This window comes from Ricinus communis, chromosome 6 (assembly GCF_019578655.1).
Source record: "Ricinus communis isolate WT05 ecotype wild-type chromosome 6, ASM1957865v1, whole genome shotgun sequence".
NCBI classification, from domain to species: domain Eukaryota; kingdom Viridiplantae; phylum Streptophyta; class Magnoliopsida; order Malpighiales; family Euphorbiaceae; genus Ricinus; species Ricinus communis.
Genome location: NC_063261.1, coordinates 15,753,191 through 15,824,573, shown reverse-complemented (window position 1 = coordinate 15,824,573; position 71,383 = coordinate 15,753,191). Strand labels below are relative to the sequence as shown.

Sequence of the window (71,383 nt, the reverse complement as noted above, 5' to 3'; positions counted from 1 at the left end):
CTAATTAGATTTTGATTTTATGTCTAATTTAAGGGTTTATTACTCTTATATAAGAACAAGTTTGTGATTTTATAATATGGATTGATCGAAAGTTGACTCAGTACAAAAAGAATTATATGAATGATATGAGAAGGGAAATGACTAGTTTGATGAACGAAAGGAATAAAGCTCTAATGCTAGCTGGGGAAGTAAATGTAAGGGCAGAATGTCGATTGACAAATATGAAGGTGTACAAGGAACATAAAGAGGCACTATTGGAAGTAAATCATATTTTAAAAGTAGAAAATTAATAGCTCAAAGAAGAATCAAGTCTGTTGTTTATGGAGATCGATTTGTTGAAAGAAAAGCCGGAATGTAGTGAACGCAAATATGATGAACTAAGAAAATCAAGAAAGGTGGATTCTGTCGAGATTAAAAAAAAGAAGAAAGATGTGTCACTATCATTACGTATTACATGTTAGTTATATACGTAGAGAGCTAACAGCTATATAAGGAAAACCTAGCTATCTGTGTATCTATACAAGGAATAACCAATACAAGGAAATACATAATAAGAGGAATTAGCTAAGTGACAGCTAATGGTTTGACCCGATGATTCTTCTCTTATTGACATCCCTCCTCAAATTGATGATAGTTATCAACAAGCATCAATTTGCTGGTAAGATATGCATGGTGAGCTGAAGACATAGGCTTAGTGAATATATCGACAATTTGATCATGAGAAGAAACATGGACAAGATGTAGAATTTTATCATGAACCAATTCATGAATGTAGTGGCAATCCACCTCAATATGCTTAGTCCTTTCATGTTGTACTGGATTTGTTGCAATGCTGATAGCACTAGTATTGTCTCCAGAAAGAGTGATAGGTTGTGAGCAAGGAACACCTAGTTCTGCAAGGAGTCATTGAAGCCATAAAATCTCTACACTAACGGAAGACATTGAGCAATACTCAGCTTCTGTCGATGATTTAGACACTCACGCCTGCTTCTTACACTTCCAGGAAATGGGAGAAGCACCCAAAAATACACACCAGCCTGTTGTGGAACATCGAGTATCAACATACCTGGCATATGCTGTCAAAGTTGGAGAATTATTTGAAGGAAAAAATAAGCCACGGTCATAAGTACCCTTAATATAGCGAAGAATACGATGAACAACTGAGAGATGATACCGACGAGGTTGAGAAACAAATTGACTTACAACCTGTACAGCAAAGGAGATATCAACTCGTGTGATAGTGAGATAAATAAGACTGCCTACTAACCGGCGGTACAAAGTAGGATCCGAGATAAGTGCTCCATCTTCACGTGTCAATTTCAAATTTTGCTCCATGGGGGTGGAGCAAACTTTATTATCAGTTAAATTGGTTATTTTTAGCAAGTCATCAATGTATTTGCATTGAGTAAGAAGAATGCCACTAGAAGAGTAAGATACTTCGAGGCCAAGAAAATAAGTGAGAACGCCGAGATCTTTCATATGAAAAGAGTCATGGAGATGCTTCTTAAAATTTATAATTCCTTGTTCATCACTACTAGTAATGACCATGTCATCTACATAAAGAACCAATATCACAACACCAGCATGAGAGTGACGAGTAAACAAAGATGGATCATTAGGACTCTGCTGAAAACCAACTGCACAAATGGTAGAATAAAATTTCTCAAACCAAGCCCGAGGCGCTTGCTTCAGATCATATAGAGATTTTCTGAGTTTACAAACCAGATTACGATCAGCAAGAGAGTATCCAGGACACTTCATATAAACTGTCTCTTTCAAGTCTCCATGGAGGAAAGCATTTTTCACATCTAACTGATACAATGGCCATTGTTTACAGGATGCAATAGCTAAAAGTCTGCGAACAGTCGTCATTTTAGCAATAGGAGCAAATGTTTCATCATAGTCAATCCCATATTCCTATTTATAGCCTTGGGCCACTAAACGAGCTTTATATCTATCTAAGGTACCATCAGCTTTAACCTTAATAGTATAAACCCATTTGCTTCCTATCACAGAAGTGTTTGATGGTTGAGGAACTAAATCCCATGTATGATTTTCATCCAATGCCTCAAGTTCGTCTTCCATGGCTTTTCTCCAACATGTTTGGTCTGATGCCTGATTAAAAGTAGAAGGAATCTTGACAGAATTAAGATTAGTAAATAAAGTATACCTGTTAGGAGGTCTCCTAAAGTTTGAACGTTTTGATCTTTTCAAGGGTGGTGAATTTTGTGGTGGAGCAGTGATGGAAGAGGTTGAATGAGGACCTTATGGATCATGATCAAGAGTAGGCTGAATAGTTGCTTCATTATCATTGATTGGATCATTATGAAAAGAGTCATAAAAATTTTGTAAAAAAGAAATGGACGAACTAGAATCTGGTGGCATAGAAGAGTACCATAAAATTACACATTTTCAAAGAAAAGTACATGACGAGAGACACGCATTCTTTTATTTTGAAAATCATAACAAACATAGCCTTTTGGAGTATTACTATAACCAAGAAAAACACATTTGGAAGCCTTTGCAGTCAGCTTATTTCGTTCATGTGGAGAAATCAAGACAAAGCACACACAACCAAAGATACGAAGATGCCAATAATCTGGAGACTTATGATAAAGAGAATAATATGGAGACTGATTTCCTAGTGTGGAAGTGGTTTGGCGATTGATAAGATGAACTGCAGTATGCACTGCTTCGACCAAAAATTGAGGAGGAACACAAGATTCAAGTAAAAGAGTTCTAGCAATTTCCACAACATGGCGATTTTGTTGTTCTACTACTCCATTCTGTTCTGGTGTCCCAGGACAAGATTGTTGAGTTACAATTCCTTTTTCATGAAAGAACTTAATAAGATCTGAAGCAAAAAATTCTCCACCAGAATTCGAATGAAATATTTTAATTGTTTTGTCAAATTGTGTTTCAATCATGGTGAAAAATATTTTTGCTATATTAGCCAATTCAGATTTTGATCGTAAGAAATATACCCATGTAAAACGTGTATATTAATCAATAAACAGGACAAAGTACTTATATCCAAGTCTGACAAAACAAGTGAAGGACCCCATAAATCACAGTGTATAAGATAAAAAGGTTCATTAACTTCCGTAGTACTGGAAGCAAAAGGTAACTTTGCAAATTTTCCAATAACACAACTTTGACAAATTTTTAAAAAGTCAGACTTAACATTCAATTTGTCTGGAAGAAAATTAGACTTGAACATATATTCTAACCTACTAGCATGCGGATGACCAAGACGACGATGCCATAGATTCCAAGTATTATTAGCAGTTGAAGTGTAGAATGAGACTGTAAGATATGTTGGAAAACTCTTTTCATTTACCAAATCTAGATGAAACAAGCGTCCTTGTTTATGCCCCTTCATGATCACTTGACCAGTTCGAAGGTCCTGTACATCACATCCAAGAGAGGAAAATTTAACCAAACAATTTTGATCAGTCAATTATCCAACAGAGATCAAATTAGCAATTAATCGAGGAACAAAAAAAACATTGGGCAAACAAATAGAATTTTTGGATTTATCGGTCAGACATATAGTGCCAATCCCTTCAATTGGTAATTCTCTTCCATTAGCAGTAACAATGGTTTGTATTAAATGATAAGGTTTAAGTTTTGAAAAAACATGTTTTTGTCCAGACATGTGATTAAAGGCAGCTGAATCAAGAAACCATTTGATTCCTTTACATGATAACCCGGCAACAGAAAAAGCAGAAGAAATAGCACATGGAAGAGCTGATTGCAGAGTCTCTTGAATCATCTTTTATACTGCTTGTGGCGTGAGATCACTCTCATTGGGAGTTGATTTTCCTTTATCATTGCTCATGGTAACAAAAACATATGACCCTTGCTCCTTTTTCAATAATCTGCAATCTAGAATTATATGGCCTGGCTTCTTGTAATAATTACAAATATTGCGCTTTTTGCAATGAGATTGAATATGCCCCAGTTCATCACAATGTCTACAACGAGTATCTTCTTTGCCTCCTTGCTTTGGTTTTGATTAGAATTTTCCACGTGAAACAATAAAAATTGCATCAACAGAATTAGATTTAGTATCTAGTTGGGCTTGTGTATTCAGCCTTGACTATTCACGGATCAAATCTCCAAGCACAAATTCCATAGTCAAATCACCTCGATTAATTAAAGTAGATTTCGCGTAGCTTCATGAGAAAATGCGTAATCCTTCCACGGTCTCTTTGTTTCTTAATCTCGGCATAAGCTGTATCTGAGATTGAACAAGAAAATATCATATCTTGTTCAGTCCACAATTTCATGATTTCAACATAGAAACTTCGAATATCTCTGCCCTCTTGACTGATACTTGCTAGTTCATATTCAATTTCAAATTGCCTTGCTTGGTTTACCTGAGAATATACTCCTTTAAGATGATTCCATATTGCAACAACTGTTTTGAAGCGCCTCAAACTTAATGCAATATCCAGTTCAATTGAGTTTAATATCCAGGTAATAACTTGAGCGTTCTTTGTCTTCCATTGGCGTTTTGCTTCTGCATCACCTTCTTCCTTTTGAGACCCATCAAGAATGGTAGAAAGTCCCTTTCCTTCAATAAAAATCTGAAACTGAAATTCCCAAAGAGCATAATCTTTGCCATTAAATTTGACAGAGATGGATTCACTCTTGGTTGCATCCATATCGAATCCTCTAAAAGATGTTTGAAAAAGAAACTCTTAAAAGAATTTATAAAATAGCTGTAGCAAAGAAACAAATTTAATAATTTTCTCAACCTAGCTCTGATACCATGTCAAGATTGAAGAAAAGAAGAAAGATGTGTCACTATCATTACGTATTACATGTTAGTTATATACATAGAGAGCTAACAGCTATATAAGGAAAACCTAGCTATCTGTGTATCTATACAAGGAATAACCAATACAAGGAAATACATAATAAGAGGAATTAGTTAAGTGACAGCTAATGGTTTGACCCGATGATTCTTCTCTTATTGACAATTCCAGCAGTATGATGTTCTTTCTGAGTTTTGTAGTTGTTGTGATTGCACTGCTAGGGGTTTATTTTACCTCTAAAATTCTGTTATCTTTTTGGGATTTAGTTTATCTAATGCAAATAAATTTTGTTGTTCATGTTACAATGTGTTGGTTGTAATGGATTTTGCAATGTGTTAATGGATTTTGTTATCTAAAACTCAAAAATTGAATTGTGATATGTTAACCATTAGACTGTTAAAGAAGAAATATATATGATTAATAAAAAAAAATTAAAAGCTATATCTTTTAGAAAATAGTGGTTAGTACAATAACAAAATAAGCCAGATTTATAAGTTGACCACAAAGTCCAGTTCCAACAACAAACTGATTCGAATTAAATTCATTACCTTTGGTTAAGGTTTCCAGATGCATCTGAACTGCTATAATACACGCTCCCATTCCATCACTACCTTCATCAATGTCAGCTACCTTATCATCATCTATAACCTCATCACCATCATCAATAATATCAACAAGTATTTTCTCACCTTGTTCCCCAACCTTCTCATTTTTTCCTTTTGGTTTGTGTATGTACCAAGACTATCTCACTTTTTCCTTAGCTTCTTCCAACTCCTCATCCTCATCATCAATCATATATGAAACATTCATATATATCTCATTAAAGGTCTGGTGGTGTACAAATTCAAGACATGCTTCATCCTCATCATTAAGCTCAAATGTTTCAGCACACAACCCTTCTGTAACATTGTCTAAACCCACCCCATTAGTATTTAGTACATGTAGAAAGGGTTGAGACATGTTTACTATAACCTTATTCTCTATATTAATGTCCTTCACATGCTCAATATAAAACCTTAATTCTTTCCCAGTTCCAACAGAGTTACAACACTGTAAAACTTCACTGTCATTATTAACTGCAATAAACTCTCCATCACTCTCTTCTTAAAAAACAACCCAGATATTTTAGTATAACCTAACCCTTCACACAACTCATTATATTGGAGAAAGATAGTAAGTCAAGTTCAAAACAGTCTTTAACTACTCTTCCTTCACCACCCACATACTTATTAACATTTCCCTTAACAATACAACCCCCATGATAAATTACTAGCTCAATATTATCTACAGTCACAGCTATAATAAATAATGAAAATGCATCAGTGTTTAAACGAAACTATGATTGGAATACAAAAGCATTAAATACATTAACATATCCCTAATACTGTTCAATTTAAAAAACAATAACAAAATACTCAACAGTGTATCACATGCATAAACAAATAAGAAAACACAAAGATAAATAATTTTTCTTTGAAAGGTGAGCAAAATAATATTTTATGCAGACTTTAATCGCTTTCCTTTTTAAAATAAGTCACTCTGGGACCACAAACCATAATTGAGACAATATAAAACAAATATTAAACAAAATAAGACTAACCTTTAGCGAACCAGGTCTACCACAATAACGACAGTAAAGATTATTTTCTGACAATATCAAACCCACTAGCAATTCTCTTCGATATTCAGACTAAATAGTGGCCTTCCCAAAATATATACTTCGATCTTATCAAGCAAGGCGAAAAGAGGTTTCAGCTTTGATGATTTTAGTTATAAAACCAATTTAGGGATTTAGGATTCATTTTCTTCAATTTAAGGTTTAGGGCTCATATTTTGGTATTTCGAATAGTATTTAGGATTACACTAACATAACAATTAGAATTACTAACTTGCCTTTCTTTTTTATGTTTTTAAATAATTTTATATTACTTATTCATGACTACATATCACCTCCACTTAGTCCTATTAACTATTATGTTGCACGACTCTTATTTAACTTTGTTTGTAATACACGCTCCAATGGTCGGTTAAGCAATGATGAAATGTATACCAAAATAAAAATGTAAGAATAAAATATCGAAAAGTAAAAGTGCAAGGGATGAAGTAAAAGAAAAAATGCAAGGGGCTGAGAATGGAATTTTCCTAGAATAATTGGGTAATTTTCATCTGTAATCGCTGAATTTTAAATGTTGTTCCTATGTTTCAAGTTGTTTCTTAAAAACTTTAATTTGTTATATGATACCTAATCTCAGTCAAAATCTAACTAAGAAATTGGACACCACACAGAGAAAGATGGTCAAATTTAATATGCAAGGGGTCATCAATATATACTTCTAACAAATTTTTAATATAACCTGGTATTTTATAAATTACAACATTTAATATATGGCATCATCTAAAAGAAAAGGGAAAATTTACAGGTTTTCATTTTCCACAAATATAACATCCAGTATAATTCATGTACAGAAATCAAAAGTTAATTAAATGCACCATCTCCTAAGTATAAACTTCTCATTTACTGGGACTAACATGCCAATAACTGTATTGAGACCCAAACTCCTGTGCATGCTACTGTAAGAAATGTGCTAGACTTATGAACCAAGCAGCTTCTTCCATCTAGCATACCCTAGAACAAGCATGAAAAGCAAGAAACATGCTGCTGAGGTACTTCCAACAAAGTAGCCAAATACCCCGTCCATCTCGTATAATCGGCAAGGAATATTCATGCCAAAGAAAGATGCCAGCAAAGTATCCATTGCAATAGCAAATGATGCAATGGTTAATGTCAGCTGAAGTTGAATGAGTTCATTTCGCTGGTTGTCGAGTTGGATGTTGACATAGTCTTCGGTGTCATCAATATACTCACGAACCTGAATAATCACTAAAGGTTATATTCCAGTTAACTTGAAGAACATGAACTATAAAATAATCAACATATTGAACTTGTGCAATCCAAATTTTCTGAAGCGCCAAAGAGGTTGTCAGACTCGCCTTTTTATAAGCTTGGATTGTAAAATCGACCATAGAAATGGCAAGACTTCGCAATACAAAGAATTATATCTAATCCTCAAAATAAATAGTTAAGTTAAAATTATTTATTTTAAACTAAAATTTCCATCATTGAGCCGCAAGTGCGAGAATGAGCTTAATCACAACCATTTGTCAAGTTAATATTTGTTCAAACTTTACATTTCAATGCAGCATTCCAAAACTCAAAAGCCCTCATTAACACAATAATAACAGTAACACCATCAACAATAGTACATAGTCATTTCACTACAATGTACACTTTAACATGCATGTACATGATCATTATAATACCACGCAACAATAGCTATTAGTGCCATTAAATAGTAATCAAGCATAAAATGTGATACTACAATGATGTTTAAACATGCAATAATGACTTATATACATGAAAAAGTAATGTTGCAAACTATAGATGTCCAAATATGCAAGATATTAAAGTTAACAATTTTATCATGTAAGCTTCTGAAATCAAAATTGCATACAGATTAAATTGCCACATGTTTCCTACTCGTACTATTATGTGCATCATTCGCAAATATAACAACTGTGCTTGTAAGTTTCCAAGGCCACCAGAATACATGCCAGCTTCCTAGAACTGAACCAAATCCATTAAAATAACTAGTATAAGCTCGAGCGTGAATATCATCACGAGATGACTCAGTTAAATTGAAAGGGGTTCCTAGACGGGCTGATTAATCCTTTCCGAAAGCTAGCTGCTCTTTCCCAATTTCTAGTATATCTACTGTTTGACTTTTGCATGATGCCAAAGAAGTGATATTAACCCAACAAATATTTCATGGCACTCAAATTCAATAAATTATATTGTAACTTGTATAAAGCCTAAATTAGCCCCAAAGTGCAGATGATATGTATATATCAACCCGCAACTGTATCAGAATGTATGTATAATGTAACAGCATGAGAAAATGTGTCATTCATATGAATAGGGATGATTACTTAAGCCATACCAGAATTCTAGCAATGGGTATATAACTGGCATTTATAGGATTCTCACACTCTAGTTGATTAGGCAAAATACTTACAGACAAGATCTTGTTGCGCGTTCCATCCAACTGCATAAAATAAGCTTCGAGCAGCATTTCCAAGTCCTCCACATCATTTTCATCCAAAATGCTGCCAGTAACCAGACTTGCACTGCGACTAGAATTAAGGCGAGGGAGATGAGGGGTAGCAGTGATGATGCTATTCGAAGCTGCAGCTCCCAATAAAGCCTCAGATTGCTGATTCTGGATCCACTTTCTCGTCAAATATAAGTCTGCCATATCTTCATTATCATCTAATAAATGTTCAATTTCATCTCTCACCTGATATACAGCAGATTTGAAACTCAGTAAAATGCAACAAAAACCAATCATTATCCGAAAGTATTAGCCATTGCATCCTTAAGTAGGTAAATGCTTGTTTCACAAATAAAAGTCATTTCACAGCAAACTCTACCTCTCAAAGTCATCATATTGTAAACCGTAATTTATAACTAACATGGAAAATAAAAAAGTACATGCAGGATTTAAGAAAGCTCATCAACTTAAGGATTAATAAAAGGTTTTTCACTAGCCACAAAAAGGGTTTCAGAAAGGAGAATAGAATAAAAGATCGAAAATTGAGTCATGAACTTAAAAAAGGCGTCTGCATAAGATTTCCCAACATTGAAGCAAATAGAGAAAAAGGGAAAGCAAGATTAAAGAAGTAAGTTCTTGCACTAATAGTAACATCTATAATATCAGGATGCATTGATAGTATTTCTAATCCAGCTCCCAAGCCCAAAAATACACTTCCTAACTTTAATCCATGGTGAAATAACTAAAACTAATGCCAAGAACCACAATCCTAAGTTTCATAGAGAAGGGAAAATTTGCCAGATGCAAAAGAAGGCAACAGAGGATGCCCCCTTATTCTATCATGTGTCAATGGTAAATGTCCTATTAATCAAATGGTTTCAAGGCCTCACAAGAAAAGTCTAACTATACAGAGGAAGAAAAGTCCAGAATCGGAAGTCCTGTCCATGGCAAGTTTCAGGAAAAGACTTTCTCTTCTAAACATGCCAGAACAAATTATAATTTACGCAACATGCTGGGATCCCAACTTCCTTCACAGATAGTTACATAATTCTCAATAATGGATTTGATAATTTCAACTGATAAGGAATTTCAAATGTATTGTACAGCTGCAGAAATAAACATCAAGAAGAGTAGACACAAAATAAGTACAATCCAAAAATATAAATAGATTTAAGCCCAAAATAGTGTATGATATACCGTGTTAGACCAAGAGATCAAGTGCATTTATATGCAGTTCTTAATAAGAGATGTAGAATAAATAGATGCCATCTGTAGAGCAGCTGTTTAGCCGAAGGCATCCGAAACTTGCTCATGGTCTTGTACATCAAGTTTATATTTTGATATCTATGCTATGCATGCACAAGAACAAGACCCAGGAGAATGAAAGGGATAGTATTAATCCAAAACACCTTTTGCACACGTGCAAGCAGACGTGTGAGATTGCTTTTCAGACTTCGCACATGTTCAAGATTCTTGGTGCTAACATTCCTGGCCAGTTCATCTAAAACAGGATAAGCATCTCTCTCTAAATCTGCCACATTGGAGTCCAAATAGGTGCAGACAACCTCTAATGCAATCTCCAGAACCTGAAACTCAAATGGAAGCTCAGATTGCAAACCTTCTTGAGCTTCTGGAACAGGCAGCCACTGCCCACCAGTTGCAATGCGCATTTCATTATCTTGAGATTCTGCATGGCCTGCTCCCTGTACATTATATGGCCTTTTAAAAGGTATTTGTTGCCTGAGCTGATCCACAAATGGAAGGACCTCTTGGCGTAGAGGATCCAAAATCAGGACTTCTTCAGCTGTAACTATGGCCCTTATAAACTCGAGATTGACAACCATGGCTTTCTCCCTGGCTGCAAAGAGGAGAAAAATTGTAAGCTCTACCCCATTTCTCTAACATATATAAATGACGTAAAAAGGTGAAAGCCACACTCAAGGGAAAGGAAAAAAGAAAAAGAAAGAGACATCATTGTTTCTTGAATTTGTGATAATTTATTCAATATATATATATAACACAAAACAAAAAGATGAATCCATGGTGCTTAATTTTAGTGAAATTATAGTTTTTGGGGCTCAAAGCTAGCTGCTTCTTTAAGCCATATGGTGTTCAATAGACGCTGAGTTGCTGACTGATGTGAGAAAATTTGAACAATATTCATGTGCTATTAAACTATTTAAAAAAAGTTACTAAAGTCTACAACCCTGAGATTTTAAAAATATATAATATTTTAGTTTTTAATTAAAGAATTAAAATAAAATTCAGAACAAATTTTGAATTAATATACAGTTTAGTTTTTAAACTTTAAATTCAATTGCACTGTAATTATTCAGTCCTTATATTATACAGTTTTCTTTTTGAACATATCAAACAGTATTTTAATCTTTCCAAATTGCTCAACTTTTATTTATTATTATATAAATTATTATACTGGATCATTTTGAAGCAGACGGAAAAAATAACATATATCTGAAGAGTTCTAAAAAGTTGTCATTTATTATTCTTGTTAACTGTTCTCGTGAGGTGTGGATCATCTCAATGTTTTAAATGTTAAAGTTATACATTAATCAAAATCTCTAAAAATTAAAATCATAAATTTCTTCTTTTTTCTTAATTTGCATAAGCAGGATAAGAAAAGAATTCAAAAGTCAAAACCTGACCCTAACAGTAGACTTTTGAATTTGTGATCATTAATTAAATAAACAAAATAGCTTTTTACGCTTTTGGTTTTTGACATAGTGAAATTTCATTTAACGAAGTGGGCACATGCTCCAAGCAATTTTCATATGAACCCAATAATACATGTCAGAGACCAAAATATATTTACACAAGTTCTATCAAATAAGTTCTTTGTTTTTTTAATGGAGTTCTACCAACTAAATTTTGATGATGAGATAATTTAGTCACTTTTTGTATCTTTAAAAAGCACCAAAAGTCAGAAAAACAGAAACGTTAAGTACTATATTATCCCGTTAAACAGTTAAAAAAATTAAAAGATCCAGTTAAAGTTTCTAAGGAAATTGAACAAATTCATTGCCAAGTTGCAAACTTGAGCCACAAAATTAAGTTGTGGCTCCAACCTGCAATCTTTCTACTTTTCAAGCACAAATAATCCCAGATAATAATTGCATAAAGTAGCAACTCCAAGCATAACTGCAGAAAAGGAAAACAGGGAAATTTCTATATTGTAACAGACATAAGTATCTTCAGAAAAGAATCCTACTTGGCTAGAACTTGCAAACAAAGCACAAGCTAAGCTAAGCATGTCAACTGCGCAATGCAAACAACAAGCAACCTAAGTTCTAAAAATATCATAATAAGAAACCAGAAACAGGTGAAAGAGGAGGGACAGGTATAAGTACATTAATAGTCTAAGGATCAAAGTCGTCAAAGTATTGAACGAATTCCCCAGTTCAAAAAAAAAAAAAAAAAAACAACACACACACAATAAAGAAAATAAAGATTACATTCGCTAAAATCCAACAAAAACCAAACCATATATCAAATTAAAATCTAAAACCTCAAATCAGAGTTTAATAAATGTGACAACATCAATTATCAAAAGAAATGTTCAATTCACAATTTCAATCAAACATCAAACAATTCAATGCAACCAAATTGCAAACTTTAGGAAAAAGAAAAGAAAAAAGATAGAAACTTTACCAAGAATATTAGAGGAGTGAGAGAAAAGAGGACCAAGAATCCTCAAATCCCTAGCAGGGATAGACACGCGCTTTATAATTACACTTTTATCACATTCCATCAATTCCGAATTCCCTAATCTATCAAACCTCATCCACAATCTCGCCCCCCCTGCCTTCTTCTTCACTACCTTCCCCACTATTAAATTGCTACTATTAATATTATTAGCCTCAACTAATTGCTGCTGAGGTGGCGATGCTGCTCCGAACGGTGGAGGAGGAGGAGGAGCCGGTGTCGGTGGAGATGGTGGGCCCGATTTCTTCTTTAATCGGCGTCTCGTGCTCTTTGAAAAGAAAAACGATCCCCTCCCCATTTTTCTTAACTCTTTCTTTCTTTCTTTCTTTTTTGCACTTGTTTTCGAAACCTTGATTTGGATTTAGGGTCTGAAGATTAGTGGGCCATGGAGAAGGACGGTGGTGGTGGTGGTGGTGGTGGTGGTGTAAGAGGAGTCGGAGTCGTCTTCTTCTTCTTCTTGTGCTTCAATTTCTGCCATTAAATGTTTCACTTCCTTTGTGTGAGATTCTCTCTTTTTCTAATTGAATAATTAACACTCAATTTTTTAAAGGGAGAAGGTGCATTTTCCCCCCTAATGTTTAGGCCGGGGTCACATTTGCCCATCAACTTATTTTTTTGCCAAATAACTTGTATATCACCCACAACCTGGTATTTACCTTTTGTTTGGAAAAGAGGTGGATGGAGAGAGAAAGTGATGAAAGAAAAAATTAGTTCTCATTCTTTTTATTCCACAACGAGTGAAAATTAAGGAAGAAAAATAAAATAGAATAAAATTTTATTATATTTTAAAAAATAAATTTTAATAAAAATAAACTTTAAATGTTTAAAATTATAATTATTCACTTATATATAAAAGCTATAGGTAAGAAAATATATCTTATGGGGGGTAAATATATAAATTGATTTGGAAGATCAATAATTGAAGCAAAATTCTCCTCTCTTTCTCTCCAAATTGGGTGATTATATATTGGTGGACCTAAGTGATTACTTTTTCACCTTTTTTTTATTTATATTTTTTATATTTTTTTCTTGTTTTTTCCAAACAAGAGAAAATTATAACCACCCTCTCACTTTCTCCACCCTCATTTTCACCCATTCCCAAATATTGGGTTAAGCCCCTTTCTCAACTTGAACTCCTTATTTAGTTTTGGTTAGTCTTTTATATTTTTTATTTACTTATTTTAACTTTTTGATACTCTTTCTCTCTTTTTTTATTTTTTCTTTTCTTGTGTCTCTTTTCTTTATTCTTTCTCTTTTAAAGTTATAAGTTATATGATTGAAATGGTAAAAAAAGTTGTAGCTAAAGCCGGTGATAATAACTATATATGCAACTAATGTTAACATAGTGCAAGTAGGTCATCATATAACCTAATTAAGGACTATTATATCGAGTGGATTGCCTTTGTGTTTGATATACTTGTCAATAAGATAAATGAATGAATTACTTATCTCTTCTTCTCTAATGAATGCATATGTTCTTAATGGACATTTCTAGATACACATACAATTAGATTCTTGAACCTAATATCACAAAATAATCATATTGTTTCTTCAAGTATTCATGGTTAATTTTGAATATTCGACTTTTTTAGATTCAGTCCATTAATATATTTTCTATATTTGATATTTATAACAATTTTTTTTTAGAAGCTCTCTTTTTAGATTGGAATAAGTGATTAAAATGATCTCTAGAACTATTCAAATATAATAACCAAATGTGATTAAAATGGGTATCTAATAATGGAGAGAGAAGGAACAAAAGAGAGAAGTACTAATAGAATAAACACAAGCATTTAAAAAGTATAAAAAAGAATAGTAAGAGTCTTAAAAATCAAAGTTAAGAAATGGGTTTAAATAATAGAATTTTAGTAAATTTACAAGTTATTTGTCTTAAAGATTAATTGAGGGGTAATGCGAGACTTAGATTAACCATTAGGGGGGTAAAAGTACACCTTCTCCATTTTCTTGAATACTTCTTTCCTTTTTTCTTAAATATAAAAAGATTATACTAATGAAGCAAAATGATAAAGAAATCTTAAGATATGTTTTAGTATAGTAAGTTTGGAATAAAATTTTATCTTTTGAATTATCATTCGTCACTTTTAAACCAGCGGTAGTTTTTTTTTTATTAATTATTTTTTATAAATAAATACTAATATTATTTTGAGAAGTTTTATAGTCCTCCATTATGAGAGTATTGAATTCTCTTTCTATCGAGATTTTATGGTTCTCTATTATGTGGTGTTGAGTTCTCCCTCTATAGGAGTGTGAAGAAAAAAGTTGATATGTGGCTTAGTGCCACTAAATTGAGCGTTCTTCTCAAAAAATTACAATTTACTGTCCTGTAAACGCAATTGATGATTGTTTGGAATAAATTTCTTTACACGTATTTCTTAATATTTAATATTTATTTTTATCTTTTATGTCAAGAAAAACTTATTAATTTATTAATAAAATATTCATATTTCTTCTTTAATAAAAAGTATTGTGCTATGTTATAGTTTATTTAAAAGATAGAAATAAAATCTAATTTGGCCATTCACTTTGTCACTCAAATTTAATTTAATTATTTTTAAAATTTATAGGCATTTTAGCCCAAATTTTTATATATTTCGCTTAACTAGCCCTATTTTTTTTTTAATGAAAATAAGAGAGTGAGTTGCACACTCTCTAAAAGGAGAGTGGATACAATGAAAAGAAATTATTAATTTTATATTAAATTAAATTACTTAAATTAAAAATATATATTAATATTTAAATAAAACACAATAGAAAAATAAATGTTCCTATTTGTCAGTGTTCTTACTATTTTATTTCCTAATAATGACAGTAAAAAATATAACTACAGTGATAGTGGTGCCGAGAGTAATGAGGTCGGTGGAGATGAGTAGTTTCGGTAAAAATAATGATAGTAATAGCTACTTATTGCTAAATTATATTAATTGTATTAAAATTATAAAATAATTTTAAATATTATTACAAATTATTTAATTATCTTTTTTTATTTTCAATCATTCTTTTTTAAAATACGATTAATTTAAATTAAATATGTAAATATTTAGACCAAAAATTCCACAGATCTACAGAAAAACTAAATTAAACCCGAGTGATAAGGTCAATAGCTAAATTGAACTTTGCTCCTAAAAAATATTGAAAGAATTTTGTTTCTAATGATATTGCATTCTACAAAAAAGATACTTTTCTGAGACACCTAAAAATGGAAACTTTGCTCCTATTAGGCCTAAAGTTATCCCTAAGTAACCATTCTTTGGTAGCTGGTGTCGAAAAGGGTCAACTTCGGGAAAATATATGTTTAACAAAGGGAGTGTAACAATGATCATGAAGTTGTGATTCCTTTCCCGCCTTTTTTTGGCCTAGCTGGTTGCGTTTCGGCTAGTGACATAGCTGTCGAATTCTGCCGCGACTGGCGAAATAAGAAAGATGTAGTTTGGCTCGATCATTACCTTTAATGACTGACTACAGATGCCTGCCAATATCTCGCAATAAATTTAGAATAAAGAAAATAAATGTTGGCGCTTTACTGATTAGAATATATAGGGCTTTTTCCTATCTTACTACTAATAATAAAGTAAAAGAGTTGTCAGTTGTAGCACGCTAGTGCCCCTAATAAATAAGCTCCTTTTAGAATTCTTTCTCCCATATATCTTTGCCCTCTTTCACCGAAGATGAAAGAAAATCTTCCAAACAGACAGAGACCTCAATTTCCATTAATTCATTACTAAGCTTGCTTTGTTTCAGCAAGAAAATCATAAACTATGTTGCAATAAGAGTGATAAATTCAGCTCAGTTGTGAATGCGGCCGATGCCGATACTAGAGCAGCTAAAGGAAGCAGTAGCAGTACAACCACCCCCAATTACTATTCCATTGCACATTGATCTTCCTATCCTTATAAGTTATTTTACTTTTATTTTATTCCTCCAATCTACTTCGACGCATGAATCTGACCCCTCAAAGAGTTATGACATCAATGTTTAGGTTACCCTTAGAGCTCCATTGGTTTTGAAAATGGTCGATTAGTTTTTTTTCAAGGCATCCCCTTCTTGCTCTCTATTCGTGCATCTTTCTCCCATGTTTTTCGTTGGTCAACAACCAACTACAGATTTCTATAGTTCGTCATTACTCGTATAGGGTTGACGAAGTTAAGTTGTCTAGAGGGAATCATTTTATAGCCAACTCCCTTTTTTCCCTGTTGAAAAACCTACCCTACTCCATTTTCTCTAGAAATGCTAACCAAGTGACACACTGGGCCATAGGTCATGAAAGAAGTTGACCCCCATCCCCATTCACTATGTATGCTAATGAACTCCTTACTTTAGTTCGTTCTTTTCCTTCTTTTGGCTCAGGTTGATAGTAGCCATGGTAGTAATGTCTCGGAGCTTGACTCCTGACCCGAGGCGTCAATCGAAAAAGTCATAAAAGGACGTTAAATGTAATTCTAGAAGAGCTTTACCATATAAAAAATATGACTCTTGGAAGTTCAAGTAAAAGTTTATTAGACGATTTCCACTAAGAGGGTGGGGAAACTTGTTTCTGAGAGAGCTACTTTCACCTCGGTAATTACCTAACGAGAGAGAGTTGATGCCAAAGTCGCCTTTTACGTGAGGGAAAGCCAGACAGACTTACCTCTTTACTAAGTATGTTTCATATAGACTGGAAGCTAGAGAGATACGATACTAAGGTATAGTGTCGCTACCATATGAAAGAAAGTTGTTTCATACTAGGCGTCCAAACCTACTACGCTTGAGCCGCATCCCCAGCAGACTTGCTATATCTACTAATGGTTCATCCCACTTTATCTTACTAACTATACCTGATATAAAGTCATTCTATAAAAATCCAAGACAACAAGAAAGCAAGAGAATGATAGTTATCTTGGAAAATCCCGAATTGGATCCTAAATTGACAGGTTAGTATGAGTTTATCTATGTGGTTATGTACTCTTCGAATAGGAATCTATATTATAAAAGATCTTGGGTTTCGTGCTTTAGTGGGTCTCTGAGATCTTTTCGATGTCATATGTTAGGATATCTGTATAATCTAATCGATTGCGTAAAGCATACAGTAGCCATAGAACCATAAAAAGTATATAGAAAAGACACCATGACATCTAGCAACAGCATCTTTTTGCGTGCGAGAGACTTCTATGCTAGTCGTTATTCCTGACTCTGTTATGAAAGAAAGCGATAAACTTATCTTATAGTGGTTCCTTAATGAGAAATTTTAAGAGATGAATTAGAGTTCTCCTTTCTCTCCTCTCCCCCATCCGTTGAGGGTTTCAGTATTCATCTTGTAGATATTTTTACTCCCGCCGGTGAGGACTTTTCCTTATAGGTTCGTGGCCCAACAATCGTAAACTTTAACTAGAGGCTAGCTTCGCCAAAAGCATACTTTTTTCTCTTTCCACAGAATATTTCTAGTCAATCACCACTCCCATCCTTTATCATATTTACGTGCTCTTAAATTCAGTTCTACATAGATCTAAAACAAAAAGAAAAAGCAGGGCTTGATGACGTCTTAGGGCATTCAATTTTTGGACAAAGAACTTACCCTATCCAAATGAAATTTCATGATAATACATATGATAAGGCCCAGGGGTTAAAGGAGGGAAAGCATTGGTTGGAAGCCAAGCCCAATCGTTTAGCTTTTCTTCTTCGACAAGAGAGTTCAAGTTCGAGCAAGACAAAAGTCTCACTTTACTTCAAATACGACATTAGCTTTGCGAAATGTACTAAACCCCCTATATACCCAGCAAGGGAAGACCCATAATATATATCCAAATAACTTAAATAATTTGAGGTCGAAATAACTCTAAATGAAAATAATTTAAGACTAAAGTAACTTAAAAATATAACTCAAAACTCAAAATTAAATTGAAAAATTTCAAATTATAACAATATAAAATTTAAAATGATTTAAATTTGAAAATATCTAAATCTAAAAGTATCCAAAATCAAAATTCGAATGTTTTGTAAACACTTTCATGACTTGATAGATTAATTATTTAGGAAAAATACAAAGGAGAAGAGAAGATTGTTTAAAGTTTGGAAGACAATTGAACACAGACCACAACGAGTTGCAAAATTAAGGCACAAGTGACAAGGTTGATCCGGAGCAGTTGTGACTCTAACCTGCAATCCTTCTTCTATTCTAGAGCCTGAATAAACTACTCTGGGAACAATATAAAAAAATGGCTTCAATTTATTTATTTTTTAAAAAAGTGAAAAAAAAAATTGAAATATCTTAAGATCAATAAAAATTGTTGTTTCTATTATGTAAATTTTTTTAAAAATACTGTTCTTTTATTTTTCTTCAACAATCCGTATTTTTAAAATAAAAAATTGACAAACCGTATTTTTGATATATTACACATGAAATTTTTTTTTTTTTTAAAAAAAGCCTTTTACACCGTATTTTAATAAAAAAATTAAGAAAATAAGCATTTTTGTAATTTTTCCAAGAAAAAAAGCGACCACAGTGGGAGTCGAACCCACGACCTTCTGATCCGAAGTCAGACGCGCTAATCCACTGCGCTATGCGGTCCTTGATGCTTTTGAAAATAAATCAAACAAGTATTATATTCTTTGGTCCCTTGGTTGATTTAAAAGTATGTAAAGGAAAAAAGCTGGAGCAATGGAAATATTGTGTGGGATAAAAAGATCTTTTATATGCTTAGTTCTCGTTTTCAATCCACATTCCTGCTTGTTTTCATTGACATTCAACATTTTCTCAATAACTGTTTGAAATCAGTCAGAAAATTTTAGAACTTCTCAATAACACTGCATTTTTCAATAATGTTACTTGCATCTCAAAAAAAGAAAAATGGGGCTCAAAATTATTGGCTTTGCACATCAGAAGTTTCGTGTAATTTCTTTTCCCCTTCTATTTCTGGTGTATAAACTCATTTACATGTATACTTAACTGCAGTTCAGACCTGTAAAAATCTAGAATATTATGTGGTTAGAGCATCAGGAAGAGTAGTTGGTGCTCCAAGAACTTTTCCACCAACATCAGGAAATGTTTCATGCCCTGGCAAAGCACTCACTTTCCCATCTCTGCTGACATGAACTGGGTATTGCATCAAGTGCCCTCTCATTTCCTTGTTCTCCTCAGCCACATAGGCTTTCCAGTTTCGTCTTGCAGTCTTGTTCACACGCTTCATGCACGTTAAAGACTCTGGTTCCCGGAATTCCCCTTCCAGGACGCCCAGGTGCTCTGCCCAGAGAGACATGCGATAACCATAAACCTGCATCCATGCAAAATTTAATACATTATCAATTCAAATACATTCTGTTGCATTCCCAAAATGCAGTGAAGATTATACCCATAACATATGAACTTGAAGCATTATTTCTTTTACTTTCTCTGAACACACATAAAACTTGTAGATTGAGTTGGATAAAAAGATCTTTTCTTTTTTCTTTTTTCCCATTATGCTAAGGGGAGAATTTGCTTAAAACCAACATCTTCAAGTCTCCAACTTGTCCCTTGGGCCTCAAGGTGCAGGTTGTTGAAACTTAACATAACAGAAATGCTGTATCACGAAGATGTATGTTTATCAGTAATTCCATGATCTCGTTTTCCTGAAACATCCACAGCCTGGGCATAATAAGCAACTTTCAATTTTTATCTCTTCTCCCTCCATTTCCTTTCCTCCTCGAAGAATTCATCTTCTCCAAGACGACATTGGTGATAGGCAGTCTAATCATACGATATTTGATTACCATGACAGAAGACTGACACAGTCAAATTATAGCTTCACATTTGATAAATGGCAATATAACTGGTACAGTTCTCAGCAAGAAACTCAGAAGGAATGTGATCAGGCTCCATCGTTCACAAACTACTGCATACTTAGTTGGGGTAATCACTCCTAACCTGTTTCGGAGTTTCCTCTATGTCACGGAAGAACTTCAGATCTTATTTTCACTATCTGGAATAGAAATCCTACCTGTACGGTTATATCCTCAATCATATAGTTACTTCTTTCTTGCGTACCTTGGTTGACTTTAGAGTTATATAGTTAATTATTTCTCGTCTTCCTTTGTTACTTGAGAGTTTCAAAAAGTAAACAATACAAACGAAACAGTTAATGGTAATCTTCAAGCACATCAACTCCTTAAAATTGTCATGAGGACCTGTTATTGAAGAGACAAATGACCCTCTTTCTTTATGCTTTTCGTTTCTGCCTTCTTTCTGTTTCCCAGCTAAATTTTATGTATTTCTAAAGTTAATAGTTCAGTAGTTTTTCTTAGCCTTTCCGTCCTACTAGATTAATCCAGCACCCTAAACACCAGGAATTTTCATGTAGAATTTCCATTCATGAATAAGTGAATTATGAAAAGGAAAAAGGTGATCAGAGAACCATATAAAGATGGAGATCTCAACAGCAGACGCATTTTATTGATATTCTCTTTGAAAGACATACTAAGATAAAATCTTGAAAAAGAAAGCTTAATATATGGAAATATTTTCAAATTTCTACGTTTCTGCATAGGAGAGAAAATGTTCCAAACCTGGCCACGTGGATGAGAATTTTTTTCTTTCCAAGTGTAAGTTGGTTGGTAAGAGCCCATCGCAATTTCTGTGTCCCTTGAACCATCTAAGGATCTCTGGTTAATGTTTGCTGATCCTATGATTACATACTCATCATCAACTATCATCCCTTTGGAATGGACATAAATCATAAATCTGCGGTTCTTTTGGGCTGCTGCCTGTTAAGAAAAGAAAGAGACAGTATATGAAACATCTCAATATAACAAAGACAATAATGATTTATATGCATAATCCAGCATATAGCAGCATCGTTCTGTTTTCAAACTCTGCAAAATGATAAAACTAATTGGTCCTTAATCATGCAAACATTTCACTTAAGCCTCAATTTTTCTTCTGGCCACCATTTTGTGATGAAAAATAAATACATTGATGTAAATGCAGAATACTGTTTCTTGATTTTAGAGGTCAAGTTAACACATGGACAATATAATTAGCAAAGTTTTTCCAACAATACAAAACCTAATAGGTTGCATTAGACAAGAAAAATGGGCTGCATTAATATGTTATTGATTTCCTTATGTCTATCGTTTACGTGGGAAGATGAAGGTTAATCATTCTGCAGTGAGCATCATATATTTGCATTTTACATTAGCTGATTTCTAATTTCATATTAAAGTTGACTGCCAGATATGGAGTGTTGGAAAATAAATGGTAAAATGCAACCTTATACATACTTCACAGAATAGGCAAGACAAGCATACCAATGAACGATTTTCAGTTTGTTGATTCATATGGGAAGGATTTAGTGGACATGAAGCTTCATGTTTGCCAAGGCAATAGAAGTTTAAATAGTCCTGTGGATGATACATATCGGAAAGGCCTGCTTCTTCAAGGGCCTTACCAATAATTTTGTACATCATGGCCATTGTTTGCCCCTGTAATTATTAAATCGTCACATAAGCTTCAGAAATAAATAAATAAATAAAAGAATCATTATGCATAATATGCAGTCGTGTCTACAAGTTTTATCAGGGTGTACAAAGATATTTAGATTTAGAAGAAGAAGCAGAAGAAGATTATGTTTTCCCTTCCACCTCATAATAGAAGGTAAATGAATTGGTCCAATAATAAAAATCACCTGATTAGGTACGCAGAAATGATAAGGATCTAGAGAAACACCATACAATAAGCAGAAATGTAAAAGGCAATGTGTAGTTGGCATGGTCAAAAATGAAATTAGACTAACCTGCCAAAACAAAATTTCCTGCACTGAAGAACTAGTGGGGACACCCTCTGGCCACATTGGTATTACTATATATACTGAAAAATGCTCATTTGCATTGATTTTACTGGCAATTTTCAAGGCTATCTCCATTGGGATTAAGTTATCCGCACCTGTTTGAAGATAAAAGCGTAAATAGCACTTTCATTATAATGTATATAGCTAAAAGAAAAACTGAAACTAATTTCATTATCATGACTGTCAATTGTCACTGAAGAAATATATTTTGTAGTACACACCTGCATTTTTGTATGACGGCCAGTAGTAAGAAGATCCAAGAAAATATTGATTCTCTATGTATATGAAATGTTGTGCTGATCTTATTGCTTTTATGTATGCTGTATGAATGCTCTTATCTACTTTCAGGTTCTTCCCACACACAAGATTCTGCATGGAACGAGCGAAGTTACTGAGTTAGATTTACTAGTAGGACTTCACATAAATGTAAAGCCATAAACATTAAATAATCTTAATTTAGTTCTGATAATCAAGAGAAATGCTTTACTCCTATGGCATAAGCAGGAGTACGAAACCTAGTTAGTTCTAACCTGAGCCACAGCTTCTTCAATAGCCTTTGGAAAACCCTTCACAGATCCCGAGTCAATTGACCGGAATATCTACCAAAGAGCACAAACCACATTATAATTTCTGCAGGCTCATATCAGAAGAGTAAATGATCTACAATAAAACAAACTCCTGCTTACTTGCACATGCCAATTCTCAGGATCTTTTTCATCAGTGACGCGCACAACTTGGTCACCGTTAACACCAGGAGAAGGAGTGAGTATCCATGAAATACGATCTAGCCTTATCAATGAATCATCATTCCAGTGAGTAACCTTTTTGAGCCTGAAGTCACGCCATTTTGTTGCTTTCCTCCATCTTTGTTCAAAATTTGTCAATACATCATATGCTGCTGGACCCTCAATTTTGCAGTGCAAATCATGCCATGGTTGTCTTGGGCTTTTGGCATTAGACTAAACATATAACATATAAAAATCAATAACAAATATTTTAAGATTGTTTTAAGAGGTTTTCCATCTGGTTTATTTGGCAATGGTTTGTGATTTTTTCATCAACAGGAAAAACAATAGACCTACTAGACCATTAGAAGCAAAGAACATTCCCATTACACATCTGACTGACAATACTAACTTATGATGGTGATTGCAAAGAAAAAATCAGTTGTGCTTCATATGTAAGAACTGGACTAAAATTTCTGAGAGTGAGACTATCATTCTTAAAGTTGCTTGACGTACAAACCCCATGAAGTTTAACCTCCATACTAGTTTCATATTTGCCAGTGTATTCTTTTTGACTTTCAAGCTAAGCTCTTCTCTTGAATGTCATTCCAATTCAAAAAAAAAAACAGATGACAGCATAAACTCTAGAATGACAGCAGTTGGCATCTTGATCGACAAGATAACATGATTCTAAGCAACCTCAATTCAGAAGAAGACAGTCACATTATTTTGTTTATACCATTCAAAGAAGGATTTGGTCATAATACTACACTGAGACGCTTCATTAAAGGTGGAAAACCAGATATTTATCATTATTAGAAATTCCAATCCATGTAGGTTGCTTGATGATCCTCAAGGGGAAAGAAATGGCAGATCAATCATAGGCTTATAAATTAAAAAAAGGGTATTAAACAAGAGAAAATAGAAAAATTCAAAGAAGGAAAAAAGAGAATAAAGGAAGCAGCTGCTTAACTACTGTATCTCTCTACAAACCCAAACTTTCACCCCTCAACATTTTTTTTGGCCTCTTGCAAATGAACCACAAGAAGGATGAAAAAAGGACCCTGTACGTTCATTCAATCATCTAACAAGAAATTCTATAAATTCAGCATGATCACTAGTATGAAATTAAGGGTAAATTTGGCATTTGTCAGGAGCATTATCCCCTAGAGGTTTCTATTCTGCGCTGTTATTATTACTGCTCCTTGTTTGAGGGGTTTTGTACAAAATAGAGGGAATGTCTTCTAGCACAGTGTAAGGAGGAAGCATTGTCGTCCTTGTACTCAAAGATAGTTCTTCTTTAATCCAAAACTCAAGGTACAATTACAAATGCCCGTAAGTATTCGACGTGCCATGTAACAAAAACTACCCTAAATGCCATTAAGCGATGTAATGCACTTTACTGTATCATAATATGTTTTGCATCTGATATGTTGCATATTGACACTGAGAAATGCTAGTAGAAGAAAGATGGGGTTATGTTAATAAAAAATGGTGGTAGAAATAATTGGTCTCATGCTAACGGTGTCAATTAGGCATAGATGATCTGATTACAACATGAAAGTGCTAATTTGTCATGTAAATATTCCATAATATATTGAATTCCACGAACAATCATACAGAATTAATTGTGCATTAATAAAAATCAGCTCACAGAAATTTCTTGAAAGGTTAAGTGAGCACTTACTGAAAATGAAGGATTATGAAAATCATTTTTAAAGACCGTGTCAAGATCAGTAAAAAGCCTGTGCTCAGGAGTGTCATATCTTCCATCACATAGGTCAAGGCCACCAATGAAAGCAGTAATTTTCCGATTATTTCCAGAAGCTTGAGTGTCAAGAAGCACACACTTCTGATGATGCGTAAAAAGGGTTCCTACAACCTAGACTAGAAGGATCCATACAATCAGAAATCATAAGAGAAAAGAGAAAAAGCAGAGAGAGAAAACCGTACTGTTAAGACTAGCAGTATGTCAGCTAGTTTGTTTCTTTGTTTTGTCTTAATTGCTGGGTATTAGTAGCTTCTTTTAGTTGTTTTTGCTTAGTTCAAATATTTAGTTAAAGCATTGGCAGCTTTGTTAATCAATGCATGTAGTTTTTAGTTTACTTGTACCAGTGTACAAGCTTTTCAACTTCTTATAATCATAGTTTAAGTGGTATAAGTATTTTCTGGTTTTAGTTGATAATATAACAAGTTTTTCCAGCAATCTTTTCTTGTTCTCATCTTCATTTGCTTCTCCATTTTCTTAAAGAAACTTAAACACGTACGCACTACAACAATTATGTTTGAAGATGAAATTTTGTCAACATAATACTACTATCACATCCATAGATTAGTATCATCTAATTACATGGAAGTTTAAAAACCAAATATATGAGTTCCACACCTGTTGCTTGAAAATGCTAAGCTTATTGCTAGCATAACGAGGAGCAAGCACACAATGGACACTAGAGTGTTTGAAAAACTTTCTAGTTTTTTCATCATGGGTCTGCATTACGCCTTCCTGTACTCAAGATCACATTGAACAAACTGAAGTTAAATCTCCATCGAACTGTAGAATTGTCAATATAAAACTATAAATATCAATGGCTGTGCATCCCTACTGTCACAAGCTAAATTATAATAGCGAGGAACGGAAGGGAGAGGGATTGAGGTTTGTTCAGAAAATTCTTTCTGCTTATGGAATGTATCATTCAAATTTCACCCAGAAAAGTGATTATGGCCATTTATATTATAGAATCACTTCCATGAATAAGTTTTTTGAAACTAAATATGGTAGAGGAACTAGCGCAGAAGAAAGAGTATTGATGCCTTTGCTAATCATAAGGATTTAATCACTCCCACAAATAATTCAGTTGACACCAATGAGAAGCTTTGGCTCAAAAACCTCTCTGTATTAGGGAGGATAAAGATTAATGCTGGTCAAACACACAACAGAAGAATTAAAAATTTGAGAATATTCATGTTTCATGAGCATCACCGTTTTCAAATAAAATTTGTCATGTGAAGTTTTGTCATCCCATATCAGCATAACCACACGGACGCCTTCCTGTGACTTGTATTTCAGCAACTCCCCTAAGGAAAGCTCTCCTCCAGAAGGTAATGGCTTTGTTGGCTCCCTCACAAGCTTGACAGGATGAAATATTGACCACCCAATAATATATATGAGGTGATGAGCTTCCAAGATGGCATGGCACATATCTTCCCAACATCTACTATGCTGGAAAACGTTTCCACCATCCAGTAAAATCTCAGGTAGCATAGCATCAGGTACATGAGCATCTTGATAAAAAGTCAAATTCCCTCCTTTACGAAGCGGAAAGTGTGTATTTGGAACTCCTGCATAATCTGGTCCAGCACCAACCCCATCTTTATATAAAGAGTTCTCACCAACTGACTTGAACTGAATCGAAATATGTAGCTCAGGATAAGGTTTCAAGCAATTCCCAAAATGGCCAATGATAGGAAACCAATCATTAACTATATTTCCTGAGATGATCTTTTCTACAGCTATGTCTACTACTCCAATTAGTTCAGCTCCAAGAACGTCATTATCCTTGACATGGAACTCCACTTTTACAACCGGGTGAGCAACTGGCACACAGAAATGCTCGTCCCATAATGGGTTCTCACAGTTGGTGATTACTCTAGTTTGAGCTACTGTTGCCCCTGCAAGGCAAACAGATACATAAGGGTCACTTGTGATCATTTTATTTCTGCCTGAATGCTTGATATGTCTCTTTCCGCAAGGGTTTGTGCAAGATCCAAACACAGTAAAACATCTTCTCATATGTTCTGCTGGTAAATCCATATTTGGTAGAGATTTAGCTTCTATAATCCACACATCTAATTCACCATGCAAAGTAGTAGGTTCGTTAGAAGCTGCGACCCCATTAGATTGAGACTTGCGAGGACGATCATTGGCTCTATCCATTATGACTTGTTAACGGTGCATATATCAAATTCTCTTCTCATCTAATTCATGCTTCAACAAGCTCCATGGTTCATCAATTAGAACCAAACATCAGATTTTGAAGTACCAGTAAATAGACAAACATGTAAAGATTGATTCAGTTATACAAATTTAACTTGCAAAGTTGGATCTACAAGTCAAAGCTCGAGGACTTCATTCCTCAACAGAAGGTCCTATATTCATAACCAGTAATTCAGGCAAGACAGGATATGGAATTCCAAATTTATCAATCAGAGGTCACACTCCCCATAAACTGATCCAAGAATCGTCTCTTCCTGTTAATGCCACAGAGAAAAGAAGAATTTCAAGCAACAAGGAGGAAGATCAGTTTCAGAAAATAATTTCCACTAGCATTTACTCAGATAGCCCAGACATACAGAGTTCGAGAGTAGAATATTCTGCAGATCCAACCCAAATGCTAGGAAAGAGGATAAGCAACTACTTTTCAGATATAACAAATTTAAGCCCCCACCAAAACCTTATCAAAATGACATTAACATCCCCAATGGTATTTATTTGACATATAGGAATTCATTTCTATGCATCTACATTTAATAGTAACTCTTAAATCGAGGAAGAGAAATTAGCAAGGAAAAAAGAAGATTTACATACTGAAAGTTATGACTACATAGAAAGGGCATACTGCAGATAATTGAGTAATTAGTAATCAGGAATTTAAGCCTATATACATCATGAACAAATTTACAACTTCCCAGGTCTTTTCCAAGTTAATAGTGAACCAAACTGCAATAGTAGCTCTAGAGATATTAACTCCATTTATTTATCATAAATGATTCACTATAAATTCTTAATTCCAGGATGCAAACGGGTTGCCAAACAGAAGACAAGGCAGTATCAATTGACTTTAAGACAGTTTCTTGTAAGTCTGGTCTCTTAATTTTCAATTTTCATTAAGGCATTTAGTTTTGTATTCAATGAACAACTTAAACACAAAAGAGACATGGCAGTCTATAATGGCTCCTTAAGCGAGTCATAAAAGCTCTCTAGTTGTGTCCAAGGAGGCAGCCCATAAAGACCGTGGCTGCCAATGCAACTGCGGAACTCAAATTGTAGCACAAGCTTAGTCCTAACTCGACATTTTAATAAGGGCCTTTGAATAAGTCTTCCCAAAAGTTAGCCATTATGGTGCTAGAGTCTACTGCCTTGTCTATCCCTACCAAATTTCTTACAGAACCAAAGCTGGACAATGGGGCAGCTAACACATCCTCAAGGGAGGATCTTATGTTGCCAATGGTGTTCATTTACTCCAGAAAGCAACCATCATAAGTAAATCAAATGCTACAGCAGGGCTGCACCCATAATGAATGTCAAACAAATTTCATACTTTGACACTGATAATTGAGTAAGTGACATGATAAGATTATCAGCTCAAATATTCAAAGACATGCCTATGGCTAGGATGACTAAATTCTAAAAGGCCAGTTTGACATTGATATGGAGCACCCTGCTTTTGGACATTTATATTATTATTTGTTTAACTATACTAATTCTGGTGTTTTAGAACCCGTTTCTGGAGAAAAAATGGTTTACTCAGCTTCTCTTAAAAGTCGAATTCCAAAAAGCATCCAGAAGAAAAAATAAGAAAGTAAAGGACAGATCAAATGCAGGTTGCAGAAGGCAATGCCAAACTACCATTTAAGAAGTAATTAATATCCAACAAGTTTCTTTTTGTTAAAATAGGTAACTTAAAAAGAAAAGAAAAACGGAACATAGCAAATCATTAATAAGGAGACTCTGTGACGTACCTATGGCGAGGATGTCCGTGTAAAGGTAGTTTGGAATTTTTACACAGTTAGCAAGACAGAAACATATTTATGTTGGTGACACTAACCATATGTAGAACTTGTGTACAGGCCGAGGAGACTTGATTGGGCAATTTTTAGCTTGTTTTGGAAAGTAAACGATCCTAAACTTGTACAGAGGCTGAAGAAATTTTGTTGGCAATTTTAGCTTGACTTGCAATGGTGGAAAAGTATACTACATCTGTAGAAGCTTTAGGATTTATTTAATGGCTTGGAATCTTCAACAGTATCAAAATTGTCAGTTCATTTAGCAAGTATAAGGGTTTAGGATTTCAGAATGATAGATAAATAGATAGATATACTGACACACTAAGTTATGTCCATCTCTTTTCATTATTTTCAGCACCCTATAATGCTAAACTACAGATCAAGATGGTTGTCATTTCTCATGATTTTATTACCTGGGTGATTATCACATAATTCCAGCAACTTCATAATCTGTCTGGGTTTTTCCCTTTCTTAAGTTATACACCATGTAATTCCTCAACCATCGTCATAAAACATAAAAGGCATGAAAATAGAAACGAAAACTTTCATCGAGGACATCGAAAACCCATATAAATATCATTAAAGAAAACATTAAAAAACCAATACAGCGATGAAAATAGCAAATTTCAATCCCCCCAAATATGAAAATTACTTAAGGTAGAGAGTTAGAATTATATGATTGATTACCTGAGGAAAGCAAAAAAGAAGAAGAGACGGTAGGATCAGAGGATGGATATAATAAACTAGGAGATAAAAATGATATGATGACACCACCCACTGCTTCTTTTCTTTTTTTTCTTGTTTCTTTTTTTGCTTCTGTTTTCCTTCTTTTTCTTGATGAAGCAGCATCACCATTCACCACCACCTCCATGAAAGAGGAGAGAGAAAGAGGGAGAGTCTGAACCGAAAAAGGCGGGAAATTTCTGCCAGACCAATGGTAAACAAAAAAAAAAAAACGGTTTTTGCCACCTCATGCAAGTGAGATAGACACTATTCGTCAGAGGTTAGAACCCAATTACTGAATATTGAATTTTGCAAATTATATTTGCATAAATAAAATTTCAATTATATTGCTTTAGACTTATCAATTTGAATTTTATGTTTCATCTCTAGTTCATGAAAGGCAAATAATTTTTATGCAAATGTTTTAACAAAAAATCGATTGAATCATGGAATTAAGTTTCGAGAGTGTTACAGAAAAGGTTTAATTATAAATTTTACACTTTTTAATAATTTTATCCAATTGTTCTAAAATTTTAAAAGAAATATACATTCTTTTAATTTATTTTCACAAATACTTTCTGACGATAATCTTTAAAATTTTAAAATAAAAATGATAATGTGAGAAGTCGAATATACTTAATAAAAGAATGACAATAAAAAAAAATATTGAAATCTCACGTATGTATATTCTATCATATTTTTTACATTTAGATATAAAAAAAAAATTATTGACTAATTTTTATGTTAATAAATAGAATTGACTTGCTACATTTTCTTTTTTACTGTAAGATTTTAAAAATTATTATTGAAAAGTATTTTTAAAATAAATTGAAAAAAATACATTTATTTTAAAATTTTAAAACAATTAAATAAAATAATTAAAAAGTGTAAATCTTAATATTTAATTAATAATTAGGCCTATGAAAAATACCTATTAATTATTAATTGTCTTCCTTCCATTTGTTATAAATCAGCATACATAAATCATAGAAGTTTGGGTTTGAGTAATTCTTTATAATATTTAATTCTATTTAAATTAATCTGCCTATTATTAGTATACTATTCCTTGATTCTATTTAAATTAACTTGCTAATTAGTAATATACTATTTTGCATAGAAATTGGTTGTTAGCAACTCCTAAGGTGACATGCAAACCATAGCAATTCATTTTTATTTCAGTTGTTTTACATTGTAGATTATGAGTGGAATTAATTCAAATAACATGAATATTATCTTTAACTTTAACTTAAAAATATCCAATATAGTATTTTGAGTTTCCAAAATGCCTTTCATAATAAATATGAAAAAGGAAAAAAAAAATAGAAAGAGTTGGAATAAGGGTATTTTTGTCTTGAAAAAAGAAATCATAAATTTAAAATTTACAAAAAATCAATAGACTTTATTTGTACAAAACAATTTTGTCAAACTTAATTTTAAAACAAGTATCGGTGTTAAGAAAATTTTCAGAAAAAGCATGTTTCACAAAATCAGTTCCAATCAGACCCCATAAAGGCTCCTATTACTATAATACTATCCAAGCAACAGTGCTAATTTGGCAGAAATATTTCACTATAAATTATTAATATAATTGATGAATCAAGAAAAGAAATTAGGAAAACCAAAGAGCACTCTCATGCCAAGTTCATAATACATATGCAGTCCCCCACAAACTGGTAACAACTCACATCAAATGGGAAAAGTTTAATCCTACTCTCCTAGTACTAATCAGTTAGTAAGAACAGAAAGGTAATACAAAAAGGTTCTACATTGTATCCTCCCTTGTTCAGAAGCCTGATCAAGTGTATGATAAAAGTGATTTACAAGTCCCCACTTTCCATTGCCTTGGGCAGATGGACTCACCTCCTAAAATCTTCCCTGCAAAAACAAACAAATTCAAAGAACAAATGAGTTGGACAAATTTGGAGATAGAAAAAGGAATCTACCACCTACAATTGCAATTGTTCTTTTCACAGAACTTGGAAGGATTTCATGAACTTCCAGGGTGGGAGAAATTTATCAGGTGGGATCAATTTGTATAGAAGAATAGCAATTAGAGTACCAAATAGAGTCATTTCTAGTCATCTATACAATAGAAATGTTGCGATCATTTTCCACCATTGCCTTGCATACAAACAGTGGCAGAGTCAGAAAATGACATTTCAAATCATCCCTAAATAATCTTCATCTGTATCTCAAGCTAAGCAACCATGCAGGATACTCTGTAAAGGACATTCCAAGGGATTTCAGTTCTTTAAATACAGATGCATCCTTTCTGGAGACTCTAGAATGGCCTATATTGCTTATATTTGCAGAAATAACCTAGGCTGAGTGTGGAGTGTGTCCACAAAGAAGATCCATCGTGCATCAGCCTTGATATCTGAAGCAGAGGCTCTTAGGTAGGCCATCAAGTTCATTAAAAGTACAAATATAGCTAAATTCGAATTTGAACTAGAAGTATCAGTGGTTGCAGAGCAGATTGTTACAGCAACCACAATGATAATACTCCCCGGCCATTTTTGCCAATTGTAGAAGAGATGGTTTAATGTAAGCAGAAGTATTGACAGTTGTACTTTTAGACATATTAGCATAAGTGCAAATTGTGCAGCAGATTGGATTTCAAAGAATTTTGTGCACTGTCCTTGCCAGGATCGTGGCTCAATCCTCACCCGACATTGGCCAAAATCCTTTTCTCTGATGTATCTGTCTCATCTCATTAATGAATTTCACTTCATCATGTCTCCCAAAAAAAAATTTTGTGTAAACTTCTTCAAGGGTGGAGAAACTTCTGACCACTGCCTAGCATCCAAATAGTGGCATAGTCAGAAAATGACATTTCATTCATCTCATCCAACTGGCTTGTCATGGACACATATTTCAAGCCTTCCCAAAATGATTTTCATCTGTATTATGCAACTTTTGCAGAATCCTCTGCAGAGGAGGTTCCAATTAATTACTTTTAAAGGAAGTGCCTTACCTGGTTTGTCCCATTGGTGTATAATTTGCTTGCTCTCCTTGGATGTTCCTCTGCTCCATTTGTGAGAACCTTGGTCCTTCACCAGGATAGCCCTGTCCATAGCCAGCATTTGTGCCCTGTCCACATGTTTCAGCATGTGAAGGTGAAAAATTCCGGTTATCTCCCCTAAAATCCCTCTGACCTCCTTGCGGGAAGCCGCTTTGATCTTGGGGATACTGATTTCCCTGCTGCCCCTGATTATAATTTCCCTGATGTGGACCTCCTCTATTTGCCTGATGATTCCCACTGTTCATTGGCATTCTTTCCCCTTGTCCTGGAGGACCATAATTCTGCTGTGGTGGATAATTTTGAGGAGATCCATAATTTTGCTGTGGTGGAAAATTTTGTGGAGGTCCATAATTTTGCTGTGGTGGATAATTTTGCTGTGGAGGTCCATAATTTTGCTGTGGTGGATAATTTTGCTGTGGAGGTCCATAATTTTGCCGTGGTGGACCTTGTTGATTGTATTGGGGACTCCAACGTTGATTTGGCATCCCACCTCCTTGCTGGTCATATCTTGGTTGTTCAGAATTCCTCTTGAATCTACCTCCCCCCCTCTTATACTGAATTGGCGGTGGTCTCGGTGTTATTACCCCATTTTCGTACAGGTCTCCTGTGATGCAGAAAAATCCTTTTTAAGTCAAAAGATTTTAAGAAAAAGAATTCAACTGAAGTAAGTTTTACATTGCCTCCATATTCAGCAGAAAAAATTAGAATCAAAACTAATATTATGCTAAGAGTCACCTGCAGACAAAATACATAACATAACATTTTGAACATATTGCAGATAAAGTAAAATCAAATGCACACTCCTTATCCCCTTCTCAAATATAAACTCACAATGAGATGGATATGTTCCTTCGCCCTCCCTACTCATGACCACCTTCCACCCAAACATAGTTCAATAAAACAAATAATTTTGTACAGGGAAAACCTTACCTCCATACTGCTTGTTTTGAGGATCAATATAAGAATCCGGTAGCACAAATACAACCCCGGGTACATCTGTTAAAATAATAAACAGATAATCAGCATCCAGACCTTATCAAAAGTGGTAAAAAGAATCAGTATATTACAGTTTGAAGATGCTAACAAATGCACATACCTTTAAAGCGTTCAGACTCCTCTTCTGTCATCACAGCCTGAAAGCCTTGATAAGTAGTGGTGCTACAAGCATATATTTTTTTCTTCGCCTCCTCAATACTTAAGCCATAAGAAGATCCCAGAATAAATCATTTGATTACATTAAAATAATCAAACATCAAGATCACTAAGCTATCAAGCAATCATCCAACAAATAAAAGTGAACGCAATTGTAAATAAAACTTTGGCAAACGCTAAGGCTTTGTTTGGAAAAAGAATTATGTGTAAGAGTTCAAAAAATAAAAATAAAACAAAGAAATACCTAATTTTAAGTCCCTCAGCGCATATTCGCTCATAGGTAGCAACCATTTCTTCAGGAGTTGGCGCAGGATCTTTAGGAAAATCAACAGTAATCAACCAATGATTAAAATCACAACCCTCGAAAAGTACCATATCTTCCGTTATCTCATCTCCCTCTTTGTAAACCCTATACTCTTTCTTTTTCTGAGAGGATAGACATGTTTCTGATCCCCTGAACAGCCGTGTTTGGAGAATAGAGAAAAAGGATGGCGGCGATTGTATGGACGGTGTGGTAGGATTTTGCGGCAGAGGAAAATGAGGGGAAGTGGGGTTGATTAGTGTGCGTTGGAGAGTTGAGAGTGAAGTGAGTGCTCGACGGAAGCGAATTGCTTGTAGAGCCATGACTGGGTGCTAGCGATGATGGTGATGGTGGTGGCAGAGAAAGTTAAGAGAGGTTTTAGGGTTTTAGGAATGTTCTAGAGAATGGAGACCGGCAAGTGATAATTGTATTCTTTTTGGTTTTTTTTTTTCCCTTCCAAATTATTGATTGGTGTATTTTTTTTATATTTAATAATTAATAGAAAAGTGTTAGTTTTATATTTTAATATTAAATAATTAATATAATTTTTATTTAAAATTAATAAATATGTATCAATTATCTATCAATTTAATTTATGAAATACACCCAGTAAATTTTTCTTTTAATCATAATTTTTCTTCGTTAAAATTATCAACCTTATTAACTCTAAAAGAATTCATATTAACTTATCAATAACTAGTTTTTTTACTTGCATGTATTTGTAAATATTAATTATTTAACTTGTTAGAATTTAAAAATTAAAATTATATATATCTTAAATTTACTATTATAAATATTTCTAATGTTAAGATAATAATAAAATTTTTTATATATAATAAATTTATATTTAAATGTATCTATTTATAACTTAAGATATTAATTATTTATATAGCTATTAATAAATAAATTTAATATATTGTTAAAAAATTAAAATTTATATATATATTATAAAAGTATATTAATATAATTAAATAATTATATGATAATAATAATATATTTTATTTTAATAAAGTAAAACATAACAAACACTTTCTAGCTAGTGTAAAATATTTTAATTTTTAAATTTTAATATATATATATATATATATATATATATATATATATATATATATTTGTTTAGGATAAATATAATTAAGTGGATATTTGATATTTACTTTTTAATAATTCTTAAAATATAAAAAATTCATCCGAATTATTATAAAAATTTTATAAATTTTTTATGTAAATCATATCAATTATTTTAAAATTATTGTTAAAGTCTAATAACTAGTTAATAATTCATTATTTTAGATGACATATATTACTCATGGTACTATTGAATAAATAAATTTAGTTGACCTGACCGGTTAAGCAAAAACCGTAGACTTCTATGAAAAACCCTTAGCCACTTCTCTTGGACAGGATAAGGAAGAGACAGTACGAGTCCAGCTAAACCGGGATAAATAAATTTTAATTATATATTTTTATTTTTTTAAGTATTTTCTTTTATTATTTATCATTGCAAAATTAAATAAATAAATGAATAATTTCTTATGCACATGAAATTCTATTTTAAAGAACTTATATTTCTATATTTTAAAAAAATATTTCATTAATAAATTTAATATAATTATATAATATTTTAATTAAAAAATTACTAGTTATATAAATATATTTAAATAATAAATTATTTTTAAAACTAATAAAATTTTCGATAGAAATAGGAATTTAGTTAAAAGTTCACGATAAATCATTCTTAATAATAATTTATAATAGACTTTATTAGTAAAAAAATTAGAAATGTCTTTAATATTTATTATTATTATTATTATTGATGTTGTTATTGTTGTTGCTACTGTTGTTGTCTTCGTCGTTAACTATTATTTTCTTGAATATTATTCATTACAAGTTATTATGTTACCTCTATCTATTAAAAGGAAAAATACTTATTCTTATCTAAGACTTTTAATATAATGATTTAAAAGAGGTTATAAATACAATTAAATGATTTGTTATGTAACATAATATATATATATATATATATATATATATATATATAAAACTTATATTTTGTACATACAACACAAATGAAATACATATAAAATTTATCTTCGTCTCATTTATAATTTTTTTCTAACTAAATATAATTTTAGCTTGCTATGTTATTTAGTAGGATTAATAATAAGATTATAATATATTAATAATTAAAATTAGTTATAAAATAATCTATATTATCTGTTTGTATTTTGTAATTATTATCAATAATCAAATTTTATATTAATATAGAAAATTATAATTAAGGTTAATTATTTAATTTTATTTAAGTAGTTAAACTTTTATTTTCATTGTACAAAATATTTTTAATCCACTAAAAGTGTCAAATAGTGATCGTCGTTCAACAATTAATATTATTTTTTCTACTAAATTTTCTATATAATTCATATATGAAATCTAATATAATTATTAGAATGGATACGAGATTCAAAATGTAATATTTCTTTTTGACCTTTCTTTCTTTAATTTCAAATTGAATTCTATTCTTTCTATTCACCATTCTCAACTGAAACGTCAAGATGTAAAGGAATTATTTAAAAATAAACTTTTACCTAATTGGATCTTATAATAGTTATCATTTTATACTAATTTATCAAATAGTATTTTACCAAAAATATTTTAAGCGCATTATTATTATATTTTATAATGATACCTTTTTTTTTTGTTTCAATCATCATAAAATATATTTATACGTCTACTTAATTAATCATTTCTTAAATTTGAAGTTCAAATTTTAGACGTTTAAAATATTATTATAATCAAAACTTTGATGCTAATAATGCTGATTGTTATTACAAGAAGAGTATCGGCCATTATGTACAACTGTTCCCATTTCTATTTGTAGAGTTCAATATATATTAATTTATGAGATTTAGAAATTTTTTAATATGTATATTTAATTTTTGACACATAGAATTTTTTTGACATGCGTACTTTTTTATTTTGACATATATATTTATTTTTTACACATGGAATTCAAGCTGATATATAATTTTATAGTTTTTTTCTATTAATTTATTGATTAATAAGTTACATTTCTAATTAATTATATTTTAATATTAGATTAACTAATACATAGTTTCATAATCATATAACAATACTAATTCTATCTTAAGACACAGCATATTAATTATATTTTAATATTATATTAAATAATAAATTAATATTCTTATTAGATAATAATTAAAATTCTATAAAATAATATTTTTAATATTATATTCAATAATAAATTAATTTTTTAATTATATAATAAATTTTTAATCCTGAAAAGATCAATTGTATTAATAGTATTAATTCATATAATACTAAATTTAATTAATAAATATTTTTAAAATAATCTTTATATCATTATAATAATAAAATTTTAAGAAATTAAGAAGGATATTTAAAAATAGTTTATTTGCTATTATTTTTAAACTATTATTTATTAATATCAAATATTAAAAATTTTATTAAATTATATCTATCAACTTGATTTTATAATCAAACTAATAATAATGGTCGTGCAACGCGTATATAAATAGCTAGTATATATAAAACCATAAACATTAGTCTATTTTGATTTTATATAGTATGTATATGTGTATTAGTGAAATTTAATTGATCTATGCCACATTTTTTCTTATACTTCCTTTTCCTTTTTAAATTTAGATTTGTTATTTTTTATAAAATTTTATTTTATAACCAACATTGAAACTCCTAATAGAGTTAAACTTCTAGAACTACTAATATCAATTTCAATTAAAAAATAATTCAATTAATTAAAAAATCAATAAAGTTATTTTAGTAATTTTATATGTCCTTCCTCTTTAAGATATTCTATGGTCAATGAATAGACAATGAGAGAAAAAAAATTATTGGATGGAGAGGGAACAAGAAGTTATATTAACTGAAATTGAGATTTTTAGGTAATTTTAATTTTTTTCTTATCGAGTATTTTTAGTAAACTCTTTTGTGAAATATTATGCTTCTTTTTTGTTAAATACACAATAGACATAAAGAATTTTAATATGTGTTATATATAAAATTCTTGTTTTGACATGTATATTTATTTATAGTACATAAAATCTAAATTTATTTATAATCTTATAGTTTTTTATTAATTTATTAATTAATAAATTATATTTCTAACAAAATACAATTTCAATCTTAAAAAATAATATTTTAATTATATTTTTAATATCTTATTAACTAACAAATTAATTTTCTAATTGGATAATGATTTTAGTTCTAAAAGATTACATTTGAAATTATATTTTTATTATTTTATTAACTAGTTATACAATATTTAATTCTAAAAATTAGAAATATCAACTATGTTATAGTATTAATTTATATAATATTAAAAATTAATTAATAAATATTTTAAGATAATTTTTGTGTTATTTCATTAATAGTCTTAACATATTAATTTTTTTTAAGAAGATAATTAAAAATATTGAATCTATTTTTATTTCAAAATATTATAAAATAATTAAAAATATTAAAAAAAATTAGATTTTATATATAAATTCAGTTTTGCCATCAAAATAATATCAATGCAATGTACAGGTAAATAACTAGTTAATTTATAAATTTAATCATATTCTTTTGTTAGTGTCTTTTTTGTATTAGGAAGAAAATTAAAATCAAATTCAATTTTAGTAAAAGAATAACAAGACAAAAATTTAATCTGCCAATTGGACTTAAATTTATATTCAGATTTTTATATGATTATAATTGTTTTTATTACTATTATAATTCTTTTTATTACTACTAATAATATTCTTTAAGATTAAAAATACCTTAAAGATGCTTTTTTACTTTATATATTAACTCATTATCAACATATAAGTATATACAACTACGAAAAGCACATTACATAATATTAAATATATACATTTTTTTTATAAAGTTAATATAAGAATTAATTTAATATATAGTTTATTTATTATCTCTCTAGAATTACTTTTTAGAATTATTTTTTATCTATAATTTTCTTATTTCTCTATAACATCTTTATATATAATTATTTAGGTGAATTCACCAATTATTTATTATCTAGAGTTATTTCTCTAAAGTTATTATCTCTTTCTATAATTACTATATATATATAATTTATTTATTGTCTATCTTTTATCCACACAAATTTCTTTAACACTGTCTCATTTATTTTATTAATATCAGTTTTTATATTTTATTTTCTATATTATTACTTAAATTTTTTAATATTTTTTATACCGTTGGAACTGGTCGGAACCTGAATCGGTCAGTTCTAAACTAGCCCGAAATTCTCCCTCGGGCCATTCAGGGTTAGTTCCATGTGCCATAGATCATGGTTCAGAATCTCCAATTCACGAACTATGCCCAAGCCTAAATAGGTGTTTGATTTAAAGATTTTATGTAGCTAACAACTGTTTCTCAATCGATAATTACATTAAACCCATTTGGTAAGATTTAAGCAGTTACTGATTCTATCAATTTTATTTTAATTTTTAAAATTTAATTGCATAATATAATCCTTATTAAAACTTATTGATCCCATATAATTAATTATTTATAATTTAAGATAAATAATCATTCTTTTAAAATTATTCTTAATAATTAAATAATTATGATATTTATAATTATAGCATTTAAAATGAGAGATTTTTCATTAGTAAAATTTAAATTTTAAGTTCTAATTTTAAAATAATTATTATAATTTTTTTAAAAAATAAATACAATTGAGTTAAGCATAAATAATTATAATATTTTTAATTATTATACAATCTATTTATTAATTGGTATCATCAAAGATAGTATTATAAAATAAATTATATTTAAAAATAAATTATATCACCAATAGTAATTTAATATATTAACAGTAATAATTAATAAATTTTTTTAAAATAATTTAATTTATTAATTACCAACTACCAACTGCATTAATCAATTAAACAAACACTTTTTAAAACAATTATGAAACTTCATATAAAAATAAGAATACAGTAGAATTAGTTTTATGTGTTATTTAGGTCATATGTTTAATTTATTTATGGAATAAGTATAAAAGAAAATAATAATTTCTAAAGGAATAGAACAAGTAGACACAAAATAACTATTTTCATATTACAACGATGATGGTAGATGGCAGAATGGTTTGGATGGTAAATAGTGATGGTGGTAATGGGTGGATGAGTGTATTGGGTAATAAATAATAAAAAAAGATAATATAAATTAATTTAAGATTATAAAATTTAGAAAAATATTATTTTCTTAAAATGCAGAATAATCATTCTTAAACTCACTGTAGATATTTTATAAAATAAAGAAATAATAATATTACAAAACAATAATTATTTCAAAATCTCAAAGTAACTATTCTATATAAAATAATTATTTTATTCTTCAACTATTCCGCGAGCCAAACAAGGCCTAAAATTTCTAATCAAATATTGGAATAATCCCTTTACCATGCAATGAAATTTAACTTTCATTGGCCAATGTTAATTCACAATGACCAGTCCACCCGTTCTTTGTCCATGTTATCCCTAAATAACATACCATCAATTTTAATTTTGTAATATTAAAATAACTTTTATATTTTTATTATAAAATAAAATACATTCTTTTAAATAAAATTAATTTATCTTTTTAAAATAAATTAATTATTGATTAATAATGATTAATAAGTACAATTTGTGATAAATAAATAAATAAATTTAATTACGCTCAAAGAGTACAATTTTAATCTTGTTATAAATATGAATTTTTTTTTTCTGAGTTTTATTGATCGTGTTGATAAAATAATTATATATAATATATTGATTATGTTTGGCTCGTCAGCAAAAAATATAATTCGTTCAGTGACTATATTGAATAATAAATTAATTTTATTGTAATTTGACAAGTTTTTAAATGATTTCAATCTTTTGAATATTATGGCTCAAGCTCATTTTATCCTAGCTCATGCAACGGAAAATAAGCAAAAAAACTCATAATATTTTGTTAATAGAATTAGTAAACAACTAAAAAAATAAATATAATATAGAAATCCTAAACGAATTTTCAATCAAATAAATTTAATCATTATTGAAAATTCTTGATTTATTTTTAAATGTTGAAATCTTAACAGTTATGATATTTTTTATTTATATTTTTTTATTTATCATCTATTTGCTCAAATTCGCTATTAAAGAAACATAATAGATTTTGATATTAAAATATATAAACTCTAATCAACACGTAAAATATAAGATAAAAACACAGATTTTATTATTTATTATGACTGAAAAAGCTATTAAAAAAAATAAGGAGTTGAAGTTAGCTACAATCTAGGGTAGAAAAACAAAGGCACTAGAAAAGTGAAAAGTAAATATATGTAAATGGCGGCTAGAATCTCATAGATTTCTTTTTGTATCACAATTGTATATACTATTATATTTTATGATATTATGCTACTTACTTTTTAATATTTAAAAATTATATTTCTTCATCATTTTATTTTTTTATTCTAAAAATTTTTCTATGAGAATTTTCGTCAAACAATTGTTAATTATGTATAGTTTTATATTATTTCTTGATGTGATATACAAATTTCTTCCTATATTTTATTTATTGTATTAAATTGATAAAATATATAATTCGATTATTAAAACTTTTATATAATTCTAGTGTAACAAAATTGATAATAAAAATAATATATATTTTATTTTAATAATTTAAAGTTAAAATATATGAATTTTTACTATATTAATAAGGATAAATACTTTTAAAAATATTTAAGTTTTACTAGAATTTAATTATGCTAAAAATTAGAATATGTAAAAAATAATATTTAATTATTTTGTACAAATACTAAAATTTAGTTTTAGTAAAAATAGAAGTTTATCTTAATTTAATTTAACAAAAGGTTTGAAAGAGTCCATTACTTAATAAAAAGACTTGATGACTAAATTGAATTTTTTATTAAACATAATCTATTCATTGTCTTGAATTTGGATGAAAGAGATAATAGTTAGTTTTATTAAAAGATAAGTAGCTTCCATTATAATAAACAAATTAAAAAATAATTTATATATTACACTAAAAAATCAGATAAATAATATAACACTAAACCTAATTAATGATCATTTAATGAAAATTTTGATGTGAAAAAAGAATTTTTAGTATAAAATTATAAAATAAAAAAAATATAATTTTTAAATATTAAGAGCTGATTAGTAGAATATAAAAAAAATGTAAAAATTAAAAAATAACTAGTCCTTTTTGTATTGTTGATAGAAGGATGTTTTAAGGTGATATAATATATTAAATATCTAAAATTTAAAATATTTAATTAAATTATAAACCATCAGACTTTATTCTTAGGATCAAGTAAGAAAATTGTAAAAAGATTTGGCTTTTGACTAACTCTAATTACTGTGACCTTTTCTAGATTTAGCTTTGTAAAAGGTCGGCTATAACAAAACAAAAGAGACAGTTAATATTTATAAAGAATTTTATAGGCGCCAAGAGCAGCTTCCATGTGGGTGGGTTGCCTTTGATTGAAGCACATGACAGTGAACGCACAACAGAGAAAGGGAAGTGCAGCAGCTATTCTCATGCAACTAAAAGTGGGTTGCCCACGAAATCCCAAACAAATCTCTTATAAACAATTAATAAACTCAAACACGACAGTAGACCTTCCATGTTATCTTCACGCTCAATAATGACATACAGTAGTACTTAAAACATAAATTTTTACTTCTTTTATCTCACTTCCTCACTTCCTGGATCCTACTCTTTCTTTCACTGTCACCCACTTCAGCATTTGCTTGAGAAAATTCTCTGTTTCTCCAAAAGAAGGGGTTTTTAACAGGTTCAAAAGATTTGAGACTTTTATTTGAACCCACGTCAGCACTTTTAGTAGAAATTGTAAAAGTTCTCAGTTCTTTTCCAAAAAAGTGGATAGGAAACTTTGTTCTTGTTTCTGGTGTGGAGAAAGATTGTTTTGGTTTGGCTGTTTCTTGTGTATGTTATTGAGTAATGGGGGAAGAAGAAGTGCTGGTTAGACCAGGGAGGTCTCTTGCTGAGACTCCTACTTATTCTGTAGCTTCAGTGATTACTGTGTTGGTTTTTGTGTGCTTTATTGTTGAGCGCTCTATTTACAGATTTGGAAAGGTAATCTCTGTTTTGTTCTCGAGAAAATGCAAGACATTGTGTTTGAAATCACAGTTACTTCATTTGGACCCCACTGATGAATTCACTTAAAATTTCAAATGTTGGGGGGCAGGGCTACTTTTGTTACAATGGCCTGTTTGGTCGCTGAGAAAATGTGGGATTGATGAAAAACTAGCTTTCAGCTGTATGTTACCATTAGGGAGTTGGGTCCCACCAAGCTATTTGGAAAATGCTGGAGTAAAATGCTGTTACATTTCTCTTTTTAGTTGCTTAAATTTTTCTTTTTTCTTTTTTGGGTATTTTAGGCAATTGGTTTTGGCTTTAGTGGATTTGGAAATGGTTCGGTTGATTTGAAGGACTTTATTTGATGAATACTTGATTTTCAGTTTGCTCTATAGAAGGAAAGCAAAATGATAAATTCTCAATTAGGAGAAGAAATGTCTGATTTTTATGCTTGGTGTGTGCAGTGGTTGAAGAAGACTAGAAGGAAGGCTCTATTTGCTTCTTTGGAGAAAATTAAAGAAGGTGAGCGTTTAGTTCATTCATATAAATAAGTTTGAGTTTATTGATATGTGTATGGGTCTTAATCTGCTTGGTTTTATGTAATGTACATTTTGTTAACTTATGTATTTGTGCAAGTTTCTTCCTTTTTCCTGTCTGTGCTTTATGATGTTGTAGGAGTTGAAACATTTACTGATATTGGGATTTGGGTATTGATCTCCATGTGTTTTGCTGCTTTTTTTTTTTTTTCCCCTTTCTTCTTCTTCTTGTTAGAGCTGATGCTGCTTGGGCTAATATCTTTGTTGTTGGCGCAATGGGCAAGATGGATATCTGAGATATGTGTAAATTCGTCTCTTTTCAGCAGTAAATTCTATCTTTGCTCCAAGGAGGACTATGGCATTACTGAAGATGTCTTGTTTGAGAGTTCATCATCATCATTTTTTCTTAACAAATCTGATATTCCCCCTAAAGGAATAACTATTCGAACATCTCATCAGTGTGGTGAGGTAAATTGCTTCTCTTTCTGTTTGGACTTTATTGAGTAATCATTTCTTGGTGGTTGAGCTAGTTGGCATAATTATGATGGGGCGATTGCAGGGTCGTGAACCATTTGTTTCACTAGAGGGTCTTGAGCAGCTCCACCGGTTTTTGTTTGTTCTTGGGATCACTCATGTTCTATACAGCTGTTTAGCTGTTGGTCTGGCCATGAGTAAGGTACCTACATCTTCATATTTCTTGTATAAATAGGCCTGCCAATGATTCTTTCTGTTAAGCAGATATCTTGACACCTTACAGAAACAAACTTGCTATCCTGTCTTCCATAAATTGAATGAATCCATGACCTGTTAGGTTCATAATACTTATCACATCTATTTAAACGCTACGCTGTTATCATTATGCAATTTGGTCTTCTTCAATCAATGCGGGGGCTTATTCTTTTGCATTTGCCTATCTTTATAGATTTACAGTTGGAGGAAGTGGGAAAACCCAGCTAGCATAACGATTGACGGGAGCTTGCAAGGTACATAGATTAAATAATGAAAATAAGCTGATCACTTGACTCTGGCTAATCCTTTCAATTAGTAGATTTTCTTTTTGCCTACATTAGAGGTTTAACAGTCAATTGATAGCGTGTTGTCAAGAATAATAGACCAGAAGATTTTCAGTTTGGGGCCATGTGACAATTATAGGTGCAATATGTAGGAGGAATGGCTTACTCTTTTAGTCCAGAAAATCAGAGCTCCTTGTAAATGTTGTCACATAAAGAAGGAAGTCTTTAGCCAACTGGTCTGGATTGTAGCTTATACCAACTCTATATACTATTTTAGAAATGCATTTTGGACATGATTTCTTCAAGATGAATTTAAGTGGACTAAGCCTAAGCCTAAGGAGATCATGTTGGACCACTTTTATTGGAGAGGAGAAGGGGTTAAATACAATAAACATAATACAAGGAAAATTTCTTGAAGAGAGGGAGATATATCATAAATATATATTTTCTATTATCAAAGCATACAAGACATACTCTATCTCTTACATGAGATAGCTTCTCACCTCTACCAAACTACTAACATTATAAGCTATTTATAATAACACTTACATTACCCTTCACTTACAAACTTAATTATTCATATTCGTGACACTTAATACTCTAAATATATAACCTTTCATATACTTAGACCTTCAACCTAACCATAGACTCTTCACATACTATATAACCATTATTGACTCTTGAAATAACATTAATAAATACTTAATAATTTAAGTTTACTATTTTAAACAGATCACACTAAGGAAAAAATGAAGTAAGAATATAGCTCTATGCTAAAGTGATGTAGTTACTAGTTAACTTAAGAAATCTGTCTTCCCAGACAGGACATATGTACAAGACTATTGGTTAAAGAGTAGATTGCAGAACTATGTGTTTATCTCAATGATTAGGCAACTGAAAAAAAACAGGTTTGTGCTGTCGAACTGAAAACTTAACTTCAAACACATTGGGGATATATTTTGCGTGATTTTATACCATGGTCTCCTCATCTTATTGAAGACTGCATATGATATTAGCAATCACACAACATATTGCTAATTGTACAGTAAACTTTTGATTCTTTTTGGTTCATTCTTTAAGTTCTGATTTCTTTTTTCTATGTTTGTGTTGCTTTCCCCTCTATGTTTCTCCATAGGATCCAAGTTTTTATTGTGTTAGCTTCTCTGCTTGTGATTCATTTTACAGCAAAGAAAAACAAAGTGATGAGGCGACAATCAACCTTTGTTTTCCACCACACATCCCATCCATGGAGCAGGAGTCGTATCCTCATTTGGATGGTAATTTTCTTTGCTTTTTGTACATAAAATGAAGTTCTCTTAGTGTTGCAAACATAAATTGATAGAAGTATAATTTCTTGAGCATCACTGTGCAAATAAGTTTACAGTAGAGCTAGTCAGGACATATGGAGGTGTCTGATGATTATGTATGATATTCTTGGATATAAGAAGAAAGAAATTTAGATATGCAGGGGGCTGAGAACAGCTGCTTCAGTTGACAAACTGTGTAGTATGATGTGTGCATAGACTTTGCGTCTTTCTTTTTTCCCTTAAATCTTCTTATAGTGTTTGTTTCTTACCTGAACTGGTTCAGTATTTTTTATTATGAAAGTTGTCTACTTGTGCAGCTTTGCTTTCTTCGACAATTCAAGAGTTCTATAAAGAAATCTGACTACCTGGCATTGCGATTGGGTTTCATCACGGTGGGTATCAAACTTCTACCGATGCCATATTTTCATGCGGTCTTCTCTTTAGGGCCTGCTCTTGCCAAGACCATCAAAATAAACGATGTCATATTTATGTTGTCTAGTTCTCAAGTCCACTTCGATCTTCTCCAAGGACCAAGAAAATAGATAAGCCTCCTGAAAGAATCTTCCACTCATGCACTACACCTAGCAGAATGATGATGACTTCCTGACTGTTATATTTGTTCAGCAAGCAAACCACCTGTGTTATATTGAAATTGCGAAAAGGCCTGAACTACTATATTCCTGCCCTTTTCATATCATGCCTAGAAATCTGCATGGATAGAGTTTCACATTTAAAAGATTATCGCTTGGATAACTTTTTCTGGATGAAATCCTTTCAATTTAAAGATTTCTTGCTCAGTGAGTAAGAGTTCAAATTATGCTTCTTCCTTTTTTTTCTTAAACCTGTTTCCTAAAACGTTACATTGCTATTCATATTTTATTTTACTCAAGAATCCATGTGATTGAATTATGCTGTTCTTCTTGGTCATTGATTTTGATCTGGTTTGCATTTGCTGTCATATTTTCTACTGAAATTTTGTTGCATTTTATCCTTTTAATTTTAATCTATTTTATTTTTCCCCATTTTTCAGAAGCACAGATTGCCACTTTCTTACGATTTCCATAAATATATGGTCCGGAGCATGGAAGACGAATTTCATGGCATTCTGGGGATAAGGTATGCATGCAACCTACTTAAAATACAATTTGTAAATCTATTTTATTTTGCTTCGGTTGTCTTAATGCCAAAACCTAACTAGTTCGTGAAACAGTAGCTTATCAATGCCATGATCAGTAGCTGGCCTGAGGATGATAAGCCACATTTCTTTAGTTCTTCATAGTATATTTTTCTCGACATTCAGGCAACAAACCTGTCCCTATGTCACTGGGTATTAGTTCCCTGTTGCCTCTCTTCCTTTTACAGTCTCAAGGACAAGATAAATCTGTTGCTTGCTGTTTATCACGACATGAGTAGCTGTTATCTATTTTCTGAGTTTAAATCTGCAGTCGCTAGCAATATTCAGTTAAAAAATACCTCAATACTGATTGACGTCAAATCCAAGCCATTTACCATTGATAAGACATGTTTTTTCGCAATATGCTTCAGTGAAACCTTGGGGTATATGGCGGGGATCATCCTTTCATGCCATGGTTTCACATGGAATCTCTGAATCCATTTTTCATCAGTTGTGTTGATTCTACAGCACAGCATTATTACATTTTCTTGTTATACTCTTGGCTATGTCTTGGATTTATCTCAGACTCGATAAATGTATCATACCTGAACATAAATTACCTAAATTTAGTTTGTATTGGCTGTCAAGTAACATATTCATTCTACAAGTAGGTAAATATGTGGAGAACTGACTCATTTTTCAAATTTTCAGCTGGCTGCTTTGGGTTTATGCAATAATTTGCATCTTCATAAATATTCATGGTAAGCTATGATTATGCAAACTAAACATTCTTAAGTTTCTGGTCCTAGGATGGTGAAGTTATCTAAATATTGCAGGTCTAAACATTTATTTTTGGCTCTCTTTCATCCCTGCCATTGTAAGCATAACCACTCTACTTGTTATTTTACTTATTTCTCCACAATTATGGCGAGACAGAAATTCATTTTCCATGATTGCTTCATATTTCAAAGCTTGTCATGTTGGTCGGAACAAAACTTCAGCATGTGGTTTCCACTTTAGCACTTGAAATCGTGGAGCAAACAGGTCCATCTGTTGGGACTCAAATAAAGCCTCGGGATGATCTGTTTTGGTTTGGAAAACCTGACATACTGTTAAGACTGATACAATTTATCATATTTCAGGCATGATCTTGGTCCACACCTTATATCTAACACATAGTTCATCTACATTTATGTGCTGTCCCCATTACTTTTTTTCTTTTGTGCAGAATGCCTTCGAGATGGCAACATTTATATGGTCCTTGGTAAGATTCTCTGTCTCCTTTCTGCATGTAATCACATTCCTTCAAACTTCGAAGAATTAGGTGGAACTGGGAATCATGAAGGTTGTAGTTTTTAAGTCTTTCCAACTATGAGAAATGCTGCAGTATTGAATTATCTTGTGCTCTTTTTGTTTAGTGGGGACTTAAGCAGAGATCATGCTTCATGAAAAACCATTTGATGGTAGTAATTCGGCTAACCTCTGGGTATGTTTCTTTTTTCTTTAGCTATGTACTTCTTTTCGAAATCTAACACTTATCAGAATAGTCTCACTTGTAAAGTCTCGGCTCGGAGTCTTGAGGAGTTAAAATTATGATTTGGCTGCCTGTGACCATTTTACATTCACGATATTGAACGAATGCAGGGTTCTTGTTCAGTTCTGGTGTAGCTATAGCACAGTGCCTCTGAATGTCATTGTTACTCAGGTTTGCTGAATTTTCACTTCCTTATTTTTGCTTATTTATGCCGTATTGAAAAGCATCTCTTTACCTGTTTTTGCATAAATAGATCTTCAGCTGCCTGAATGCTGATACTTTCTCTGAACTTTGGTGACTTTAGATGGGTTCACGGTGTAAGAAAGCCTTAGTTGCTGAGAGCGTGAGGGAGTCGCTTCACAGCTGGTGCAAGAGAGTGAAGGAGAGGTCTAAACGTGAATCTGTGCATTCAGTCGCCACAAGATCAGTATGTTCACTTGATACAACAATCGATGAGGGAGACGAAATAACAGTTGCATCAGGCACTCTTTCTCGGTCATCTTCCTTAGCCTCACTGAATGAGGCAACAGTAGCACCTCCTGAACATGCAGAAGATCCTCATGAGACCTCAAACCCTCATCCAGTTGAGCTTTCCTTGCGAATTGAAGAGTACTTAAATGACAGCACATCACATCCTCCCACAATTGACGAAGACGGCAACACAGAGGAACCAAGAGTTGAGACTCTGTCAGAACTGTTTCAAAAGACCTGAGTATTTTTTCCTCTTCTGACACTAAATTTCTTCTTTTTTCCCCTTAATGACCTGAAGTGTCAGCTTCAGCCTCAAAGTGAAAGCTGCATCAGTTTTAGCTTAAAGGAACATCATATTTTAGTTGAGGGATGCATTTTCTTAGGTTAGAAATAGAGAAAGAAGCAAGAAATATCACTTTGTACTGTTTCTTGGAATGTTCTTTCATGGGAAGTACAGACATGCAAAGAGCAGAGGTTATTATACCAGTGTCCCAATCTTTTTGTTGTTCGTTGTGCTTGCTTGCTTGATAGTTGATAAACATCTGATGGCATTAGGCACTATATCTACTGTTTTGTTTCATTCTTGGGAGTGAGGGCCAAACCAGATTCATGTAGGCCGTTGGATATTCAGTATTACGATCAAGATAAGTCAAGTCTTTCATTTTTAAGCCCTTGAATTTTTTCAGCAGCCCTTATTTTATTTTATTGTCCCAGACAAAATCATTATTTTCTTAACAACCATTAAGTTTTTTTTTAAGAAACACCACAGTAATTGGCGTTATTATATCTTCTCAAAAATTAAAAAAAATAAAATAAAAGAAATTGGCTTCATAATGTTAATGTATCAATATACAAAAGCTCAATTGCTCAAAAGCAAAGTATAATAAGTTAATAACTCAATAGACAAATATGATAAGTTCATGAAAATTCAGGTGTCATTTCTTTTCTAAAGAAAGAAAATTTTGTTTAAATTAATTATATTTTATTATTTAACTATTTTTTCTTTATTATTTAACTATGTAAAAATTCGTAGAATTAGCCCTGTAAAATCGAGCTCAAACCAGCCTTGAACTGGAGGAGACCAATTCAGAACCGGTTCCCTCATGTAGAATAAGAATCGTCGGTTTTAGTTCCAATCCAAAAAAATAAATGACAAATTTTCTTGAATATATTAATTATTCTAGTTTATACTTTTTTTTTTTTACACTAGTTGGAATCGATCGGTAACTAGACCACTGATGAACTGACGGTTTCTGAAGCAGAATTGTCGACTCATGAATAATGGCCAAGTCTACTTAGAATTCATACAAAATTAAGGAAAGCTCTTATATAATCTAAGTGTATATCCATACTTATACACCAAATTTAAAAATGAGTGAAATATATTCATTAGTTTTAAATACTTAAGTATGTGTCAACCATTCAATATTAAAATATAAAATATTTATATATATGTATCACTCATGGATTAGTTGCAGTGTATATAGCTAGCATATGCAAAAAATTGCTCTGAAATAACATAACCTAAAACTTAAAGTGCCAAGAAATCTTCTAAATACAAGATATAATATCAATAGTAATCAAAAGAACAAAATGCTAAAAAAAGAATCAAAATAAGGAAAGGGGAGAGAGGCACGATTTTTGTGCTCAGCATAGTCTATTCGGTTATCATTTTATCCTCGGCATAATCTACTGGATTATCGATAGTTGTAGATACTACTATTGATGAAAAGAAAGAGATCGCAAGTCTAAGTGTCGCCATAAAAGGGGAGAGGTGCATAGTTTTTGGGAGGAAAACGTAGAATGATGAAGGCAAAATTCTCTCCCTAAAGATATGAAGCTATTACTTGGATGGACTTCCAACCAAAAATTTGGGAGTGCAACAACTTCTTATTCACTCGGATGCCAAGAGTGTAGTTGAGATAGTGCAAAGGAAAAGGAGGGGTACTCAAAGAATTAGATTATTTCTTTGGCTAGCTTAAGAATAGATTGTCCTCAATAATTACTTCTAAAAGAATTTGAAGGCACTCGATGGATGAAACTAGTTGTCACCATCTTGGAGGACATTATATGTGCAAGTTTCTTAGGATTGTCCCATGGCAAGACAAGTATGAAATTCCTTTGTCTATATGAGAACCCTACTTCTTTATGTTAGGGGTCCTATATTACTAAAAAAAAATATATCGAACAACTTATAAGTGTTAAGATCCAACTAACCACCAAGTAATTTTAATCATTTATGATATTGATTAGATCGAAGCTCGATCCTATCAGTAGACTCTACTCTACTCTTCACCCGTTCGCTTAACAAGCCGATTAATAGCTACGATATGAACTAGCCTTGTGGATTTGGAGGTTTTCGTGAGACTAACACTTTTTTTTTGTACAAAAAAATGCAGGGGTGGTAGTATCACAGAGGATATTTTAGCTCCTGCAACTAAAATTGAAAGGTAAATTGCTATGTTAGTCGCCCAACTTCTGTGTTTGTTTTTAACTATTATATTAGAACTTTCTTTTCCGTAATCTAACTTCCATTTTTATTTCAAATACATTACTTATAAATTTTAAGCATATTTTTTCTAACATAGCATTGGAGCAAGAAAATTCAAAAAACACGATTCATGTCAAACACTACATCAATGTTCATGCTAGAGATTCTCTTTGAATATTTTTTAATATTCTTAATTTTTTTTTTAATATTTTCATATGCTACATTAATGAATAAATTAGCTTGAATTTTGAAATTACTTTCATTTGGAATAATAATAAAAATTATGTTACTAATATATTATTTTAAAATAAAAGCTAAATTTAGGTGACTGATAAAGTAATTTTATAAAAACATTCTTAAAATATATATAGCGCTTTTAAAAGAAATTTATGAATGTTATAAAAATATAGATCGAAGTGTATAATGTTTTTGTAAATGTTTGATTGCAATGTTATGAAAATTATATATTTAAAAAATATAAAAAAATATAATGAAATTTAAATGTTATTTCTTTTGCACAAGTTATAAATTTTAAAAGTTCTTTTAAAAAATTAAAAATGTTTTCTTTTAATTTTGTACAGTTTGAACTAGAGCTAGACCATCTATAAAACCATAAATCAACTGAAAATATAAAAATCGACTAGAGATTCAATGAGGATTCGCATTGATATGGGACAAGACAAGAAAAGAAAAACTAAAAAAGTTCACCCAAGAAAGAACTTGAAGCATATGGTGTAAAACTCACAACCGCAGAGAAACTCAAAAGATTATGTATATTCAAAGAGATTGGTGCACACTAGAAAGTGTCAACTGAAGGCACCAATTAATCTTTGCCTGTGAGAATTTGTCTTTTACAATTGAGAATTATATAATTAGATTTCTTTTGAAATAAAAGGTCATGCAATCATAGATTAGGACTAAGGAGTAGTGTTATTTAAACAATAAGATTCAACTTGGCCATCAAATTTTGCAGTCAGATTCAATTCGACTCTTTTTTATTTTTTTGACCAATTTAATCTTTGAACTTCTCAAATAAGTGCAATTTAGCCATTTACGAGCGAGTCAGTTGGACATGCTCTATCAAGAGAGACAAAAGAGCATGAATGCAAAATCTGAGGACCAAATTGAACTCAAGCGACAAGTTGAAGAGCCATATTGAATTTTATTTTTTAAGTTAAAAATTAGAAAAGTAAATATAAATTTATTTAAATTACCACAAATCTATTAAAACATCAAAGCCAACTCACTATCACCACCAATACTTTTTCATTGCTACCACCAATACTTTTTAAATAAAAAATTTACTAGCATCATCACTAAAAAATAAGGACAGATGAGATCTTACAATCCAACATCACCGTTGTCATCTCTTTATCAACTCTGTATTACTTTCACAAACTAATTTAAAATTTAAATATATAAAAAAATTTAATATATAAATTTAATTCTACTATCAAATCAATTATAACTCAATTATTTTTTTAAAAGAGTCAAATTGAGGTGTATAAAAAAGTGAGTGGCCAAATTGAGTTGCCATTAGAAGTGGGGTGGCCAAATTGGGTTCTATACCATGGGCAACTCATTCTCTCGAAAAAGGGTTAAAATGAATCTATTCAAAGTCTATAGAGATTAAACTGACCATATAAAAAAAGGTCAAATTGAGTTTGACTTCAAAATTTTGAGAACCAAATTCAACTTTAGTCCTATTTGTTTCTCTAAATTTGTTTACATGGGGCTCGGCGGACCATAGATATACTCCCATTTTCTCTTATCCTATTAGGAAAATCATACACCTCTCAATTATTATCCTTTTTTCAGGAACCAGAAATATTGTTTTATCTTGGCATCATGCAAAGAAAGAAAAAGAAAAACCCTGTAATCTTTTTTATTGGCTCGTTCAATAAACAAAATTCAGGAATTGAGTTCACTAGCAGAATAAAAATATTCAAAGCATTAAATTCCAATTATAAATTAATGTGAGGATTTTTTTTTTTATGCAGACTGTAGAACATACAGTTTTTCTAAGTTTTACAAAATGCATCCAGACGATATTATTGGTAGTCATGGGATTTTGAGGTATCAAATATGAACCCTTGTCAGAATCCAGTAATTTACAATTAAAAAATATAATTAGCAAACTATTACAAATGCTTTTAGAGAGTACGAGAGAGGGGAAAATAGACATAGAAGATAAATATAAAAATTTATTAAGCTACAAAGAGTTTCGTTTGTGACTGCAAACATTAAAAATACTGGATTAACTAGGAACATAACAATGTTATCATCAAGAACAAACTAAGCCAACCCCATGAACCAAGCATACTTAATTTGAAAGAAATCAAGAAGGAAAGAAAGACTCTTCTGGGTTGTGAACTAACCCAACTTCAATTAAATTTAAGCAACAAGATCTTCTTCCTTGTGTGTCTCAATGACAAGATCAGACTGTGGATAAGCAACACAAGTAAGAACCCAACCAGCTTCCATCTGTTCATCATCAAGGAAACTACCATCAGACTGATCAAGGGTTCCGGATACAACTTTTCCAGCGCAGGATGAGCAAGAACCAGCCCTGCATGAGTATGGTAGGTCGACACCAGCTTCCTCAAAATGGTCAAGGATGTAGACATCATCAGGGCACTCTAGCTCCTTTTCCCCCTCTGGAGTTATCAGCTTCACTTTGTGTACTGCCATTGCCTTGAACTTTCCTCCACGGCTTGAATTCAAGCCGAAAAGGGCTTGGCCGACATTGGGTAGAGCCCGAAGGCTAGTCACCGGTTGCCGGCGGGTGAAGGAGGTGCTCACTACGGCACTGGAGAGGGCAGTGGAGGCCATGTCTTTTCTTCAGAAATTTTAAAGATGAGAACTTTCTAGCTTTCTTGGTTTGGGAGGCTAAAGGAATTGAGACACAAGAAGTGTAGATAAATGGAAGGCTTGTGGAGATAGTGTGGTTAAGAAATGGAAAGGAGAAGATGTGGCATGGAACCCTATCTGCCACGTGGCAGTCTTTTGTGGCTCGCATTATCTTTTTTTTATTACCACAGAGAATTGGCGAGTGTGGCTAGCACAATCCTACGACAAAGGTTCTTCTGGTGATTATATATTTATAATTTCCTGGCTTGTATATTTGCAATAATAAATCGGTCTTCCTTTGTTAAATGAAGAGCCACTGATGCTCCACATGGAAACCCACAAATCCAAAAATTAACCCAACTGTCCAATTGGGACATAACCTTGACCACATTCAGGAAGATAGGGCAATTGCTAAAATGTAAAATAAAAATCTTCAGTTTGGAAATTTCGTGTGCAAACAAAATGAAACTGTCCCCAGATTTTGCATGGACTCGACATTCCATGGGTAATTCCCCTCTTGTATTCCTCTTTAAGTAAACTTTTAAAGAATCTCATTTCCAGGCCGCAATAGCAGCCATTTGAATCATTTCGAACTTCGCCCAAAAAAGAAACAAAAAAAAAAAAAAAAATCAAGTCGACCAAAAAACCTGTCAAGATTTCATTCCGCTTAAAGAAAAGGAAATTACATTGACGATACAAAAGTAGGCGTTTCAACAACTAGTGTATGCACATAATTCTGAAGCACAAAATTCATTTCTTCAAGCTTTTGCCCCCTGGATAGTTTCTGCTTCCAAAGATGTGCAAATAACAAAACAAATTCAGGAAATGGGGCAATTAGGGATCAGTTCTTACATAGGGAACCTATTTGTAAAACATGAAAAAGGAAAAAGTGACAGGCGTTTGATATAATTTGCTAACTTCACAGATTATAAGAACAATCTCTTCTAAATTAAGGATTTTCACTTACAGCCGGGGAAAAAAACCAAAAACAATCTCAGGGCTTCCCCTAGTCCAGAGAAAGAAGAATACTCCCCCATCGTCAAACATTTTAATGCATCTGTAAGATGGCCGTCCCATCCTAGATAACCAGAGGCTTCCTCAAAATTTATTATCTCAAGAAGAATGTATGCCCAGAGAAGCTCCCAGGTCTTTCTCCTCAATTCAGTTTAGTCACACTTGATGTTTCTGTAGATCCTCCTCACAAACAAATTGGAACCCAAATAACCAACAGCTCCTGCATATACAAACAAGCATTAGCTAAAAATGACAATTGGCACATACAATATGCACAGTTGCCTAGTGTATATTTTCATCACCCCGCAAAAATGGGAGCATTCTGGAAATGGAACAAGTAATCTCTTGCTTTATCCAAGAAAAGGTCTTTCAATGATTAAATACATGGCTAGAGACGATTTAAATTGTACTCATCAGGACTCTGATCTCAGGAATTGTTCAAATGGCATTTTCTCTACACTTAAAAATAGGCAGTACTACACTACATATGCTAAAAGATTTCAATTATGGGTATCCTAAAGTTAAGACAGATATAATGATATGTGTGACTTCAAGGATTCCAATTTTCTTTCACAGTACTCCTAAAAAAATTTTCAATATAATATATAATACTTCACGTTCATTGCTGGCAAAGAACTCCCATATACAAGCAACAATTTACATCAGCATATGATAACAAATTACTAGAGAGCCGCAGAAAGTACCAAGTCAATAGAAGGCTTACAATCTGATACAGATAGAAAGGGAATTTGAAAGACAACTTACCGCAAAGGATTCCTAAACCAAGACAGAACATCAAAGTGTATCCAAAGTAGAAGCTTGTCTGGAAGAAGCCCGACATCTTAGTCTTCACGTAATAGTAATATATTGAGTACAAGTACACATAAACAGCTGTTGACGCAGCAGAGAAAAATGATGTCCACTGCCAGTGATAGTTCTCAGCATTGAGCAAGAAATATGTCCCGACGATTGTCACACACACAGTGACAATAATGAGAATCAGAAAAACAAGTAACATGAAGCCGTATACATAGTAGACCTGTCAGGTAGCATGAGAAGCAAGATTAGCCTCATGTTTAATGCCACGTTAAAATTGTATATTAGGAACTCCCATAAGGAAAAAAGATCTTGCTGCCAAGTAACAGCAGCTTAAAAATTCCGCACTCTACATGCAAAATTTCCAAGGAGACTGCGAGTAGCAAAACTGAAAACATAGGTCAACATCACTTTTGGGAGATAATAATTAGATTTACATTGAATCTTAGAAGAAACAAATCTTGTGCTTTATCATAATATTTCCAACATGATTTATCCTATATGTAGAGGATTTAATTACTATAATTTGAACTTTTAATGTCCACAGGTACGAGATACAGAGGTCAAACACAGAAATTACCCATGTGAAACAAAACTCTGAAGCAGTCATAAAGCTATGTGATTTTGTACTAAAGGGCCAATGACTCAAACATGGCATTCAGATGTTTTTGCTCGTGTCCCATAAACAGTGCAACAAAACTTACCTTGTAATTCCAGAAGGATGTAAAGACAAAATACATCTCAATGAATATGCTGCCAAAAGGTAGTAGCCCTCCCATCAGTGAGACCACAGATGGTGTGAGGTACCATTTCTTCTCAGGAATTGGACGAGGAATGGTCTTCACACGGCATGGATTGTTTGGAGCGCCACTCCAATTTCTTCCAACAACTGTGCCAAGAAGTGCCAGAGGGAATGAAATGAAAGCCCAAATTACAAAAACCACCACCATGGTGCCAAAGGGAATAGCTGCTAAAGACCCATAGAAAATAGCAATTGTGTTCAAGATGAACCCAATCCCAAAGCACATAAATGGAAATAGAGAAGCTGTAAGGATCATTGACTTTATCCAACTTTTACCTGCAATAGTAAGTTTTTAAGAAAAAATTAACAATAAATATTAAAAGACGAGAAAAAAAAAAAACCTAGTCAACTACTAGAGTAAGGTGCATACCACCATGGCGGGAATACATTCCCCCGCTCACATAACCAGAAATGAACGATGTGAGAGCATAACATACAATGAAAGTTGTAACAATTGAACCCCTCCTGAGCCACATAAAAATATTATACATTATTAAATAAAAATAAGGATATGATGATTAAGCAAAAGAAACTTTCTGAAGAACACCAGGGTAGAACAAGTATAAAAGGAAAAATATCGCTTATAGATAACAGAATGTACAAAATCTACAGCAGTACAAAGCAAAGTATTTATAACAGGAGGAAAATGGAGCAAGTACCAAGACATATCACAAAGAAAACTCAAAAGAACACCATAACAGGTACCAAAGTAAAATGTATAATGCTCCTACATTTGTGAAGACTGTTGCAAGTGTTCTGGAGTAATATTTGAACATACCCAACATAAAGTGTCCCAACAATTGCCAACAAGATGACAAGAAGCACAAGCAGTGCTAGCTGAGCACCTGTGCCAACAACAGCTGAAAGAACAACAAGATTGCGAGGTGGACGAAAAACATCACCATGCACAAGTTTCCAACCAGACTCCTCGCTAACATCTCTTTCCTGATGAACAAAGTTCAGTGGTCACCACAGTTTGAAGTGTCAGAATACCTTACAATTTTTTCAAACACCAGGATCCGCTCCATAATCTCCATTAAAAACTCAATCAATTACCAACCGATAGAATGGAATTAAAAGAAATAAAAAAAGTCCCATCAACAAAACAAATACAATATTCATTAGAATTTCTCTGAAGAAAAGCATCACCAGTGTCTCAAGATCATCATCTTCCCGTGCGTACTTGGCATAGTCATTTCTAAGAGTCCTCATCAATATCATCGACACCAAACCGGTGAGGAAGATAACCATCATGAAGGAATTGAAAATGGAGAACCAATGAATCTGCATGTTTGGAGATGCATCCACAACTAAGTGAAACCCAAAAAAGGGGGCAGAGATAGCTAAATAGAAAATAACATAATCCTAAAACCATTTTCCTCTTGCCAGAAACAAGACATGGGAATAAAGGTGAATATTAGAGAAAAAGTTACAATGTTACCTGGTGCTCAAAGAAAGGGTGGTCCAAATACACATCAAAACGACGTGCAAAAGTGATATTTGTTGGAAGCCATTTGACAGAATATGTCATGTCCACTATCCTTCCAGTTTCTAAGGGCTTTGGATTGTCTTGTGTAAGATTGACATGAATAATCTGCAACAAGGGAAATTCAATATGATAATATTAGATGTCAATACTCTCTTAGAAGTCATATGGTCATAGCCAGACTACATACCTGATCTTTATTATATCTAACAGTAATGCTCTTGTGTGTGTAAAGAACATGCTTGCCGTTATCACTGTTCTTGTCAGGACGCAACTCACCAACAAAACCTAGAGGATTATAATAATTTCCAGAGTGAATTATCAGATTATAGTCGGAGAGAGAAAGAGAGAGAGCAAAGATTACTTTAGTCTATACATACCCCACAGTGGCAGGTCATCTGAACTTGCAATTGGAACATCAAAATCAAGCAGCAAGAGACATGAACACAGAAAAGTCGATAGTAAGCACCCCATCATAACACAGATAACCATAATATGCTCCAATTCTAAAGCACACTAAGAAAGAAAAAGGCATTTGGAGGAATATGAAATCATATCCCTAAGCCCAACACACACACTAAGTATACATGTTAATACGCACCCATGCTAGGAAACATAAAAGGAGCTCTAGCTGACAAATTAACAGGATCAAATCAATGCAACAAGCCAAATTTATTGTAGTGCTCCAAGGGCAAATTAACAGAATTAGCAAGGCAATTTTTTGTAGACTACATTCTATATGTTCATTTGAACTCTAAATAATAACAAAAGTTCCAGTTGTCACTTTTCTAAATTCTGAACCTGATGGAACTGAGCACAGTAAAGAGAGTTATTATACTACTTAGGGGAGTAAAAGCTGTTTTGGAGGCAGCATAATCAGAAAACATAACTGTGACACTGTATTAGATAAAGCCAAGTCACCCGCATGCGCCTTTGATTTAGATAAACAATATGTCCCTTTGCACTCTAATCCAAACAAGCATCATTAACATTACAACTATTATCATTATCAATGCCATCATCATAATTCTGACTTGGCTTTCCTTAGACAACTGCATCAGTATTAGCATAAATCCTTCACTACTAAAGGTGCTCCTAAAACATTTATACTAAATATTGCGCCTTGTATTTGAAAGATTGACATTTTTCAGTGTTTTCCTAGATACTTGACTACCGTTAGCAATAATTTGATTTGAATTTCATTACAAAGAGTAACATTTATCAGTATAGGCTACAGAGCATACCCATGAAGAATTCAAACCAATAGTTGTTCTCAATTGCATCCTTGAAAATTTTGACTCTTGCTTCGTCAAGCTCAAGTGAACAAATGGTACCTCTTTCCACATTCTCTGTTACAAGTAAACAGAGTTAACAATGCAAAAATAGGTCAGGAAAATTGAACAAAATCCTATCCACGCTACATCACACAAGTCCAATATCTTAGAAAAGATTTACATACTCTGGAACTTTATGTCAATCTTGCTATCAATAAGTTCATTTCCTCCCAAGACCTCACCAAGGCCACCCCATTTGTGCCCAGCACTGCCAGATGGATGGCAAAATGGAAGGCTGTAATAATTGTACGTTTCTTGTGGATTATTATAAGGCCCAATCTTATTCACCCAAAGAGTAACCGACTCATCTTGTTGGTACTGTAGAAAGACATAAAATTAAACAAAAGAAGGAGACGCCTAATATAAATATTAATTGACATTGGAACAATAACAAAACAGAGTCCTAGTCAAAATTTTAAAATAACAAAAAGGATTTCAAATATAACCAGGAAAAAACAGTAAATAAAACAAGAAAACATGTTAGTCAGTGCTATTGTGCAAGTAAAAAAGATACTTTCATATAAGTTAGGACATCCATTTTGATCATAATCAGACGAGAATACTAATCTGCTCATATACTATCAGAAACTTATTTACTGTAATAGGTTGCAGATGAAAATTCCACTCATTGATCACTACTGGGAATAGAATCCTTCTCATGCTCCAAGACTTAGTTAACTTTCTAAAAATATGCTCCCATAATCACAAAATACTGCCTTAGTAAAATTCCTTCATTCCTCAGATTTAAAGAATTCAAAAAGCCATAATAAAATCAGATAAAATAACTAAAGGTTGCACCTTACTGGTATGATGATGAAAACAAAGAGCATATACAATTGGTAAAAGTTATGTCTCAATTAGATTCACAGGTTCATAGCTGGAAATGCTTTCTACCTTTGTCTAGCACAATCTAAAAGAGGGTGCTCCCTTTTTAAGCTCTCTCAGTCTCAAAGTTCAACCAAGCAACATATATATAGTTAAAATAAACATCATTGCCCATATAACGCATCTGGAATTTGCACAGAGCTCAATAATTCCTAAAACCACATTTCAAGAACGAAATTCCCTCGACAGTATATGTAAGATATTTAGCTCCATTTTGTTTGCCAAGCACAAGGACTATTAAACCTCTTGAGCAAGATACATTACACATGTTTTAGATGACCAAACAATGGCACTTCCACAAAGCTCATAAGCCCTCTTCGAAGAAGCAACACAAGACGGAATATGACCACAACTGTAATACTACTATTAAAAGATGTTAAATCAGCTTCAACTCTATGCAAATGGTAGCTAAATCCAATCAATGCAATCAAATATGTTCATGAAAAAACAATAATTGATACTACTCATCATAGATATTTTCTCAGAGTTCATTCAGCATAGATAAGGCAGTAATCAGATCCAATTTACAAGAATAAGTTCCAATCCAGTTTTTATTAAGGTAATTAACATATTACTACGTTACATTTCAAGAAAGTTTACTGGATAATTGTTTTTATTAGCACAAACAGGTGGGGAATTTCTACATTACAAACTCAACTGTCAATTTCCAGCAAAACAAAGAGTGTGAGTTCAAACAGAAGTATCTATACGTGCACGAACACAAACAAACTTAATAACGTAAAAACACAACTAGAGATCTAAAAGCCCTAATTCACAATCTATAAAATTATATTCATCCATACCAAAATTCAACGAATCAAAACGACCGAAAAGGACAGAGCAGAAAAATTAATAATAAGGAAAAAAAGAAACTATCAGATCTGAGTCTTCCTCGAGAACTAAAAATCGCTATATATCAAGATCTATAAATTACAACCGAGTTAACCAAAAAAACTTAGGGTTTGAGTAATTAATTCACCTTGTGATCCGACTCGGAAGCGAGGACGGGAGAGAGGAGGAGAATAAGAGAAATGAACGCGAATAAGGAAATGGCGGGTGATCGGATTCGGACCGTGGTGATGGAGGCAAAGGCGGAGGAGGAGGACATGGCGATCGCCGGCGAAAGCGGGATCTGGCGGGTCAAGATTCGAGTCAAGCAGAGGTCTATTTAGTGCTTACGTATGGATACGTTTCGGGTTAAGTTTTTATCAGCTCTGATTTGCCTCTTTCTCTTTTTATCAAAGAAAGACAGAGAGAGACAGAAAGAGAGTGACGAGAGCTAATGGCGTTTTCAGATTTGGGGCTCGTTGGAGCGGTACGTAGATTACACAGACTTTGATTTCGTTCAAATAAAGAAATGAAAATTGAAAGGAAGTAATTTTAATTTACATGGTGGGCCCTTTTTTTTACCCAATTGGCCCAACCAACACTGACTTCATTTCTTTTGTATGAATCTTGGGCCTGGCATTCGGGTAACCTAGTTCCGATGTAGCCGCAATTGGATCATCTCGAGCTGTAGTTATTTCGACTTACGGTTCAACTATGACCTCAGTTTCTCAAATCTATATATATATATATACTTTTCTCTTTGTTCTTGATAATTTTTTTATAATTTTTTTATATTTTAATAAATTAATTTTTACTAAAAATATCTAAATAAAAAATTACATAATTTCTTATTAACTATCATTTAATAATCATCGTCTTAATGGTTTATTTTATTTTATTTTATTTTATTATTAAAAATTTCAATAACAATAAAAAATATTTACATGGTTGATTATATAACTCTTTATTTGAAATATCTTCTCTTCTAAAAAGATAAATAATTTTTTATACACATTTTTATTAATACTCATAGAAGTCTCTTTTTTTTCTTACTATGTTTTCAACTTAATGTTTCCATAAATTTTCTTATATTTTAATAAATTTAGTCTACTACTATAAATATTTAAATAAATAAATTAGATAATTTTTTATTAATCATCGATTAATAACTATCATTTTGTGATTTATTTAAATTTATTTTATTACTAAATACTCCAATAATAATAAGAAAATACATATATTGTTAACTATATGTAACTTTTTATTTGAAGTTTTCTTTTCTATAAAATAAATAAAAAATTTTCTTTATATTCTTCTCAATGCTTATAAAAACTTTTATATAGAGAGACATATTCACATTCATTCTAAATTCTTACTTCTATTCAAGTTGAAATGATATGTTTGTTGTATTTTTTTATCAAGTCAAATCAAATAGTGTAATAATAATAATAATTATTATTATTATTAATGGAATTAAATTATTTTATATACAATTACTTATACTAATACTTACTCGGTATGTATATAAATTTTAAACTACTTATCGTTTGAAATATTTCAATAATATTTAATTAATTAAAACTATTTTAGTCAATAACAATTTATTAACTATATTTAAATAAATAAAATTAATAATTAGCAAAACAATTTAAATATCTTTATATGTAGTATATTTATGCTATATATTTTATGATTTTTAACTAGCTTTTCTTTCTCTTTTTAACAATTTTTTATAAATTTTCTTGTATTTTGATGAATTAATCTATTACTAAAATATATGAAAGCATGATTTTCAGCTTGCTTTTCTCTATCTTTTTGATAATTTTTTATAATTTTTTTATATTTTGATGAATTAATTTACTACTAAGAATATCTAACTATCATTTAATAAGCATCATCTTAATAGTCTATTTTAATTTATTTTATTATTAAATATTTTAAAAATGATAAAAAATATTTAAAAATATTTATATTGTTGATTATACAACTCCTTATTTGGAATATTTTCTCTTCTAGAAGATAAATAAATTTTCTTATGTATTTTCGTTAATACTCATAAAAGTCTCTTTTTTTCTTACTATATTTTCAACTTAATTTTTCTATGAATTTATTTTTGTATTTTGATGAATTTAGTCTATGATTATAAATATTTAAATAAATAAATTAGATAATTTTTTATTAATCAACAATTAATAACTATCAGTCTCTGATTTATTTTAATTTATTTTATTACTGAATACTCCTATAATAATAATAAAATACTTACCTTGTTAACCATATATAAACTCTGATTTGAAGTTTTTTTATAAGATATATAAATTTTTTTCTTTATATTCTCCTCAATGCTTGTAAAAATATATATAAACATATACTCACATTCATTCTAAATTTTTACTTTTATTCAAATTGAAATGATATATTTATTGTATTTTTTTATCAAGTCAAATCAAATATTATTATTATTATTATTATTATTATTTGAATTAAATTACTTTACATACAATTATTTATGTTAATGCTTACACGATATGTATATTAATTTTAAACTATTTTAAATAATATTAACTAATTAAATTATTTTGGTTAATAGATATTTATTAATTATATTTAAATTAATAAAATTAATAATTAGCAAAAGGAGTTTAAATCTCTATATATACCGTATATTATTTTCTTTTGATATCTTATAATTATACTATATATTTTATCATTGAATGTGAAAAGTCATTTTATATTATCAAGTCGCTTACACTATACATAAATCAATTTTCACATATCATATATAAAATATTTTATATATGAATAACTTGATATATATATATATATATATAATAAATTATATATTCTTATTTCAAAATTTAAAATTTAATTATAAAATTATTTTATATATTTTTGATATTTTACTAAGTTCTTATGATATAAAACCATTTAATTTATAATTTTATAATTTTTAATAAAATTAATTTATAATTTTATAATTTTTATTTTATTAAAATGAGCCGCTCAAAGAGCGGGTATTTATCTAGTTTAAATGTAAATCAAGTTCGATGAAAGGTATAGGCAAAGTTGTAATCAAGTTGAATCGAATATTATGAGATTTGAGCTCGACCCATAAACTTCAGAATTTAGAATTCAATTTGAACTTGATTGAGTCTTGTCTTTTGAGTTTACACTTAATTTTAATAATATATTTGAAATATAAAAGGATAAAATTATAAAATTGTAAAAGTTCATATTCGATTGAATTCGTTTTTCGATGTCAAGCTCAGCTTGATACTATATTTGAGTTCAACTTTGGTTGATTCAATTAGTATAATCAAGCTTTTAGTAAAATAATAAAAGCTTAATCAAATTTGCAAACTTGTTGAATTACATACTATTAAGTTTGATATGAATCATCAAGCTACACCAATATTGTTCAAAGCGATTCTGAATAATTCACGAGTTGGTTCAACTCATTACACCTTAATATAAGCAATCTTTATTTTAACAAAATGATAAAAAAATATTATGCATTGATATAGAGATCACGACCAATCCTATTATTGGTTAAATTATTGATTTATTGAAGGTATTCTATGGTTGTAAGGACCTTACATATTTTTTTCATTAAAGCAAACTTCATCCTAGGTCCTTCCTTCCCCTTCTCCACGAAATCCATTTGCCCTAGCTCTATCTCTCTCTCTCTTTCTCTCTCTCTCTCTCTTTTCATTTCATCATCATCCGACCCTAGTTGCCACAAAAATTCTGCTAGATACCCTTGTCGATGTTGTGAGATTTCTTTTGTTGTTTGTTTCATCGGAAATGGCTTGGTGATGATGACACATGGAGGCAAGTGTTTATTGTAGTTGCTGCTACTAGTTCACATAGTTATCGGCATTTTTCTTGTTATCTTGACACTAAAAATGAGATTTCCAATCCTAAAGAACCCCTAACCTAAGCTAGCTAGCCTTTGATGTCATCTTATCAATGATCAAAGTTGTGCACTTCTCATTAGAGCGGCTCAGATTTTAGGCTTTTTGGCAATCTTCCGGTGGTTGCTTGGTAAAGGCAATCGTATATTCAGGCTCCCCTTGTCTTAATCTATGAGTAGATACTTATGGATTGAATTTTCATCACCGTAAAAAGTTTCCTAATCTAGTGACCTTGGACGCATGCTAATGAGCAGATGCTTTATCTTGACTTCTTAGCCTTTTTGTGTGTTAGTGTCGTAATATGATCCATCTCGATATGACAATGTCGAACCCAAGTTCAATTTAAGTATTTTATTATTTATTTTATTAGTATTTAATTAGTAATTATTGCAATTATTATTTAATTATTAATTATAGTTAATTAGGATTAAATCGAGCTTATCGAGAATTTAAGTTAGAACCCATTTGGTTCAAGGTTTGGAATAGAAATGAGAATGGAAATGGAGAGGAACATAAATGAAAATTATTATATTTTATATAATATTTGGTTGAATATGGAATAGAAATCAAATTCATTTACCGTTGACATAATAATAATACTTAATTATAGTTAAAAAAATAATAATATTTTAATATATATAATTAATATAAAAAAATAATATTTATATAAGTGATAGTTTATTATTTCACTTGTTTGACCATTTGTAATTAATTTGATCTGATTCTCATGGTATTGAACTTTTCCTTTAAGGGAAAGGAGAAAATAGGTGATTTCCATTTATGAGATAATCATAGTCGGAACTTGAGTAATTTTTAATGAACCAAACACCAACAATAGGAATCACTCATTTCTTTCTATTTTCATCCTATTTTTTTATGAACCAAATGGCTCATTTGTCATTGGGTTTTATAAATCACAATTAATTGATTTCAGGTAAAATTTTAAATTTATTAATTATTCGAGTCATTGTTAGTAATTTTTATAATAATCATAATGGATTACCTTAGTTAGCTGGATCTCATAAATTAATTTTGGATAGTTAGGTGTGTTGATGTAATTAGATTTCTTATAGTTCTATGTTATATTGGCGAATCAGGAATCTATGTAGTTTGGGCAACCCGATGTTGGATCTAATTGTTTATTATAAAAGTATTTTTATGAAGGAATAAATCTATATTTTAAGAAAGATCCTAATGATTTTTAAATAAGATTTGTACTTGGACTAATTAAAGTTTTAGTCATTTCATGAATTATATATATTAACTAAAATTATTCCTTTATTTAGATGTTCTGGCAAATCAGCCGGCTCCTTTAGAGTTTTAAAAGCAGCTGGAAGAGTCGTTCGACTTGTAAGTAAAATCATATAATTGATTAAGTATATGTCATGTCATTTATTTGCTGTTTCTACTACTAGTAGTATATTATTATTATTATTATTATTATTATTATTATTATTATTATTATCATTGTTGTTGTTATTGTTAATATTATTATTATTATTATTATCATATTATTGTTTTTATTATTGTTTATTATTATTATTATTATCATAAATGTGTGTACTTGTGTATATTAAAATAAGAACTTTAGTAGAGTGTGCCATATAATAGGTTATATAAGAATCGCATGCGTATGGTGATAATTAGAGACAAGTATGATATGTACGAGATGCTTTGGTCGAGCAAAGCTCTTTACGCTTATGAGGATCAATAGTTGCTAAATAAAAGGTTCATGATCGAGCCTAATTCTTTAGGCATCGACTGTATATGAATAAATGACCTAACTAGAATGAAGGTCTCTAGTTGAACTTTGCTTCTTGAGCGTCAGTCAATATTAGATTAAGAGAGTCTATTGGCTAATATATTTAGAGTCTAGAATTTTACTATTGTCCTCATCTTGATATGTGATTTTATATAAACTCTTGTAGCATGACATGACGTGTGCGTATGGTGTATGTATAAATGTTATATTTTTAGATATATATTTTACATGATTGCTTATGAAGTTGTGATTAGTTATATGATTGCTTATAGGGTTTTTATTAGTTATATAATTTTAACTCACTCGGTGAGGTCTCACTCCTCTCTATATTTTTTCACATTATAGCCATGGATTAATATTACTAAATGATTGACCAGTAAGCCTTGTAAACTCTTCTTTTGCAATAACACATTTGGTAAGATTTATGATATTCTAGTTACTACATAGTTATATATAGGTATTATAAAAGTATAATACTATCTTTTATATGTTTATAGGTTATAATCAATGACACCGTTTGTGGATGAATGTTATATTTTAAATTATGAGATGTTATATGGGAAAATAAAGTTCAAGCTCAGGTTTGATACGGGTATCAATGGTCACATGCATTCCTTATGCCTTAGCGTTAGTCACAACCTAAGTTTGGATCATGACACTTAGGTTTGGATTGCATTGGGTTTAGATTATTTTTAGTTTTACTACTTCAGGCTCATGTTAATTCAAACTTGAAAGGTCTTGAATCAATTTAGTCTCAAATTGCTTCGGATTAAGATATTTTGAGTTTGGACAAGTTCAGTCACTAGTCATTTCAGGTCTGGATATGCGACAATTTATCAAAATTCAGATTGAACAGGTTGTTTTTCATGCGAGTCCGATTAGGTTTCCAAGCTTGGTCAAACTCTGCCTTCTCTAACAATGCAACATGATATGGAGTTAGACGAATTTGAGTTTAGCATAAATGTATTCAGATCGTAAATAAATCAACCTGCGCTAAAAGACTAGGTTTAAATGGGTTAACCTGTTTAAGCCTATTAAAACACAAAATGATAAATTTAGTTATTCAGGTTAATGTATTAACATATAATAGACACATATTGATATAAATAAACATAAATAATTTAATTATCAACCAATTTTATGCATTTAAAATCTCAATACTAAATACAGTGAAAAATCAAGTCTAGATTATATGTCATGAAATCTTTACAATGATAAATTATATGTGTAAAATATAATTATAAATTGAAAGGTAATAATAGATAAATATAGTATAGTCATAATAAAAAGAATATGAGCACATTATTTAAAAAGAGGAGGAATGTAAACTCTCCTTATTAAAAAGAGGAATGCATCATATTTTACTTTCAAAAAGTAAGGAGAGTATAAATTGTAAGATCCAAATATTGATTATATCTTGAGAATATTTTCTTAAGAAAATATTTTTTAAAAATTAAATTTATTAAACGGATTACATAAGTCGTACTGTATAGTATGCTTAATAAATAAATAAATAAATAAATAAATATATATATTTGAGTTTGAAACTATGACACAATTAATTAACGAATCATATATTAAAATTACATATTTTTATATTACATGTATGTATCTTAATACAATGCGATTATACAAGATATGACACAGCTTGATCACAATTTTCAGCGTCTCCAAAAGAATGTGTTTGCAATTATAACAACAAATTAATATTTCTCTCTATGTTTCTATTTTAATTTATATGAATAATTCAAAAAATAAAAAACATCAAGGCTATATTTAGTAAGATGTAATGAAGTATGTAATGGAATCATCACTGCATATTTGCTTTATTACTTTATTTGATAATTTTTTTAATGTAATGTAATAATAAATACATCATATAATCTATTATTTTAAATTTGATGTAATACTTAATGCACACAAAAAATCTATATAATCATGATTACTTACAATATGTTTATATTTATTTTATATTTTAATCAATATAACTTAAGCACCTTTAACCACCACTAATTACCATCATCTAGTGACCGACAACTAATAATAAATTCTAGTGACCAGATTTTAGGAGCCAATGATGAGATTCCGATGATCGAGTTTCGAGGACCGGTGACAAGATTCTAGGTGATATTTTAAAAATAATAATTTAATAAAAATTTTAAATAGTTTATTTTAATATTTTATTTATACCAACTATTAATATTAAAATAAAAATTTTAACTACATTACATTACATATATAATTTTTATTATAATCAAATAAGGTAATGAAATGATTACTATATTATATTGCATTACAATTTGCATTATATTATAAGATTGATTACATTATATTTCATTACAACACACCAAATATAGCTTAAAAATTTAAAAGAATTTTAGGGTTTGCTTTAGAAAATGACTTGTTAAACATGTGGGTCAAATGTGGTAAAACTTTTGTGTTTGTCCATACTTTAGCTTCCACATCATCAAATTACAGGGATATTAGCTTGAGGTCTTGTAAAATTTTAGAAATTAGTGACAGATAATTATCAAAATTAAAGGATCACACTAAAAGTCGTGGTCTAATTTGCAATTAGGCCTATTTCTATTCCAAAGTTTTTTTGAGGTGTCAGCAATGTATGTGAAATTCAATCAGATTCATAGGAGAAAACTTTAATGGCAATGAGTCTGAAGAACTTACAATGCTAGCTGTGAAATTCAAAGTTTTTGGTGATGATCAAGAACTTACAATGCTAGCTGAGAAATTTAAAAAAGAAAAAAAAAAAGGAAAAGAAAAGAAAATATAAGTACTTGTTGAAGTACTACAGTTATGAATGTTAAAAGTCTAAAACGTAGAATAATAGAGGTTTCTAGTTATGAAAAATTACTTTCCATTTAAAGTTCAAACCGAAAAGAAAAATAAATATATATGCACGTTGTCTATAAAATAGTACTCGCATATTCATTGAGCCATCTTAATCTAATTGCTTTCTCCAACCTTGGAAATATTCCTCTATCTTGGCCTCTTCTTATCTTGAGTTTGATCTCTTCATTCTGGCTTCTTTTCCTTTCATGAATCCTGCCATACATCCAAGAATCTATTAGTTAATTATAAGTCAAATCCCCAAATGCTTGGAACAAGAAGAGAAGAATTATCTCACAAGTTTTGTTCCCCTTATTAAGCATGAATGGTCTTGATTACTTATGCTCAAGTCAGTCTAAGATAAATAGGTTGGACACCACATGCACGTATTGGCCATAATGACTCATCTTCTTTTCGAGAAGCATGAGCTTTATTGAGGGTGAATGCCATGTCAGGAAGGTAAGGCTTGGGGACATAGAATTGAAATGAGGCCTTGATGAAACGTTTTTCCTCATCGAAAGGCTTGTACCAACTTAAAATGTGGATTAAATCTCCTGAAACAGCATGCTGAGGCTCATCCCCTTCGAAAATGAATTGGAAGTTTTGTCCCCATTCATCTCTGAAATCGGCATTACATCCAATACAAGTGTAATAATCAACACTATTAGAACAATTATCAAAAAGCAAAGCGACCCATAAAGATAAGCTGATCAACGTGTGATCCTCCAGTAAAAATGACAGTAATGATCCCAGCTTCTTATGTTTCGTTCTTAGCGGCAATCCAAACCTCATAGAATCCGGAACCTGTGTCTGAATGGATTGTCATTTGAGGCGAATATATAAGAATTTGTTTGTACATTTATGATTATTTATCGTCAGACAGTAAATCCAATTCTGGTGACAACTATTGATATCAAAATTGGATGTGATGTCAAGTTTTTTTATTATATTTTTTTGGAAAAAAGAAAAAAAAAAGATAGGAAGTGATTTTGCTTGAAATATTTTGAAATTAGAAATCAAGTCTCTGAGTTGATATGTCACTTACCGCA

General features: G+C 31.3%; 7 protein-coding genes and 1 non-coding gene across 11 annotated transcripts; 1 reads left to right on the top strand and 7 right to left on the bottom strand.

The window, feature by feature from the left end:
• Nucleotides 1-1,917: 1,917 nt before the first annotated feature.
• Nucleotides 1,918-3,775, bottom strand: LOC125370287. Its single transcript, XM_048375299.1, has 5 exons — nt 3,509-3,775; nt 3,231-3,406; nt 3,028-3,152; nt 2,427-2,827; nt 1,918-2,115 (listed from the first exon to the last, which is right to left on the bottom strand). The coding sequence occupies exons 1-5, from the start codon at nt 3,773-3,775 to the stop codon at nt 1,918-1,920; spliced, it is 1,167 nt and encodes a 388-aa protein (XP_048231256.1).
• Nucleotides 3,776-7,149: 3,374 nt separating this feature from the next.
• LOC8267734 (magnesium transporter MRS2-4) lies at nt 7,150-13,169 on the bottom strand. The gene is made up of 4 exons (XM_002530623.4): nt 12,599-13,169; nt 10,342-10,790; nt 8,897-9,178; nt 7,150-7,693 (listed from the first exon to the last, which is right to left on the bottom strand). Exons 1-4 carry the CDS (start codon nt 12,948-12,950, stop codon nt 7,415-7,417), a joined length of 1,362 nt encoding a protein of 453 aa, XP_002530669.1. The 5' UTR covers nt 12,951-13,169; the 3' UTR covers nt 7,150-7,414.
• A 5,971-nt stretch (nt 13,170-19,140) lies between these two features.
• On the bottom strand, nt 19,141-19,214 carry TRNAR-UCG. The gene has a single exon. It is a non-coding gene; the product is annotated as a tRNA-Arg (tRNA).
• Nucleotides 19,215-19,343: 129 nt separating this feature from the next.
• Nucleotides 19,344-29,926, bottom strand: LOC8267043 (phospholipase D delta). Its single transcript, XM_002530624.3, has 11 exons — nt 29,664-29,926; nt 26,173-27,440; nt 25,579-25,695; nt 24,880-25,074; nt 23,154-23,426; nt 22,998-23,066; nt 22,689-22,836; nt 22,414-22,562; nt 21,929-22,102; nt 21,188-21,385; nt 19,344-19,917 (listed from the first exon to the last, which is right to left on the bottom strand). Exons 2-11 carry the CDS (start codon nt 27,124-27,126, stop codon nt 19,624-19,626), a joined length of 2,571 nt encoding a protein of 856 aa, XP_002530670.2. The 5' UTR covers nt 27,127-27,440; nt 29,664-29,926; the 3' UTR covers nt 19,344-19,623.
• Nucleotides 29,927-31,263: 1,337 nt separating this feature from the next.
• LOC8267736 (multiple organellar RNA editing factor 1, mitochondrial) lies at nt 31,264-34,621 on the bottom strand. Of its 4 annotated transcripts, XR_007216406.1 has the most exons (7): nt 34,118-34,621; nt 33,818-33,915; nt 33,652-33,717; nt 33,152-33,325; nt 32,674-33,112; nt 32,366-32,495; nt 31,264-31,574 (listed from the first exon to the last, which is right to left on the bottom strand). XR_007216406.1 is itself a non-coding variant. In XM_002530625.4 (5 exons), exons 1-5 carry the CDS (start codon nt 34,495-34,497, stop codon nt 31,556-31,558), a joined length of 1,215 nt encoding a protein of 404 aa, XP_002530671.3. In that variant the 5' UTR covers nt 34,498-34,615; the 3' UTR covers nt 31,264-31,555. The 4 variants fall into 4 exon arrangements, 1 of the variants encoding a protein (XP_002530671.3); XR_007216405.1 differs by having other exon boundaries at nt 32,674-33,325; nt 34,118-34,619; XR_007216407.1 differs by having other exon boundaries at nt 32,366-32,491; nt 32,674-33,325; nt 34,118-34,618.
• Nucleotides 34,622-42,254: 7,633 nt separating this feature from the next.
• LOC8267737 (MLO-like protein 4) lies at nt 42,255-49,952 on the top strand. Its single transcript, XM_002530626.4, has 15 exons — nt 42,255-43,330; nt 43,798-43,855; nt 44,105-44,337; nt 44,429-44,545; nt 44,792-44,852; nt 46,068-46,159; nt 46,507-46,581; nt 47,220-47,305; nt 48,015-48,064; nt 48,140-48,180; nt 48,275-48,445; nt 48,532-48,567; nt 48,722-48,789; nt 48,948-49,008; nt 49,142-49,952. The coding sequence occupies exons 1-15, from the start codon at nt 43,196-43,198 to the stop codon at nt 49,547-49,549; spliced, it is 1,692 nt and encodes a 563-aa protein (XP_002530672.1). The 5' UTR covers nt 42,255-43,195; the 3' UTR covers nt 49,550-49,952.
• Nucleotides 49,953-53,983: 4,031 nt separating this feature from the next.
• LOC8267738 (ferredoxin) lies at nt 53,984-54,714 on the bottom strand. The gene has a single exon (XM_002530627.4). The coding sequence runs from the start codon at nt 54,629-54,631 to the stop codon at nt 54,194-54,196; it is 438 nt and encodes a 145-aa protein (XP_002530673.1). The 5' UTR covers nt 54,632-54,714; the 3' UTR covers nt 53,984-54,193.
• A 569-nt stretch (nt 54,715-55,283) lies between these two features.
• Nucleotides 55,284-62,332, bottom strand: LOC8278917 (transmembrane 9 superfamily member 1). Its single transcript, XM_002530628.4, has 12 exons — nt 61,966-62,332; nt 60,227-60,419; nt 60,012-60,116; nt 59,148-59,165; nt 58,958-59,055; nt 58,723-58,875; nt 58,431-58,565; nt 58,060-58,226; nt 57,652-57,746; nt 57,184-57,557; nt 56,429-56,702; nt 55,284-55,883 (listed from the first exon to the last, which is right to left on the bottom strand). Exons 1-12 carry the CDS (start codon nt 62,092-62,094, stop codon nt 55,816-55,818), a joined length of 1,809 nt encoding a protein of 602 aa, XP_002530674.1. The 5' UTR covers nt 62,095-62,332; the 3' UTR covers nt 55,284-55,815.
• Nucleotides 62,333-71,383: the final 9,051 nt, after the last annotated feature.

What these genes read in the sequence shown, in the direction of transcription:
- LOC8267737 (XM_002530626.4), top strand. Translation starts at nt 43,196, where the DNA reads ATGGGGGAAGAAGAAGTGCTGGTTAGACCAGGGAGGTCTCTTGCTGAG. An exon ending in TGCGATTGGGTTTCATCACG is followed by an intron (nt 46,582 to 47,219) that starts GTGGGTATCAAA and finishes CCCATTTTTCAG; the next exon opens with AAGCACAGATTGCCACTTTC. An exon ending in TACAATTTATCATATTTCAG is followed by an intron (nt 48,446 to 48,531) that starts GCATGATCTTGG and finishes TCTTTTGTGCAG; the next exon opens with AATGCCTTCGAGATGGCAAC.
- LOC8278917 (XM_002530628.4), bottom strand. Translation starts at nt 62,094, where the DNA reads ATGTCCTCCTCCTCCGCCTTTGCCTCCATCACCACGGTCCGAATCCGA. An exon ending in TTAGATATAATAAAGATCAG is followed by an intron (nt 58,876 to 58,957) that starts GTATGTAGTCTG and finishes CCCTTGTTGCAG; the next exon opens with ATTATTCATGTCAATCTTAC. An exon ending in ATGATGATCTTGAGACACTG is followed by an intron (nt 58,227 to 58,430) that starts GTGATGCTTTTC and finishes TTTGTTCATCAG; the next exon opens with GAAAGAGATGTTAGCGAGGA.
- LOC8267738 (XM_002530627.4), bottom strand. Translation starts at nt 54,631, where the DNA reads ATGGCCTCCACTGCCCTCTCCAGTGCCGTAGTGAGCACCTCCTTCACC.
- LOC125370287 (XM_048375299.1), bottom strand. Translation starts at nt 3,775, where the DNA reads ATGATTCAAGAGACTCTGCAATCAGCTCTTCCATGTGCTATTTCTTCT. An exon ending in TTTGTCAGACTTGGATATAA is followed by an intron (nt 2,828 to 3,027) that starts GTACTTTGTCCT and finishes TTCATGAAAAAG; the next exon opens with GAATTGTAACTCAACAATCT. An exon ending in GAATGCGTGTCTCTCGTCAT is followed by an intron (nt 2,116 to 2,426) that starts GTACTTTTCTTT and finishes ACTTTTAATCAG; the next exon opens with GCATCAGACCAAACATGTTG.
- LOC8267736 (XM_002530625.4), bottom strand. Translation starts at nt 34,497, where the DNA reads ATGGCTCTACAAGCAATTCGCTTCCGTCGAGCACTCACTTCACTCTCA. An exon ending in GCTGAGGGACTTAAAATTAG is followed by an intron (nt 33,916 to 34,117) that starts GTATTTCTTTGT and finishes TTATGGCTTAAG; the next exon opens with TATTGAGGAGGCGAAGAAAA. An exon ending in GGAGTCTGAACGCTTTAAAG is followed by an intron (nt 33,718 to 33,817) that starts GTATGTGCATTT and finishes TTATTTTAACAG; the next exon opens with ATGTACCCGGGGTTGTATTT.
- LOC8267043 (XM_002530624.3), bottom strand. Translation starts at nt 27,126, where the DNA reads ATGGATAGAGCCAATGATCGTCCTCGCAAGTCTCAATCTAATGGGGTC. An exon ending in GCCGTCATACAAAAATGCAG is followed by an intron (nt 22,563 to 22,688) that starts GTGTGTACTACA and finishes ATCTTCAAACAG; the next exon opens with GTGCGGATAACTTAATCCCA. An exon ending in ATTCTCATCCACGTGGCCAG is followed by an intron (nt 19,918 to 21,187) that starts GTTTGGAACATT and finishes GCATGGATGCAG; the next exon opens with GTTTATGGTTATCGCATGTC.
- LOC8267734 (XM_002530623.4), bottom strand. Translation starts at nt 12,950, where the DNA reads ATGGGGAGGGGATCGTTTTTCTTTTCAAAGAGCACGAGACGCCGATTA. An exon ending in TCACTCCTCTAATATTCTTG is followed by an intron (nt 10,791 to 12,598) that starts GTAAAGTTTCTA and finishes TCCTCTTTGCAG; the next exon opens with CCAGGGAGAAAGCCATGGTT. An exon ending in TGCTTGCACGTGTGCAAAAG is followed by an intron (nt 9,179 to 10,341) that starts GTGTTTTGGATT and finishes GCTGTATATCAG; the next exon opens with GTGAGAGATGAAATTGAACA.